The 72,089-nt window shown below is 37.9% G+C and overlaps 2 pseudogenes; one reads left to right on the top strand and one right to left on the bottom strand.

Moving 5' to 3' along the window:
* Window positions 1-32,457: 32,457 nt before the first annotated feature.
* Window positions 32,458-38,141, top strand: LOC144370412 (disks large homolog 5 pseudogene; annotated as a pseudogene).
* A 12,880-nt stretch (window positions 38,142-51,021) lies between these two features.
* On the bottom strand, window positions 51,022-53,333 carry LOC144370413 (arf-GAP domain and FG repeat-containing protein 1 pseudogene; annotated as a pseudogene).
* Between the last annotated feature and the right edge of the window lie 18,756 nt (window positions 53,334-72,089).

Consider the following 72,089-nt stretch of genomic DNA (forward strand, 5'->3'; position numbering starts at 1 on the left):
CATTTTGATATTAGTATAAAAGCATGAAATATAATTTGTTCTGATTCAGTTCCCAGTGCTTCCCCTTTTCCTCCCCCCCCTTCTTATGTTCCCTTCCCTTTTTTCTACAGATCTTTCTGTTATTTCTTATTGGTTTTTTTTTTTTTTTTTTGTACTGTGGATTGAACAGAGGGGGCACTCGACCACTGAGCCATATCCCCATCACTATTTTGCATTTTATTTGGAGACAGGGTCTCATTGAGTTTCTTAGCGCCTTGCTTTTGCTGAGGCTGGCTTTGAACTTATGATCTTCCTGCCTCAGCCTCTGGAGTCTTAGGGCTCCCAGCACTATTTTTAAAAATAATTGGCTACTTTTCTTTTGTCAGAGGATTATACCCTCCAGGAACAGATATGTTACAGCTCCCTTAAAACTCTCAAGCTCTACCTATTAGTAATATTTAACTGCATTAGTCTAATTGGAAGGGAAGTCTACACAACAAATATGCCACTTCTTTCAAGCAAAAATGGTATACTGTTCTGGACTTAAAAGATGCTTTCTTTTGCTTGCCTCTGCATAAAGATAGTCAGTTGCTGTTTGCTTTTGAGTGAGTAGACCCAGAAACCAGAATGTCTGGTCAACTAACTTGGACCAGACTCCCACAGGGGTTCAAAAACTCCCCCACTCTCTTTGATGTAGCCCTCCACAGAGATCTCAACAACTTCAGAACTACACACCCGAAGTCACCCTACTTCAATATGTGGATGACCTGCTACTGGCAGCAGACACCAAGGAAAACTGTGTCCCAAGCACTATTATCCGAGCTTGCTCAACTCGGGTATAGAGCTTCTGCCAAAAAGGCCCAAATTTGCCAGCAAGAAGTAATCTTCCTGGGATATTCCCTTAGGGACGGTAAACGATGGCTCACTGAGCCCAGAAAACAAACCGTTGTGCAGATACCACCCCCATCTAACAGGAGGCAACTCAGAGAGTTTCTTGGGACTGCTGGCTTTTGCAGGTTATGGATACCTGGGTTTGCGTCCTTAGCTGCTCCTTTATACCCACTGTTAAAGGGAGATGCCCAATTCCAATGGACCCCTGAGCACCAGCAAGCTTTTGATAACATCAAGAGGGCACTGCTATCTGCTCCGGCCTTAGCACTCCTGGATGTAGAAAAACCCTTTACTCTCTACATTGAGGGAAAAAAAGGAATAGCACAAGGAGTGCTCACTCAGACTCTAGGACCCTGGAAAAGGCCTAGAGCCTACTTGTCTAAAAAGCTGGACCCAGTGGCTAGTGGATGGCCCCATTGCCTAAAAGCTATAACAACGGCGGCCCTACTAATCAAGGATGCTGATAAGTTAACGCTGGGGCAAAAGCTAACCATTATAGCCCTCCATGCGCTAGAGATCATCATCTACCAGCCACCAGACAGATGGCTATCAAACTCTAGAATAACACACTATCAGAGCCTGTTGCTCGACAAGGAGAGAATAATGCTGGGACCCCCCACCCCGCTTAACCTGGCTACACTACTACCTGAACAATCATCAGGACCCATCACTCATGACTGTCAACATATACTGGCAGAAGAAACCAGTATATGACGGGATTTAAAGGATCAGCCACTGCCCTACCCTGAGTCATATGGTTCACTGATGGCAGCAGCTTCCTCCAGGACGGTAAGCGGTGGGCTGGGGCAACAATAGTTAGCAGAACTAAAGTCATCTGGTCCTCTAGCCTCCTGGAGGGAACATTGGCTCAAAAAGCAGAGCTGATTGCCCTCATGAAGGCATTGGAGCTAATGGCAGGCAAAAAGGCCACCATATACACAGATAGCCGCTATGCCTTCGCTATCGCTCATATACACAGGGCTATCTACCAGCAAAGGGGACTATTAACCTTGGCAGGAAAAGAAATAAAAAACAGAGATGAGATCCACCACCTCCTCTCAGCAGTGCAAAGCCCTAGGGAACTAACTATAGTGCACTGTCCAGGACACCAGAAAGGAAACGATCCCATAGCAGTCGGGAACAGGAGGGCGGATGAAGAGGCTAAATTGGCAGCCCTAAACGGAGTAACCATGTTAACACTTTCCACATGGGGGGAACATAAGTCAAGAGATTTAACTACGTCGGAGCACCCCGACAACTTAACATCTAAGGACACTGACACTGAACTTTTTGACTTCACTGAGCCCAGCCTGCAATTTCAGAAAGCCCTACACTACATTTAAAATGTACATCAACTCACCTTGGTTCAAAGAAACTGCAAGCATTCCTGAAGAATCAAGAACAGAGTTTTCCACTAACTGACTCACAGTGAAAGGAAATAGCTGAGTGGGTAACAAAAGCCTGTCGGGTCTGTCAATTGGTTAATGCTTACCCTTCCAAGCTTCCTGCAGGAAAGCGCCTACGAGGAACCAGACCAGGACAATTCTGGGAAGTGAACTTTACTGAAATTAAGCCAGCAAGATATGGACTTAAATATCTCCTAATCTTTGTAGATACATCTTCAGGATGGATTGAAGCCTTCCCCACAAAAAAAGAAACGGCGCAAATGGTGGTCAAGAAGATCCTGGAAGATATTTTTCCAAGATACGGCCTGCCTAAGGTAATATGGTCTGATAATGGAACGGCATTCATGGCCCAGGTAAGTCAAAGATTAACCAGGACCCTGGGGATTAATTGGAAGTTACATTGTGCTTATAGACCCCAGAGCTCAGGATAGGTAGAAAGAATAAATAGAACCATTAAAGAGACCTTAACGAAATTAAGCTTAGAGACCGGCATAAAAGATTGGACTATGCTCCTGCCTTATGCACTGTTTCCTGCAAGAAATTCTCCCTCTGTTTCTTTGTGTAACCTCACCCCCTATGAAATTCTCTATGGTGCCCCTCCTCCAGTAAGGGACCTAACCCCAACTCTAAGACCTAACAATTCCTTTCACACCCCCTTGCTTGACAGACTTAAAGCTCTTGAAAGAACCCAGCAATACCTATGGAAACAGCTGACCACTGCCTTCCAACCTGGGGACGAAGGGACTCCACACTGATTGCTCAAAAGGGTGGAAGGAAATTCCCCTATGTGGAGGCCTTTTCCCTCCTTCGCTCACATCCTGAACTATGCTTCTCCAATAGATCCTCACCCTCAGCCTTCTGCTCCAGACTCTCTGCTGTCACTCCCACCTCAGCAACTTGATTTCTCCCCTCCAATTACTAGATCAAAAACCCAAACCTCCGCCAGTTCTCAGACTATTGCCCCCTTGCTGAGGTAGCAGGTACTGAGGTACCCCTCCACCCACTCACTCTTCTCTTCTCCTGTCAGTGCTCACACCGGGTCCCACCAGGTCCTCTTACCAGCTAACCCAAAGCTCAAACCAACTGAGGAGAGCCCTCAGACCCCTATACAAAATGTAATGAAAATGGCCTTTAAAATTGCTTTGTCATCACTGAAAACAGGTTACTAAAAATTTAAAGTCCCTCACAGGCTTTTTGGGATACTCACTCCCGTCTTCCCCTCTGCTCTACCTGTTCTACTACTCAAGTTTTTGTTGCCAGGAAAATCCCAAACCCCTTTCCCATTATCCATGGAGCTGCTCTCAGCCCCGCCTTCCCCGTCTTCCCCCTCTGTACCAGGCCCACAGAAAAGTCTTAACTGACCTTCTCCAGAAGTCTTCACCATGGCTGACTTTAGGACTTTCAGCAAAAGAGTCCCTATAAAAGAGTTCAGTATAGATAAACTTCCTCTTTTCGTGTTGCCCTGTTCTACTTGGCCACTGGCTGGAAAAATCAGCACTCCTAAGCTAGACACCCCCTTACTAGTTTTTCACAAAATATGTGAACAAGGCCTCTGGCCTTGAGCTGGGGCTTCACAGAGATGGCTACATTTCTAAGATAAAGAAGTTACCAACTGGGCTCCATGGTAACAGCTGGAAGGGGGAAAAAAGGGAAGAAAAAGCTCTCCCCCTCCCAAGTGTCCTTAAAAAGTTAACTTGCCCAGAACAGAGGGAAAAAAAAAGAAACAAAAACTGCTTTTTATAAACTTCTGCAGACTGTGAACTTCTGAGCCCCTTCCCTTACATGTTGGGTACAAAATTCTGAAACTATCTAAACTTGGGTTTCAGGGGATTAATTGATTACAACAGAAGCAATGCCCTCTGAATCCAGTTGCAACCAAATAGGACTGTTTCCCTGTCTTCGGTACTATCTTAGGTGCCTTGCCTTGTCCATCCCTACAACAGTATAATTCTATATACTTAAACATTGTTTATGTTTTCATAAAATGGTCAACAGATGTAATTAATTATGTAATGGTGCAGATGTTTCCCAGAGTGCTCTATCATGACGCAGGTTCATTTGAAGATCAAATAGGGGGGCATACAACCCAGTTTCGCTGGGAACCTGTATCCCTCACTTTAGCCATCCTATTAGGAATAGGAGTTGCTGCAAGGGTGGGCACAAGAATCACTGCCCTGGTCCATGGGACACAACAAATGACCCAATTAGAAGCAACAATAGACCAAAACTTAAAGATATTAGAAACCTCCATCACAGCTTTGCAGGAATCTTTAACCTCTCTCTCTGAAGTTGTTTTACAGAACAGGCGAGGGTTGGACCTCCTCTTCATGAGAGAAGAGGGCCTTTGTGCTACATTGAGGGAAGAATGTTATTTTTATGCTGACCCTACTGGAGTTGTAAAAGAATCTATGAGTAAATTAAGAAGATGCCTTGAAGAGCATCAACCAGAGAGAGAGAGAGAGACCCAAAAAGGATGGTTTGAGTCTTGGTTCACACAGTCCCCCTGGTTAACTACGCTTTTATCAGCCCTGGCTGATCCATTAATAATCCTCATATTATTGCTAACTGTAGGACCCTGTTTGCTCAACCGTGTAGTTTCCTTTCTCCAAGCTCAAATTAGACAAGTCAAACTTATGGTAATCAGACAACTTTATACCCCACTAGCAGACATAAAATGTGACACCCCCCAATGATCACTTTTATGATTAAAAATAGCCAGAAGAAGTGGGGAATGAAAAGTTAATAATCTTGAGAATTGTTTGCTAATCTTGTTCCCAGAATGTGCTGTCCCCAACTGCCAAACTGCAGAATGTACTCCCTCACCCTTGAACCGCCCACTCGCCCTGACCCATCAATAAACTTCCCTCCCTGCCCTCTCCAAGGAAAGTATATAAGCTCTGCTTAAGCTGTTCTCAGGGCTCTTTGCTCTATTCAAGTGAGCTCTGAGCCCCAGCATGCTGGACCCCCAATAAACCCTTTGCTGTTGCATGAGACAGTCTCTTGGTGGTCTTTTCCTCTGATGCTCACCTGACCTTTACACAATAAAATAAGGGATATTCTGAATTAAATTTAAATTGTGGATATTATATTTTAATCACTCTTCTGACCCTTAATCTACCAATTCCTTCTAACAGTCATCAAAGGCCAAGGACATAACCGACTATGAAACAATTCATTAGAATCTTGTATGTTATTTTTTTTTATCAAAATACTCCTTCCCATATGGAAAAAGATCTAAACTTCTCACCTTTATGTTTTAATTGTATTCACAGGACACATTTTTCTTCTGACTGAAAACCATTTGGATATTTTGCCCTGATTCATCTGTCTGGATCTCATGCAGGATTGAATCTTGTTGATGATTCTGCTCAGGTCCATCTTTAACACTTTGCAAGTTTGGTTACCAGAACTAAGTAAAGTATTCATTTCCACTCATTTCTGTTAAGTGCTATTATTCACATCAGTTCAAGAAAGTTGATTTTTCTACTTTGGGAATAATTTCAGTGTTCCTCTTGAGTAACCTGTTGTTCTCCTTAAGTTGAGTTGGCTTCACTTGGTGGCTTAGGGGGAACTATTTAGATTAGTATTGGTCATTTCTGCTATAACTTAGCTGTGTGCAGCAGCACCTGTGATCTAGAGTCCAGTAGCACCTGTGACAAATCCTGAGAAGGCCCTACTATTCCCCCAAATGGCCAACATTTAAAATATTTTTTCCCTCTTCATTCTTTTACCTTTCTATTTATCTTCCTTCCTATTACCTACTTCACCATACTTTTGGTCATTTTCTTCTATTTACTTCTAATGTTGGAACTACCTACAGGATTCAGTAATACCCACAAGATCTCTTAGCTATTGCAATTGATCAGAGTTAAGTTTCAATCATACAGAGGATGGATTACATAAATTCAATTGTTCTAAGAAGGAATCCTAATGTCTGAAATTTTATTTTTACATATTTTTCTTTGTCTTAAATATTTAAAATAACACAATGGTCATATTGTCAGACTGAAAAGAATCAGGGAGTTTCAAACTTTACTACTTCCAAAAATATGGGTAGTCAACAGATGTAGGCAATGCAAAAATATGTTTGCAAGCCTCAAAAGAGTTCCCTGGTCCTTCCAAGTCACAATTGTATACACTTTAACATTTGTCAAGATCCAAGAAATACCTATCTCAGATTATCACCTGAGGTTCCTACATATGGAACATAATATCACTTACACACAGATAGCTGACTGTCATGTAATCTTTCCATGTTAGTCTGAGAAAATTAGAGTTGATGTTTCTGAGTGTCATATGCCATCAATCCACAAATCTCATGTTTATTTATTATAACCAATTCTAGGAGATCAGGAATATCCTGCTAAAAATGTCCCATAGATAAAGACATTTTGTAGGTGAATAGTATCAATAGTTCAAATTAGAAAGTTTATAATAAAATTTGGCCATGGTATTTATTTCTGTTTCTTGTTTCTCTCTCTCTAGGATAGGAAGGATGAGGTTCAGGTACAATAGTAACTTTTCGCTTGCCAGAATAAATTAAACCACTATTGGTGGCTTTAAAGATGGAGAAGGAAGGACTTTATTCAAGAAGCGTGGGTAGTCTCTAGGAGCTGGAAAGTACAAGAAAATGGCCTTGCACCTCTAGCCTCCAGAAAATATCTTACCCTAATGCAATTTGACTCCAGCCCAGTGAGAGCTATGTCAGATTTCCAAATTACAGAAATTTAAGACAAGACATGTATGTTGTTTTAGGCAACTAAGTTTGTGATAATTGGTTAGGACAGTGATTAAAAAAAAGAACAAAACAGGCATGTTCAATTGAAACTTATGCAATGGTTAACTGTGAGGAATAAAATGAAGTCATCTGAGGAAGAGTGGGAAGCATTGGAAAAAACATGTACAGAATATGAATAGAAAAAAATATCAAAAGTCTTTACATGGAAGAGATTTGCTATAGTTTGACCCTGGTAGCCTCAAGAGGTAGACTAAGGACCAATGAATGAAACAAAATATATTTGATGCCAAGCAAAGCAAAAGCTAATACTGAGCTATCTTCAAATATGTTGTGCATTTCCTAAGAAGATAATTAATTCTCCATTATTGGAGAATTCAAACAAACTAGGTTTCCACCTGGACAGAATCAAAGAAATGTATGAGTGACTAGAAAAAAAAAATGTTATATTCTCATGAAGTTCAGGTAAAGACCAGATACCTTTGATATGAGATTGAATAAGTAGATGGAAAGGTTAAATCTGAAAGTGCTTCGGAAATCCACCAGATTTAAATCATAGGCAAATAACCACCTATTCTTAAAATTTGGTTCTATCATTAAGAACTTCACAACAAAATAATCTTAGTTAGCTTCTAAACAAAGTCATAAGCCTTGAAATACATACTAATGGAGAAATTGATAATGTAATCCAGTTGAAAGCTATGGCCACTCTTACCACTAAAACAAAGGTTAAAGATGAAACTGCTTTCCACAGTTCCATTATCCCACTTAATATGTTTCTCACTATTCGTGGTATGGCAGTTTACACTCCATGAGCCTTTCCTTTTATTTGCCTGGAAGGAAACTTTCAATAATAAGTTGATGTGGCAAGTACATAGCACTGTCTACACTGCATTTCACTTTCACTTCTGACAAAGTATATTTCTACAACAATTTGTCAGAATTTACTGCTAATAAGGAGTGCTTTCTGTATCTTAACAAGTGATTGGTAACAAGTGTTTGTAAAGCAACTGGACTAGAGGCTGTTTAGCAGTGGCTGGGGGTAAGAGAGAGAGACAGATAAAAAAAGAATTAAAAGACATTAATGCTGACTCAAAAATGTTTAATCTACTCAAGAACATAAGAAATGACCCCATGACATTGTAAACAAGCAAGATGTGTATCTTTATACATTACAACTACATATAGATAAGATTCTGCTAAAATGTATAGTACAAACAATAACAATGTAGTATTCCAGTCATTATATGTGTGGAAGAAATTAAATGTAGAGATATCAGTGGTGGCTCCATGGCTATATTCTCACCCAAGATAGATCTCCATGGTACTTACTAACTTTCCCTCTTTATTACAATAATAAGTAGACAGTTAAGGTTGTCAATGGCTAGAATGTATTCTTGGGCTGCTTTATTCTACTATCTCATCTCAGACAGAGCTCTGGGAATAGCCTTTTCAGCACTATACATCAGATGGTAATTGTTACAATAATTTCCCACCAAGGAAGCCAATTCTACAACTTGTACTTTAATATGTTTATGAACTCAGGGCTTATACTAGGTTTTTTGGAGAATGGATGAGTTTCCAGATAGTAGAAAGAGAAATGGGTGGCATGAAGACATGGTAATCCCATCATGGCTCAAATATGCTCTGCTTCTCTCTAAATATGTACTGTATTCTGTGTAACCTAGCATATGTCTTTAAATCCCGGGGAAGGGGTAGTGGAAAGGTGAAAAGAAGATAACTAAATGAAATTTCTGCATAATAAAAACTCAGGTACATTTACCAGAGACTCATATGCAGATAAGTGGCTGTTAGATATTTTATTACATATATCATAAGAAAGTATATAGAAATATTTTTTATTTGTTCTTTTTAGATATACATGATAGTGGAGTGTATTTTAGCATACTATACATACATAGACTTATTCTAGTTAGGATCCCATTCTTTTCTTTGGACATAATGTGGAGTTTCCCTGATGGTCTATTCATATATAAACATAGGAGAGTTTTGGTCTGATTCATTCCACTGCCTTTCCTATTCCTATCTCTCCTCCTTCCCCCTCATTCCTCTTTGTCTTATCCACTGAACTTCTAGAAATTGACTTCTTAATCTGGAGACTCTTTCACTCTTTGTGTTGACGGTCTGTTTGAAAAAGTAAAATTATTTTTTTCTCTTTCCATTTCTAATTCCTCAATTGTTATAAAGTAGAAGAGAAAAAAAATACAACTTGGCTTGCCAACATTTGAATTCTTAAAAGCTTTTGCATTTTTCTTTTAACATATGGACACTAAAATTAAAATTTATTTGACCCAGAGGTAACCTTGATGATAGAATGATGCCAAGGAGTTCACTAGGTAAAATGAGACCCTTGTCATGGTTGATTCTGAGTTCTATACACAGGCTAGTCTCCCTAGAGCTGTCCCTCCATAGATGTTAGGATACTCTGGAGAGAACTTTTGATCAATTAGCATCTCAATGCTAATTGTATTAAACACTTGACATGACAGTGAAAATTCTTGGTCCTAAGGAGAACTTAAATCCATGACTATAAAAAAACTGGATAGTTACATAGAGAACTAAGACTTGAACCTTGCATATGTTTGTCCTTGCTATTCTACATGACTTTTTCCTTTTAAAACTAATTACTTCCCATCAATAGAATCATTCTATAAGTATCTTATACTTGGAATGCTCACTGTGAATTGAATGGGTATGGCATGCTCTGAAGTGAGAAAGAGCAAAGAAGGGCTCAATCAGAAGTGGTCAGATTCAGAATATCTCAAGAGTCAGTGGTCACACAAATAGTCAGAATCATACAGCTATGGCAGACAATTCCAGTGACATACAGAGATAGAGTCTGGAGAGGTGGATGAGGTCAGCATTGTGTTCAGAGATAAACAGGCCAGAAGTTTGTTCATTTAAAAGAGCAATTTGAAGCAACACACACAAGCACACATCAAAACCACCACCACCACCACCAAAAACAAACCCTACCAAATCCTAGTTGTCTTAAAATATGTATGCTGATGGAAAAGTCAAGGAGTAAGATGACCAAAGAGACCCTGATCCCTGAACAGACACTGTCCACTTACCCATGAGGTTCATTATTTTCTTTGCACATAAGTAGTTGAAAGTGCCTATTTACCTGAAGGTAAATGTGGACCTATATAGCACCAATGCAAATTTCAAGTCTCTTGAGGATTTCTTGCTCCAAAGAAGGAACACAAGGAGAAGCTGAGGTGGAACCAACCAAACCTAGAAGCTTTCAATAGCTACCTTACCTTCATGATATCTAAGATGAATGTGTGTTATTTTAGTATTCATTAAATCATTTAATCTTTCAAGCAACTATTTGTTGATTTTGCCTAATATTATATCATGCACTGTCCTAAGTATTTAAGATACAAAAGTAAAAAACAAAACAATGAAATTACATTCTCCTATTAAAGCTTACTTTCTGGGAGTTGTGGGTGGGAAATATATGATAAAAAATTAAAGAAATACCCATATAACTGGTAAGCATACAGAAGAAAATGAAACAGAAAAATACTTTGGGGAAGGCCTTCCAATTTTATATTAGATGGACAGAAAAACCCTGTGTTTAAGGTGGTTTTGGAGTGGAGCCCTAGAATATAGCAGGTCCTATCAACTGGACACAAGGGAGGTATTGAAGCCTCCTGCCAGCAAGACCTGGAAGCATATTGCCCAGCTTTAGGCATATCTTCCACAGCCACAACCCCAACCCTCCAACAGACCCTCAGGCAGAACCACAGTCCCAGATTCTACATCACTCCCAGATTTCTGACTCTCAGAAACTGTGTGAGATATTATATATTGATTGTGTTAAATGGCTACATTTGGGAATGACAGATGGCTCATTCCAGAGTCATGTGGATATATGGAATAAGAGCAATCCAAGAAGAGTCAAATGCAAACATTTCATGGGGGAAATTTTCAGTGTCTAAGTGTGGAAGCTCTCAGAGTTGGAACGAGGTGAATTGAGGGAGTGCCCACAGAGGGAGGTGGGAAAGGTGCAATTAGGACCTTATGAGCAGTTGTTGATTAAGTTGTAAAGGAAAGTAAGCTAGAAAGAGAGAAGACAGTGGTCAGAGAGCAGAGGACCAAAACTGAAAGCATGGAGGGAGGGTGTAGTTACAAGTCAAGGATCATCATGAGAGAGAGGCAGGGGCAAGGTAATTGGTAAAGAGGTAAAAAGATTTAAAACAAAAAACATGTGTGATCTTTCTGTGGAGATTTTATTTCGCTTCCTCCTTGCCTCGCTGTTTACATGTATGTCATACAGAGAGAGCCAGGAAAAAAATGTTGACTTGATCATCTCACTATTAGCAAAACAACACAAAACATACAATTTTATTGCAGACATAACCTAGATTTTAAAGATGACCAAATCCTGTAAATTCTCTAATTCCTAGAGAAGTAAATTGCACAGCTCCTAAATGAGTACCTCTATCACTCCCATCTGTTTTATTCAGTGTAAATTGATTTTGTTATCATTTCTTTATTCTAGGCAGATTTATCAAATTAAAGCTCTCAGAATTTTTTAATTTCTCAGTCTATGTCTTTATACATATTTCTCATTTAAAGTGTAGCTACTTTTGTTAGCTGTGAACTGGGGTTCATTTCTTAAGTGATATTTGAGGAAGGGATTGAGTTGCTCGCTCTCTGTCTGCATAAGGGCTCCTCTGCTTCCCCATCCTCCTGGGTTGAACTCAATACAAACAGCATTGATGGGTTTACAACTTCCAGATATTCATTTTGAATAAAGACAATAAAACACAAAGATCAGAAACTGAAAAAAAAATAACTTCAGACAAAATTTGTATCTCTATGAGGGAAAGCTGTAATAAATATATTTGGCTCTGTTACCTCAGACTTTTCAATTAAGTATGCTTTACATTTTCTAAGATCCATCTTGTCTATCATCTCATTAACCTCAATTTTGTAGCCAAATATTTAAAGGTGGATATGAATTTGGTGATTCCATAGCATCAGTATTATTTTATAGAGATATCATGAACATGGTGATCTTAGATGGTGAGAAACTTTAGAACTATTTCATTTTTTAAAAGTTGTTTGAGGACTTGTGAGACTTTTGGAAGATATTTTGCAGTCATTTTATTTTCTCATCTTTAGAAATTTTGAAAACTTGATTTAGATTTTTTTTTCATGGGCAATACTGTCTCTTCTTCCTTCTCCTCCTCCTCCAGTGATCACTGAAGCACATAATATAAAGCCATTCAAATCCTGGAGTTTCAAAAGAATCTATGACAAAAAATTGGAGGCTTGAATTTTTTCTTGAAAGTAGGACCAAATAACAGAATGCCAATGATTTTTTTGGGGGTGGTTACTGTTTTCAGCAGATGTCCAAGTATAATTGTGAACTGAAATTTCACCATATTTAATTACCTGGGAATATGAAAGTAAGTAGAAAACACAAATCATTCAAATTGATCCCTGTATGTATTGTATATGTGTCTTGTAGCAAAAACATGTTAAAGAAAATTAGCCATATTTTGTTTCTTAAAGATATAATTTGCCACATAAGAAATATTGGGTATGTAACTGGAAGAAATTCAAAATTCATATTCTATCCAAGAACCATTAGATCTGAATAAGTCAATGTGTGCCGTGTGGAAAATTATGCAAATGGCAAAGAGTAATTTTCTATGAAATGGGGGACTATTAACAACCAGAATATGCCATCAGCATTAAGGTTCCAGAAACACTATTTAAAATAATTTGCAGGTTGGCCAATGATTACATTTTTTATTTCTCACTTGTACTCAAAAGGATTATTTTTAATTAAAATAATACCCAGAGTCCAATTTAGCTTGACACATAATAGATGAAAATAAAAGTTTGCTTGGTTGTTTGTATTTGCTTACTTTGACTAGGGCTTTTGTCCCTTCTTTCTTACTTTTTCATGAAATCTCAGCTATAGAAAATTTGCTGTGTTCACAATGTGAAGGACAGAAATAGAAAGGTGTTTTGTTTTGTTTTGTTTTGTTTGCGTTTTTATACCTCTGTGGAATTTTATTGTATACACATAAATTGACATAAGAGGAACAAATCCTGCTTCTTATGCCTGAAACTAGCTGGGGACTTTATTTATTTGGAAAAGAAAGTCAAATGCTCCCCTTGTCTCATAAACTATGAAATTCTATTGCTGTGAAATCATTTATCTATTCATTAAATACTTACAGAGTGCTATATGTCAGCCAATTTGATAAGCACTGGGGACAAATTAATGGATAAGATGGACAAAAATTCCTGTCTTTCTGTAATATACCTTCTAGTAGGAATACAAATAATAAGCACATTGTTAATTGTACAGAATGGCAGAAGGTAGTAAGTGGTATGGAGAAAATGGAAGGGAAGGAGTGGCAAGGGGAGGCAGGGAGAAATGCAATGATAGTTGCAACCTGTTGAATTACAGTTTCATTGTTTTCTGCTTGCTATTATTGCTGTTTAGAAACCAAAATTTGTTTACAAATGCTGTTGACATTGTGATTTTACTCCACAACAATATTTGGTGCTTCAAAAGCTTAAAAAAATGTTCCATATGGCCAGAGATTTACTATTCAATTTCCATGATTAGTAGTTTTTCAACTCTCAAGATTCTAGAAGAAGGCAGCATCTTATTTTGAGCTGTTCTACCTTCCATTCAGTCTCTAATTCAACAGGTGCTTGAAGACAGCATGAGGGCCATTGTTTTAGTGCTTCCTCCCCTGTGGCCTATGCAGCCCTTCCATTCTGAAAGGCCTTTTAGTGCAGGTAGAATGAACAGTCATGATCTTTCTACTCTGCATCAGACCCTATTTTCCTCATGGTATATGCTTCAAACTCTATTTCTTCCTGATCACCTTTTGGGGTCCTTTAATTTTCTACGAATTCCCCTTCATTACTATTCGACTTACAATCAAAAAAAAAAAAAAAAGAAAACGTAAAACATAAAAACCTTAAGATTGACTTTAACCTCCTAGATCAAAATTCTCCTGTATGATGAGAAACAGGTATTCCCTGATAAATTGGCCATGTATGAATTTCCTAATTGAAGCCCTAAAAGCCCTGGAATGGGGGGCAATGTGATTCATATATGTAGCTTTCAATTATCACAGAAACTCTGGAAGGAAGTAGGGACAGGAAAGAATTAGCCCATTTTATGGAGGTGATATGATGCATAGAAAAGGGGTTAAATGAGAGAAGAAGCCAAAACCTAAACCAAGGTATTCGGGATCCAAATCCAAGCTCTCAATCATTACAAAAAAAAAAAAAAAAAAGAAGAAATATTTGGTTGTGCAAAACAGGTTTATCAGTACAAATTTCTTGCACAATGTCTTTTACATACATTTGGCCTCTCTTCCTTCTATACCTAAGTTATTTCTTAATGTTTTGAGTGATTTCTTATGTCATCATAGAAGCACCTGGAGATGATACCTAGATTGTACAAAATAGTAAGGATAGCCTGGCTCCACAGAACTTTTCCACATACTAAGAAACTCTTCTTTGCATGATCTTTATTTTACCACACATGTTAAATCTCTGTGAGAGAAACTCTATTTGGTTTCCTTAAATAGTTGGATTAATGCCTATATTCCCTGACCCCAGGGTTTCTCAAACTATGATCTATAAATATCAGAGCTCCTCAGAGGGGGGAAAATAGGTTCTTTAATGAAGTGTGATTGAAAAATATTTAGTTAAAAAGTTTCATCAGGTAATCAATCTTGTTATAGGAATTATCAGAGCACCTTATGTTAATATGTATAAGTCTCTTCAAGGGAGGAAAAGTACATGCAGAATTTTTGGTCAAACACTTTTTCGGGCATAATAAAAATCAGCATTTTATAAGGCACTAGTTTAAAAGATATCCTTTTGGGAGATACTATTTTATCATCAATTTCCTACCCAAGAGTTTTCATCATAACTTAATGCTTACACACATCACATAATTCAATTATTTAAGGACCAAAAAGAATACTTTTTTAAATTTGGAGATATTAAGTTGGGTTTCTAAATCTAACATCATGACATATTAGGTATTCTGGGAAAAAAAACCTATTTAAAGGAACTAAACTTAGAAATAAATTAACTTTAAAATCTATTGTTGAGTTTGCATAAAATCAGAAATCCATAGAACCAAAGGTAAACAAGAGCCAATGTGAGATTATCATACAATGTTTGTATTGACTGCCTAGAGTTTCTTTGGATGACTTCAGTGGTCCCAATGAAGGTAGGAAATTGAGAATAAATCTGAGAATAAAACTTGAAAGTCAAAAATTGTAACATTTATTTATGCATAAGAACAAACAAAAAACAATAAATCCTCATGCAGAAGAAGATGGCATGGTAAATTGCCCATTTGCACTGTTGTGCCATATAGAAAAATACAGGTTCTAATATTTTATATTAATATGCTGGGCCTCATGCAGAATTGCATTTTGCATTCATGTTATCATTTGGTTTGAAAATTTTCAAATAGAGAAATTAAAGTGATCTCAGATTGATAGTAAATATCATATTTGATAGAAAGCAAATGCAAATTCTCTCTGAAGAAAATGAAGAATTCCACACACAGAGTTCCAAGTAAAGGGTGTTTCACATTCAAAACTCATAAAACAGATTAGGACAAAAGGCACCATGAGTGAGGATAAGCCAAAATAAGCAATAGTTGTCATAGAAGGACAAATATTTCAGATTTCCTCATCTAGGCCCCAAATTAAAAATAACACCATTTATTAATTTTAAAAATTATAAAAGAGCTTGAGATTATGTTTAGAAAATTATAAACATCTGAAAAAATATAACTGCTATAAATGGAAAACATAATTGAATTTTTAATCTCAGGGTAGAGTTGAAATAGCAGAGTTGATGTAGATAAAGAGAAAATATTTAGGAAAATATATGAAGAAATAATCCAGAACACAAAAACAAATTGGAAATATAAAAGGAGAGTGAGAGACCAGGAAAAAGCTTCAAAAGATCTAAATCATGTTTAATCATAGTTTTGAGAAAGATAACAACATAGAGAAGAACTGATATTGAAGACAAGATGGCTGAAATTTCTAAGACATTTTGAAAGACAGCAGAACTTAGAGCTAGGAAGTCTGGTATATTTCAAGCAAGAAGAATAAAAATAAATCCTTATTTTAACACATCAAAGTAAAACAATAGAACACCAAAGAAAATTAAAACCTAAAAAAATAGCCAGAGAGAGAATATCATAATTGGCAATAACCCAAAGATTGACTTTTCACCAGCAAGAAAGCTGGAAAGAGGTGAATGGTATCTACAATGTGCTGAGAGAAATGAAAGTTAACTTAGAATTTTATATCATGAAAAACATCTTTCAAGAGTTAGCATGAAATATTTATTTTCATAAAGAAAGAAAAGGTGGTGTAACAGAAGACACTTTGTATATAAAGACAACTTACAGGACATGGTTTAAGCAGATGAAGCCAGATGAAATGTCTGTATTGATATACGAATGGGAAGCAAAAGTAATAGCAAATACTTAGGCAACATATGTACTGTCTAATAACAAGAATCCCTACTTTGTGGGATGAAAGAAACTATAAATAAGAGTTTGGTCAATAATATTCTACATATTTAATATGTACTTTAAAATAAGCAAATGTTAAATAACTGATATAGAACACTTAGGAATTGAAGAAAAAAATTTAATGAGAAGAAAATAAATTGAGAAGACAAGGGAAAAAAGGAAAAAAATATCAAAAAGAGGGCAAAGGGAAGCTGCATACATAATAAGATCAGTAGACATAAATTCATCATATCAGTGATTGTAATGAAAATGCCCATCCATCAAAGACCATCAGGGACATGTATGTAGTCTATCTTTGGGATTGTTGGGTCCTTGTCACAAGAGGAGCCATGAGACATCTTTACCATTGATCAGTTAAGGGAATCATCTGGCCATTTGAGGTTCAAACTATGTTTCTGTTTGTGCCAAGACTTCATTATGGAGAGTCTTTTCTTTTGTCTTTCTCTGATGTAGAGAGGCCTGGGCTGATGTTAGTGTTTATTAAATGATTTTTGTTTAACAGAATGTCACAATGCAGCTGAGTGCCAAGCAGATTCTGGGAACACCAAGACCTGGTTCTTATTGACAGGCCCTCATGAGGGTACAAGGACAGCTTCTCTCTCCTCTCTCTCTCTCCCTCTCCTCCCTCTCTCTCTCCCTCCCTTCCTCCCTCCCTCTCTCTCTCCCTCTCCTTCCTCTCTCTCTCCCTCTCCCTCTCCTAGCAGTAATTGTACATGAACTGTATTTGAGAGGTAAAAATCAAAGTCTGATAAACTGATTGTTAAAAGTAACACAATTTTATGCTGTTTATAAGCTTTAAGACATATTGATATATAAGGCTAAAAAGTCAAATGGGAGAATATAAATACAGCCAATCCTAGCATGGAAAAATATGTGGAATGCCATTAATATTTGACAAAGTAGACTTCAAGACTAAATCATTAAAAGCAAGAAAAGCAAGTAATAACAACAAAATGTTCAATTCACCACAAAACAATATTGGATAGATAAAGGAAAAGAAGGAAAATTCACAATCATAGTGGAAAATTCTAAAATGCTAATATTTCATTATGGATATTTTAAATGATTTTTAAATTCAACAGAAGAGGGCTGGGGTTGTGGCTCAGTGGTAGAATACTTGCCTAGCATATGTGAGGAACTGGGTTTGATTCCCAGCACCACATATAAATGAAAAAAGTCCATTGACAACTACTGAGATTAAAGTGAGGAACCTGGAGAAGAGTTAGCAAGAAAAGAAAGATGGAGACCAGGCAGAGGTACACATGACAATTTATTTGTAAGGACTGACAAATAAATACACATCTCTCCATAGATGGAGAGAGGCAAAACAGTCTTGGGGTTAGGGACTTTTATGTGGTAGGCTTAGAGATTAGAGGCAGGTGGGTGCAAATGTGGGCAGATAAGGGTAGGGTTGGTATGAGGAAGTGGTGAGCTTTTCTCAAAAATATCCTTGGGCAGGAAAGTGAATTGTTTTTAAAATGGCGGCTGTCATTTAAGATGGCTGTCCAGATGCTAAGCAAGGATCTTACAACTACATTAAACAGAACAGAATTACACACTACTACCCATTTTCTGTTGCAGTTTACTGATTTGTATCTTTTGGGAGAATTATCTGTTTATATCCTTTGTCAAGTATCTAATTTCTTTTTATGGTCTCCACTCATTCCATTTCATTCTTCCTCCAATGTGTAACAAAAAGCAGTTTGTTTAGAATTAACTCACTTCAAGACAATTAACACAAGCCAATTAAGACCATCACACCCTCTTTGCTACAGTAATTTATTTAACACAAACTTAAAACCAATGACTACCTGTCAGCCTCTTGTGAGAGGGATAATTGATTCATGGTACAGTAGTCGCCCTTATGCATAGTTTCATTTTCTGTGGTTTTACAATCAAACACAGAGTAAAAATCATTTTAAAAAAATTTATAATTTGTGTTTTAAATTATATGCTTGTTTGAGTATCATGATAAAATTGAATACATTTTCACTCTATACTGCTCAGTAAGTGAATCCCTTCACATAGTGTTTTCCTTCTGTATATGCTGTATATGCCTACCCATTAATCACTTAGTAGGTGTGTGAATTATTAGATGGACTGTCACGGTATTTCTTGTGTTTCATTAACTTTTATTTTAGTTAATAATGACTTCAATGTGTAAGAGTAGTGACACTGGTAATTTGGATGTGCCAATGAGAAGTGAAAAAGTGAAAGTTCTCAACTTAATAGAAGAAGAAAAATAATTTTATACTTAGGTCACTAAGACATAAAATAAAATCTAATAAAAGGAATAAGAGTGGCTGTATTCTAATAAATCTTTATTTATAAAAACAGACAATGAACCAGATTTCCCCTCTCTTAATTTTAACTGATTGAAAAATAACATGACAATGTATATTTCACATAAATATCTGATGATATGAACACATTTAAGGACCCTTGTGACTCTTGAATGAGTACAAGTCAGTACACTGTTAAATCTTAAACATGATCAACATTAAAATTAATCTTTCTCTGACTACAAATGTGTGCATTTTTATCCTTTATGATTTTTGCTTTCTTGATTTAAGATAGTCCCTACAAAGAGACATAAAGTTTTGTGCCTTTTCCTCAGAAAATTTAGAAGATTTATTTTGCTTTTGTGTCTATGTCCTTAATCCCTCTGGAATTTATTGTTTTGAATAGTGTAATGTAGGGATCTATTTTTTATAACATTTTAAATTTTTCTAGAGACATTTATTGAATAATTTATTTCCCCACTGATTTGAAGTGCCACTTCTATCATAGTATTGAGTATTGAACTATGATTCTTTTTCTTTCTTCTATTAAGATCTCTTAATTCCTTCAGTAAATTTAATATTTTCTCTATAAGGAATAAAAGCCTAATATATTTTTGTTAAGTTAATTTCAAGATACTTTGTCAGTTTTGTAGCTTCCGTGAATGGAATCTTTTTTCCTCCCTTGCTACAGTTTTGAATTAGTTCCTCCAAGAATATGCAAAGCTATCAGGTTTTAGTTATTGATTATATATCAAATCATGTTATAGCTCTAATGTTTTGCCAGTTGATTCTTTTAAAGTTTCAAAGTAGATGAGTATGTTGTCTGCAATAAATTTAAAAACATTTTCTCCTGCATTTTAATTTTCTTATTTGTTGAGATTTTAAGGTTATATCAGCATGTCAAATGAGTTGAGTAGTAATATATCTTGTTATGTTTTCTGGAACAACTGTAAAAGAATGGAAATTATCTAATCCTCAGTTCTTTCATATTACTACACAGAATTCATCTGTAAATTATGATTGGTACTTTTTAAGTGATAAATCTTTGACTGCTTATTGAATTCATCCTGAAAACATGTTGCAAAGAGACCAAAAACATTATATGAATTATTAATAAAGGAGCCTTATATTCTTATACAGTAGATCTTTCTGCTTATACCCATATTTCCATTCTTGCTATGGTTTTTGCTATTTTTGTTTCTGCCTCTGTCCTTTTTGTTTTCCTTGACCATGCATCCTAAGAATTTATTTATTAGACTTTAAAAAATGTTTCTATTGATATTCTCTTTTTATGTCTATTTGCACACTTTTTATTTTTATTCTTTATAATTTTCTTCTTTCTTTGGATTCATTTCAACATACTTTTAAATAAAAATATTTTTATATAACACTTCTTTTTTTTTAAAGAGAGAGTGAGAGAGGAGAGAGAGAGAGAGAGAATTTTTAATATTTATTTTTTAGTTCTTGGTGGACACAACATCTTTGTTGGTATGTGGTGCTGAGGATCGAACCCGGGCCGCACCCATGCCAGGCGAGCGCGCTACCGCTTGAGCCACATCCCCAGCCCCTATATAACACTTCTATTTATTTAAATAAATTACTTAATACAATATATTTTCTTCTAGGTATTTTATGTTTCTAGACTATAAATTTCATCATATATTATATCCTTTGTCTACTTTTAAATATTTATTGATTTTCATTTTTAATTTATTTTTTAACTCTTTAGTTATAAAATTGAGGTTTTAAATATTTTCTTTTAAATGAGATTGTATCTTTTGCATAGATGATTTCTAATTATATTTCATTCAACATCTCTAATGTTTAGTCTACATGCCACAATAATTTTCAATTTGGGACATTTATTTTCTTAATATGTGCCCAAGTTTTTCAAATGTTCCATGTTTTTGTGAAAATATGGATTCTGTGCCTTTCAATTTAGTGGACAATGAACTGATGTGATATATTCACAAATAATGCTGAGTACCCACTCCTTGGAAGATTTTATTTCTTTTTTTCTTTTAATTTTTTTATTTAATTAAATTAACTAATTAGCTCATTTATTTATTTATTTATAATTTGACTATACTGAAGATTGAACCCAGGTGCAATTTACTACTGAGTTAAACCCCCAGTCTTTTTTATTTTATTTTCATTTTTTTGATGCAGGGTTTTGCCAAGTTGATAAGGCTGGCTTGAAACTGGCAAAACTCTTCCTTAGTTTCCTGCTTACTACCTGGCTGGAAGAGTCCCTTTCCCTATCCCTTACAGTCTGTCATAACTATGTCACTTGCTTGGTCTAATGAAATGTGAGTGGAAGAAAAAAAGAGCTAGTGCCTAGTTCTCTGGCTATCTGCCCTTGCTCCTGTGATGCCTGGGGCTTCACTTAGAGAATGTACATCAAAACATGGTATAGCCTTTCTCAGCCTGATACCCTAAATATTGACTATGTAGAGAAGAGCTCTCCTACTGAGATACTGGCTCATGTAACAGGAGAAAAAAACAACCTTATTTTTAAGCCCTGAGATTTGGGGGTTATTTGCTTGTGTAATGTATCATGAATAAGCTTGGGCAGATTTATGTTGTTATAGCAAATAACCCTCAAATTGCAATGACTATACTACAGTAGCTTTCCTTTGGCTTGTATAATCTGGCTAGTGGCTAGTAAGATATGATATGACTTCGGATATTCACCTAGGAATTATGATGAAGGTGCTGTCCTTCTGAGACATGCTTGGTGCTATGTCAGAAGGAAAATAGCTGAGGGCAGACACAATGGCTCAAAAAGCTTGTGCCACAAGAAGTATATGCCATTTCAACTTATACTGCTTTTGTCAAGGAATACATCATACAGCTAAGTTAGATGTCAACTGAATAGAAAAATTGCATTTTCATTAGGATGGGCCTAATAGATAAGAGCTGGTAAAAAAAGTCAGCAGATGCATTTACAATAATCATTTCTAACACATGCAACACAAGCTAGTCTCTCTTATCCAATATAGAAAAATGAATTACATTCTTGCAGTTTGATTATACACCAACTGTATTTTCTTGTGGTTGTATTCACCAGAACCTGTTCATTTTAAAGATTATGGAATTCATACGTCTTTCATGACATATCTTCTTAATGAATTAGAATGTTTATAATCAGGAAATATTTGGAGGAAATACCATTTTTTCCCTTTTTAAAATTTCTCACCTTAATTTTTTTCCTCTTATAATATTACTGCAGAAGCTTAGATTTTTATACTTTTCAACAGTCTATCTTTTAAAAAAAAAATAAAGGCAAATTTCTGAAGCTAGACTGTCTTGGTTCAAAACCTGATTCTGCCAGTTACTACTTGTGTAAGTTCAAGCAAGATAATTAACCATTGTGTTCCTCAATTACTTATTGGTGAGGTTAAAATAATAAGTCTTCTTGACATTATTTTCAGAGTTGGAATTGTATTTGGCATGTAGCAAGCACTGGATGAGTATTTACATGGTTTATGATTATTTATTTGTCCAATGTATTTTGTAAAAAAGTAAAAAATGGCAGGATTTGGTTTCCTTTTTATTACAGTCTGAGATTTTAATTGCTGAGTATTGTCTAATCATGGTTACTGCAATCATTAACAATTTGGGACTCACATCTTTTTTCCTCTCGTCTTTTTTTCCCCTTTTATTCCATTCTTTTCTAGTTTAAAGTTGTTTTATTTCATTCTTGAAAGTATTTTAATACTATGCACATGCTTAATCAATATTTTTCTAATTAAATTTAATCAATATCTCTATACTTCACCTCTCATTTCTATCTCACCTCTAATATTGATACAATTATAGTCTTTGCTCTCATTGTAAGAAGGAATACATTTTACAAATGTGCAATCCTTTATTAACTCTATAATAATTATTAATGTATTTTATTTTCTTTTTCTGGGGGACATGATACCTTTATTTTATTTATTTTTATGTGGTGCTGAGGTTTGAACCCAGTGTCTCACATATGCTAACAAGTGCTCTACCACTGATCCACAACCCCAGCCCCTCTATTTTTTGCTATCACTTCTCACCTACCACTTTATCCACTTGGGATTTTTCTTTGTACTGAAATATTTTTTCTTCAGATGTTTCTAATGAAAACCTCTTAATGACACCTCCATTCCCACAAGCTACCACTTTCCTCCATCTCAGTTTCATCTCTATTCAATCTATTAGGCCTTCCTCACAGTTTCTTTTGACTTAAATTTTTCTTTCTTTTTTCTTTTTTTTTTGTACCAGGGATTGAACCAGGGGTGCTTAACCACCAGCCCTTTTAATGTATTTTTTTTTAATATGAGACAGAATAAAAGTTTTTAGGGCCTAAGTTTTTAGGGCCTTGCTAAATTGCTGAGGCTGGCCTTGAACTTGTGATCCTCCTGCCTTACAAGTATATGCCACCACTCCTGACTCCTCTGCTATTTTTAGCATGAACATGTATTTAATTAAAACTTTTTACCATCATTAAAAAGATTTATAAGAGGGGGAAAATGCTTTGGGTTTCCTGATTCATTTTTAAGTCATAATTATATCTAACACTGTTTTATGAGTATTTACTAACAAATGATGAATGGATTTGAAGGCTACAGAATGGTGACTGTAAACATCATTTACAAATGTACTTTCTTTAATTTATGAGCTAATGATTGATTTCAGAATTTTCAGTACTGTGCTTTCTGAATGTTAATAGTAGCTTCAGATTAGAAGCATAAAACATGTAAATTTGACTTTTTAGAAATTAACTAAGTCCTTGAAATGACCTTAATCAAATATTTTTCCATTTCTTCCTAGTAAATATTTTAATATTTATTTATTTTCCTAATCATGATAAGTTTAAGAAGATGTGAAACTATTTAAGAACAAAAGAAAGATTGACTAGGATAAGTTCTAATGCCAATGGAATAGACATGTATATAAAACATTTACCATCTATTCTTCTTACTTTTTTGTCATTCAGCCAAACTGCATCATAGCTAGAAATATCTGTCTCAAATGCAGATCATATTGTACAAATGTGTTCGTTGGGACCCATGGACACTCTGAATTTATCTCACATGACTCACGATAATCAACATCATGGTCCCAACATTTTTCTAGCTGATGTTTAAACAATTGACATGAATGCTTCTCCTGAGTTTGTCCACAAGCTCCTTGTGTTCATCCTTAGCTAATGCTATTAAGAATTCCAGGCAAGACTGTGCCAACATTTCTGATGGTCCAAATCCTAAAAATTGTTTAAAGTTTCATTTCAAGGAGCTAAGGTTGTGGCTCAGTGGTAAAGCATTTGCCTAGCACATGTGAGGACCTGGGTTTGATCCTCAGCATCACATAAAAATAAATAAATAAAATAAGGTATTATGTCCCTCTACAACCAAAAAATAAGTATAAAAAAAAGATTCATTTCAAGATGATGACTAGGATTTTCTCAACTCTTTATAAATTCTCTGGTTTTTAAATTTCAAGCAGACCTTGCTTGCTTCTTTGACATGTCTCTCCATCTAATAATATATTATGTAATTATATTTTCTGTATTTCTCTCTCACACAATCCACCTTCTTTTCATATGCTTATCAGAAGCCTTGACAATCTCAACAATATCTGTTTCAGTCTCTGCCATTAGACTAGCAGAGAATTTCTTTCTTTTTTTTTCATTCTTCTTCTCTTTTTTTTTTTTTTTTTTTTGGTACTGGGGACTGAACCCAGGAATGATCTACCACTGTACTACACCCACAGCCTGTTTTATTTTCATTTTGAGACAAAGTCTTGTTAAGCTGCATAGGGCCTCACTAAATTGCTAAACTGGCCTCAAACTTGTGATAGCTCCAACTTCTGCCTCCCCAGTTACTGGGATTACAGGTATGTGTCACTCCACCTCTCAAGAATCTTACTTTTTAATAAATGTTAAAATATTTATGAAGAAAAATGAATTGGATTGTTGGATTGTTCTTACTTGTATAATACTCTATATATCTATATATTCAACTACTAGATCAAATATTACTGGCTGGCAATTCTTTCTTTTGATTTTTAAATATTCAAAACTGGATTTTTTGAACTTTAACCTGTACCAATCCTTTGGATTTGAATCATGACATTAAATAAGTTCAATTCCCTGAAATCAACTACTAAATAAAAATGCATGCTGAATGCAAAATATCTGAGGAGTCTCAATGCCAGACTATGTCTTAAGTGAAAGAGAAAAAATCTGCTGAGATGGAGGTCCCACAGAAATGTTTAATTTCTTGAGTGCTAAATAAAATCTGTAATCTCTTAACATTTGGCTAAACTCATCTATTTTGCTGATTTTCCATTTTAATGAGTATTTAGGGAAAATAAATTCTCAGTTTAATTCTAAAATTTCATTTAAATATTGGGTTGATTTGTCAACATGAGCCTAAGCTAAACTTTCAAGCCTTCCCCTCTTTCTGATTGTGATATCTCAGGCTCCCTTGGGGTGACCTAGATGTGAGGGTAACTAATTTATGCATGGGCACAGATGGAGAATTTCATATACAAAAAAATGGAGATTGATTAATCCTGTTCTTTAAACTTCATTTTTATCATTATCTAAAAGGAGGAGTTTGAGATATATATATTATAAACATCAGGTAGTAAGAAAATTTGAGTCAAAAAAAGCAAAATTTCCAACAAGTGAATATATTACTTTAGGTTAATTGCAAGACAAATATCATTAAAATATAATAGAATTGGGCTGGGGATGTGGCTCAAGCAGTGGCGCTGGCATGCATGGGGCACTGGATTTGATCCTCAGCACCACATAAATATTAAAAAATTCTCTCTCTCTCTCTCTCTCTCTCTCTCTCTCTCTCTCTCTCTTTTTCTCTCTCTCTCTCTCTCCCTCCCTCCCTCCCTCCCTCCCTCTCTCTACCTCTCTTTTAAAAAAAAGATAATAGAATTGCTGGGCATGGTGGTGCACACCTGTGATTCCACTAACCAGTGAGCTTGAAACTGGATGATAGCAAGTTTGAGGCCAGCCTCAACCACTTGTTGAGACCCTGTCTCAAAAAAAAAAAAAGGGACTGAGGATATAACTCAGTAGAAAAATATCCTTGCTTCTATCTCTGATAAAAAAAAAAGGAAGAAAATACAACCTGGATGTTCCTAGGTCTTATAAAATGAGTCACATATTTCAATAGATCCAACTCTTTATTTTTCAATGCAGGACATTCAGCCCTCTTCTAAATTTCACTCCGTTATTTGTGGAAGTCCTTCAGGATATGTGTTCTTTTTTTTAATCTTTTTAAAATTTGTTTTAATTAGTGATAAACTTCTTTTTTCAAATTAATTTTTTAATTTATTTTAATTAGTTATACATGACAGTAGAATGCATTTCGTGCACTTTGATATATCATAAAAAAGATGGGATATTATTTCTCACTTTTCTGAGTATACATGTTGCTGAATCATAATGGTCATGTAGTCACATATATATACATAAGTTATAATGTCTGTTTCATTCTACTATGTTTCCTATCCCCACAACACCTTCTCTTCCCTCCCATCACTTCCCTCCACTTAATTTAAGGTAATGCTATTCTTCCCTAGTTCCCTCTGCCTTATTATGATTTAGCACGTGCATATTATTTTTAATTTATATATATATATACATATATATATATATATACATATATATATATAAATGATGGTGGAATGCATTACAATTCTTTTTTAATTTGTATTTGGTTTTTAAAAAATAAATGACAGCAGAATGCATTACAATTCTTATTACACATATACAGCACAATTTTTCATCTTTCATTGTATATAAAGTATGTTCACACCAATTCATGTCTCCATACATGTACTTTGGATAATGATGTCCATCACATTCCACCATCCTTGCTAACCCCCTGCCCCCTCCCTTCCCTACACATATGGAGCACAATTTTTTATATCTCTGGTTGTATACAGAGTATATTCACACCAATTCATGTCTCCATACATGTACTTTGAATAATAATGATCATCACATTCCACCATCATTTATAACCCCATATCCCCTCCCTTCCCCTTCCCCTTGAGCCCCTCTGTCCTATCTAGAGTTCTTCTATTCCTACCATGCTCCCTCTCCCTATCCCACTATGAATCAGCCTCCCTATATCAAAGAAAACAAATTGGCATTTGTTTTTTGGGGGACATATGTTCTTTAATAGATCTTTCTGAAAACATGCAGTTTCAATCTTGCTATTCTCTGTGGTCTCCTTTTGAGGTCTATTCCTATAAAGCTTCATCAGAGCACTTCACATTCATACTACATACATTGTATCAGTCTTAAGGAAACTGTCTTCCAAGTCCATTAATCCAAAAATTCTTGAAGTGCCACTTCCAGGTCTCATAGTCCTGAAGCAACACTGTTTTCTAAAGGAACTATAGGGCATTTCCTGTTTACAATGCTGCAAATTTTTCCTTAAAAAAAACAGTACTGTTCATCAGCTGAAGTAGCAGAATAATCATAATAAATAATGGAGACTTACTTTGTTTATGTCTTCATTCCTTAGCAGTAAGTCTGGTTCATCCCATCCTTTGGCTTTTCTTTAGCTAGTAAGCAGTGTCTGCTCTTTTGGTTACAAAATGACTGCAGAAGGACAAAACTTTACATGATACATGAGGATACATATTAGGAATAATTACAAAAAACTTTGAAATGGGAGGGGAGAGTATGACAAATCTTCTCCAGTGTACCTTTTGAATTTTCTTTCATTGTCTTTGAGCAACTCTGTAAACTGTAAAAGAAAAAAAAATGGAAAATAATATAAATGAGTCTTGCCCATAGAAATGCAAATGAACTGTAACCAGTATAATGCAGTTGATGATTGCCTTTTATATATAATGGTTTTGTATCAATTTATAAATTATTTTAGAATACCTGATGTGTGCTTTTTAATTCTCAATTGAATCAATTGTAACATCTTATTTGTTTCCTCATTAATTAATGTATTCATTGATGAATTCAACTTTGAGATTTTTATGTTTGCATGGCAGTTATGACTGTACATTTAAAATTTTTAATTATATTCTAACACATGTCAAGAAAAAAAGAAAGGAGTATTCTACAAGAATAAAGACCTTTCTCCATATTTCAAATTCTATGGTAAGAGGATAGAAAGCAAGATGGTGGATGAGTGTGGCTTTGGATTGCTCCACTTATGGAACTCTTCAGAAGAGCACCTTGAGCCCTTCCCTCCCAAAGTAACAAACTAAGCCCTTGAACCTAATGTTTTAAGAAAGAATACCTTGGATAAGATTGTGCTATTCTCTAAATATTCTTCCCTCTTAGATATTTGGTTATTCTTCTGATCTTTTTCCTAAATCCCTCTGCCCCCTAAGAGGGTTTCTAGTAATAATGCTGCCTTAGTTCTTTCACCTTGCATATTGGGTTTTGTCTGAAAATGGCAACAAATTTAGCATAAGCTCAACATTGAAGTCCAGACATCCTTCTAAGACAAAGAGTGTAAAGCAGAAAGGGGCACTTGAGATCAGGAACCACAGACCAAGAATGAGGCACCAAAAGAAGGTTTATTGGGGAGTGCACCCAGGCGAGGTTCACCTGTCAGCAAAAGGGTGAGGGCCAGGGAAGTCCTGGGCAGGGCAAGGCAAGAACAATGCTATTAAGGGAAACTGAAGGTAGGAGGCCCTAGGTCATCTAAATTGCAGCTGCCAATAGCAGCTTGGCCAACCTGTTTGGGGGATTGTGTCTATTGCTGGTTGGTCAAGGCTGATTTGAAGTGACAGAATGATTGCTTCTCCCACCAGGAAGCTTGGTGGTTGGGGTCCAGTTGCTAGGTCAGCTTCTGATTGGCCATTTTGGGTCTTCTCAGCCAGGTGGAACATCCCTGCCCACAGCCACCATGAAAGGGGAGGGGGAAGAGAAGCCTCCTGATCTAACAGAGTACCATCCTTTACCTTGAGGCAGTTTACTCATGGGCCAGGAATAGTAGCAAAGAGGAGGAAATGCTTAGGTTGGGATTTGCTTCCAACCCTAATAAAATAACAATGACTAGGGAGAAATGAAAAATTCTGAAGAAAAAAAACTAAGACTCTTGTCTTCTACTGCTAAAATTTTCCAGCCAAAATTTACCATTTCTGTGTCTCAGTTTTGTCAGCTCTAAAATAAATGTTGAACTAGATGAAACCTTTGACCTTGCAGTTCAATGTGGAAAGATTCTATAAAGTTCAATTCATCCCTGGATCATAAGTCCTTTAGAAAAGAATGAAATAAAGCCAACCAATAAGCTAAACAAGAGGTGTTAGAGAAGCCAACAAATTAATTATTATATTTTTTCTAACAAATGTTTCCCAACCTGCCCAAACTGAAACTGTGATATATGAAGGCATACTAGGGAGACTACTAGCCAAGGCCTTTGTGTACTACTAACCAGCTATTTATCAGTAAGTTACTTACCTTGTCTGAGCCTCTAGTCCTGACACGTTAGACTTAATGCCTACGGTCTCTTGCAGCCCTAAAACATCATGACATAGGATGTACTTCTGTATTACGCTCATGTCTCCAGTTGACTCTCAATGATGATTTCAAGTTCAAAATAACTCTCCTCCACTGTAATTCAGAGAGGTAAACAATGTTCACAATGACAAAACCAAACCATAAGAAAAAAAGCACAAATTTGAATTAAATATAACTACTTTTACCAGGCAAGTGTGTTGTTAAAGATCTAGTTGATCTCAAATTATTAGCTCATTATTTATTATTTATCAGCTCAAACAATGGCAAACACACATAATACACACACATACACACACACTCACACACACTAAATTTAAGTATAATATTTTACATACAGAAAAATGTCTTTAAAAATAGATATGGTATAACTATAATGTTGATAAAATAAAGCCAGACCCCAAATAATAGGAACCATTCGATTCAATTTATATAATGATCCAACAGGTAGAAGCCATCTCTGATATTAAAGGTCAGCATAGAAGGGAGGGTGCAATGACTGAAAAGGAAGATGGTGACACTGGTGATGTTCCAATTCTTGATCTGGCTACTGGATGAGAGTATGTTCATCTCATGAAAATGCATCTTCTGTACACCTGTGACTTGTTCATTTTTATGGGTGTTTATCAGCTGTATTTCTGAGTGTTTATCAGTATATTAAACAGGTAGAAACTTTCATTGATCTATTAAAATTCATACAGGGAAAAAGTGTTCATTTTTCAAATTTTAATCACCAGTGATTTCATCACAACTGATTTGATCATCATTTATCATCAATCCAGAGGGAGCATATGATTACTATTTCCTAATTTTTTTTCTTAAAAATGCAGGCATAAATTACGCAAAAAAATATTTTAAATGCTTGCCAAAGTGGTGGAATTATGACTAGTTTTCATTTTCTTCTTTATAATTTTCTATGTTTTCCAAGTTTTCTCTTTCAGAGGCGTGTGAATTTTGAATTCATAGAATTTTAAATTCATGTAAAAAATAAATTTACACAATAATTGTGAGATTAGAGGTTTTCTTTTGTTAGAAAGTTTTCACATATGGTGGACAGATGGTAGGAAATCACTGAGACCAATTTATTTTCAAGGTGAAAATTACATATTTTTGATGCTGCCTTTCCTTTTCCTAATATAGTATTTTAACAGAAAATGTGGCAAAAGAAAATGTAACACCATATAATTTTTGGTGCTCCCTATTTTTGTCCATCTGTAGAGGGACATACAAAGATTTGCAGACTCATGGACTATTTCCTTACCTCTCTGAAGCATTCATTGAAGAATCCACACTCTTTGTGATTTCACAATTCACTTATTTTGATGGTGCCTAATAACACATTCTTTTTTATGCACGGTACTTGCTTGCTAGAGAATTAGTGATGCCTTATTTTCCTATTTGTTGAGAGGGGTACTGGATACCAAGGATACTTACGGAAAGTTATACTGGGCTACCTGTAGTTGATATTAAATATCTTACTGTATGACTATTTAAATATCTAAACATGAAGGATGTAAATGATTTATGAACTACTACTATGGCTTATCAGCATCAGCCTTTTGACATTCCTTCTCACTTCTCACTTCCTTCTAACTTTGTTCCTCTTTCTTGTACTCCCTTTTATTTATTTATTTTTCTTTGTCTCAGGCTGTGCATGTTGCCTGTAGGTTACACATTTGTAACCTACAGATCAACACTTTGGTCAACATGAACAAGAGTCAAGAGTAGATGATGCTATCTCAAGGAAAGTTTGCACTAGAAACAAACTGCAAAGAAGAATACTCTTTAGAATAATTATGACCAGTATGATTTTAATATAACACCATTGTATTTCAGAGGGGTAGTATACACAATTGCCACATTTGCAAATAACATAATTATATATATTAAGATTTATAACTCTTACTCACTATGGAAAATAGGCCATTTCTTTATACCCAGGAAATGAGCACATACATTTCGAATATTATGGGTTCCCATAAGCCTGACTAATACACAGAGTGTGGGTAAGTTAGTCAGCTTTTCAACACTGTGATCAAAATACCTGACAAGAACAACTGAGAGGAGAAAGAGTCTATATTGTCTCATGGTTTCAGAGGCTCAGTTCATAGTCACCCAACTCCATTTCTCTGGGCCCAACCTGAGGCAGAACATTCTGGCAGAACTGCACTTCAGAGGGACACTGCCCCATTCATAGCAGCTAGAGGCACAGAGAGAGCACAAGGAGCCAAGGCATGCTCCCATTAACCTAACTTCCTCCACCAATGCCTCACTTACCTGCAGTTTCCATTCAGTTAGTCCACTCCAATCATTAGTCCATCGGATGGGTTAATCCACTGATTAGGTCATAGCTGTCACAACCTAATCATATCCAAATGTCTCCTCTCATATCCAAACAACTAGTTTGGATATGTGGCCAAGAAAAGGAGAGCAACGTTTTTATAAAAATGAACAATCACTTAAGATACTTTTATAGTTCTATGTACAGATTTGTTTCTTTTATGTCAAGATAGTAGTGATAATGATATTAACAATGATAAAAGTAGTAGCAATGCAGGAAGGCATTCTTATAGTTATTTGAAAATGCCAAGTCTTTTAAACACCTTGAAATCTCCTTAGAAGTCTTACATAGTAGAGACTATTATGCCCTCATTTTATATGTGGAAAATAGTAAAGTACACAGAGATTCAGTAATTTGCCAGAGGTCACACATTGAGGGGCAACTGCAGAACTGGGATTTGAACTCCGGCAGTCTGGCTCTCCACACTGTGCTGTTAGCTATCAGGAAACAAGTCATAAATGAACAGTCTTCTATTTGTCCTGTGAACCTCTTCAAGTTTTGTAGAAAGTAAATGACATCTCTTCTAGTCCGGCAGCCCTGCAGCCAAGCTGGTTGCTCTCAGGAGCTCGGGAGGCGGCCGCTGCTGAGCCGCCCGTCGCCCCGGGGCCCCAACCTGCCCAGCACCGGCCCATGGCCCCGCTGCCTGGCGGCTCCCGGCGCCCTAAGGCTGCCGCCCGGGCGCTCGCCTGCCTTGTGGAGCCCGGGCGCTGTCCGGCGGGGCGGGGTGGCGCGGCCCGCCACCATGGAGCCCCAGCGCCGGGAGCTGCTTGCCCAGTGTCAGCAGAGCCTGGCCCATGCCGTGACGGAGGTGGAAGAGTGCTCGGACTGCTTGAGGCTCAGCGCCCCCGCGAGTGGTGGCAGCTGGATGAGGAGGCGGGAGGCGCCAAGGCGGAGCTGCTGCTCAAGCTGCTCCTGGCCAAGGAGCGGGACCACTTCCAGGACCTGCGCGCCGCGCTGGAGAAGACGCAGCCTCACCTGCTGCCCATTCTCTACCTGAACAGCGTCGTTGGGCGCCGCAGCCCACCGAGGGAGCCGGCTCCACCTACAGTGTCCTGTCCATCATGCCCTGGGACTCAGAGAGCAGCAGCTCCCTCAGCAGCGTGGGCACCACTGGGAAGGCGCCGTCCCCGCCGCCCCTCCTCACCGACCGGCAGGCGACTGAGAAGGTGGAGAACCTGTCCATTCAGCTGCGGCTGATGACCCGCGAGAGGAATGAGCTGCGCAAATGCCTGCCTTTGCGACCCACGGGACGACCTTTGATAAGAGGCCCTACCACAGACTGAATCCTGACTACGAGAGGCTCAAGATCCAGTGTGTGCGGGCCAATGCCTTGAAGAGGTGCCAGGAGGTGGCCAAGGAGACCGACTTACTTCTACCACACACTCCACAGCCGGCTCCTGAGTGACCAGACTCAGCTGAAGGAGGATGTGGACATGCTGAGGCGGGAGAACCCGCAGCTGCTGCGGGAGCGGAACCTACTGCAGCAGTCCTGGGAAGACATGAAGCGGCTCCATGAGGAGGACCAGAAGGAGATCGGAGACTCCGGGCGCAGCAGCAGCAGCTGAAGCACAACGGGTCATCAGAGATCCTCAACAAGCTGTATGACGCGGCCATGGACAAGCTGGAGGGGGTCAAGAAGGACTACGACGCCCTGCGGAAGCGGTACAGCGAGAAGGTCGCCATTCAAAACTCAGACCTGAGCCGCCTGGAGCAGCTGGGTGAGGAGAACCAGCGCCTGCTGAAGCAGACGGAGATGCTGACCCAGCAGAGGGACAGGGCCATCCAGCTGCAGCACCAGTGCGCCCTGTCCCTGAGGAGGTTCGAGGCCATTCACTATGAGCTGAACAAGGTCACGGCCCAGAACAAGGACCTGCAGTGGGAGATGGAGCTGCTCCAGTCAGAGCTGACGGAGCTGAGGACCACGCAGGTCAGGTCAAAACCGCAAAGGAGTCCGGGAAGTACAAGGAGGAGCGGGACGCGGTGTACAGCGAGTATAGACTCATCATGAGCCAGCGTGACCAGGTCATCTCTGAGCTGGACAAGCTGAAGACCGAGGTGGAGCTGGCTGAGTCCAAGCTCAAGAGCAGCACATCTGGGAAGAAGGCGGCCAGCGAGGAAATGGAGGCGCTGTGGCAGATCAAAGACACGGTGACAATGGATGCTGGGAGGGCCAAGGAGGTGGAGATCCTTCGAAAGCAGTGCAAGGCTCTGTGCCAGGAGCTGAAGGAAGCCCTGCAGGAGGCCGATGTGGCCAAGTGCCGCCGGGACTGGGTCTTCCAGGAGCGGGACAAGATTGCGGCAGAGCGCAGCAGCATCCGGACACTGTGTGACAACCTGCGGCGGGAGCGGGACCGGGCAGTGAGTGAGCTGGCTAAGGCCCTGCGCAGCCTGGATGACACTCGGAAACAGAAGAAGGACTTCAGCCGGGAGCTTAAGGAGCTCAAGGAGCAGATGGAATCCCAGTTGGAGAAGGAGGCCCGGTTCCGGCAGCTGATGCTCACAGCTCCCACGACTCGGCCATCCATGCAGATTCCATGGAATGGGAAACAGAAGTCGTCGAGTTTGAAATGGAGACGGAGGATGTTGACTTGAAGGCACTTGGGTTTGACATGGCAGAAGGTGTGAATGAGCCTTGTTTCCCAGGGGACTGTGGCATATTTGTCAGGAAAGTGGACAAAGGAAGCATTGCTGATGGCCGCTTAAGGGTCAACGACTGGCTGCTGAGAATCAACGATGTAAACCTCATCAACAAGGACAAGAAGCAGGCCATCAAGGCCCTCCTCAATGGAGAGGGGGCCATCAACATGGTCTTGCGGAGGAGGAAGTCCCTGGGTGGGAAGGTGGTCACATCCCTGCACATAAACCTCAGTGGACAGAAAGACAGCGGCATCAGTCTGGAGAGTGGAGTGTATGCTGCTGCTGTGGTACCTGGAAGCCCTGCTGCCAAAGAAGGGTCCCTCGCTGTGGGAGACAGGATTGTGGCGATCAATGGCATCGCACTAGACAACAAGTCCCTGAATGAATGTGAATCTCTGTTGCATAGTTGCCAGGACTCCTTGACCCTCTCCCTCCTGAAGGTGTTCCCTCAGAGCTCCTCGTGGAGCGGACAAAACATGTTTGAAAACATCAAGGACTCTGATAAGATGCTGAGTCTTCGGACCCATGGCCTGGAGGCCCAGGCACATCACAAGCAGAACTTGATGCAGCACCATAGTTCCACGCAGACGGAGCTCTTCTGTGCTGGGCTGGAAGACAGGAAGGAGCCGGGGCCTCCATGAGGCAGCACCTCCTTTCTACACAAACCGTTCCCTGGGGGCCCCTTTCCAGTCTCCCCCCAGACCTGTCCCAGCACCTTCGAGCACAGCCTGAGCTCCTTCCACTCCAATGCCTCTGGGTAACGTGGCTATGGGCTGGTGGACATGCGGAGCAGGCGGCCCCTGCTGCCCTTTGAGACTGAGGTGGGCCCCTGTGGGGTGGTGGATGCTCCTCTGGACAAGGTGGATGCTGAGGGCTCCAACGGCGGTGGGACCTGGCCCAAGGCCGTGCTCAGCTCCACAGCAGGGCCGGAGAAGCTCTCCGTTTACAAGAAGCCAAAGCAAAGAAAGTCTATCTTTGACCCAAACACTTTTAAACGTCCCCAGATGCCCCCCAAAATAGACTATTTGCTCCCAGGCTCTGGGCCTATTCACTCCCCCAGCCCTCCAAGAGGATGGGGCCTCTGACACCCCCCAAAGCCCCCCAGGAGAAGCGACTCCATCAAGTTCCAGCACACACTGGAAACCAGTTCTGAGTCAGAGGCCACACTAGTGGGCATCTCTCCATCTACCAGCCCACCAGGTGCCCGGTCCCCGGACACTGACCTCGGAGAACCCATGCATGCATCACCCCCTCGCAAGACCAGGGTCCGCATTGCCTCCAGCTACTACCCCGAATGGGATGGGGATTCCTCCTACCTGCCAGCCAAGAAGTCCTGTGACGAGGACCTCACTTTCCAGAAGGCAGATGAGCTGGGGCAGAAGCGCTGCCGGCCAAAGTCTGCGCCTAGTTTTTGGCCCAAGCTTGCTCTGGTAGTGATTCCTGCTCAATTCCTGGAGGAGCAGAAATGCATCCCAGCTAGTGGAGAGCTCTCCCCCGAGGTGCAGGAGTGGTCCCCTTACTCACCAGGGCATTCCAGCTGGCATGGGAACCCCCGCTCTACCCCAACAGGCCATCCATGGGAACTGTTCCCTGGAGCATGACCCCCAGCGCTGCTGTGAGCTCCATCCTGCGGAACCCCATCTACACTGTGCGCAGCCATAGGGTTGGCCCCTGCAGCTCTCCACCTGTGCCCCGAGATGCTGGCCCCCAGGGCTTGCCTCCCAGTGTCCAGCACCAGGGCCGCCTGAGCCTGGACCTCAGCCACAGCGCCAGCAGTGACTATGCTGAGATGAGAGCCTCCCACGGGTCCAACTCGCTGCCTTCCAGCGCCTGCCTCAGGTCTTCCAGTAACTTGCAGTTCAAGGCAGAACGCATTAAGATCCCATTAACGCCGAGGTCTGTCATGGGCTCTGACAGAGGTTCATTGTCACATTCCGAATGCAGCACCCCTCCGCAGTCGCCCCTCAACATTGACACCCTGTCCACTTGTAGCCAGTCCCAGACCTCTGCCTCTACATTGCCCAGGATTGCTGTCAACCCTGCGTCCCTCGGGGAACGGAGGAAGGACAGGCCTTACGTGAAGGTACAGAAGGGCTCAGAGCCTTTGGGCATCTCCATTGTGAGTGGAGAGAAGGGCGGCATCTACGTCTCCAAAGTGACCACTGGCAGCATTGCCCACCAGGCTGGCCTTGAGTATGGGGACCAGTTACTTGAGTTCAATAGCATTAACCTGCAGAGTGCCACAGAGCAGCAGGCCCGGCTCATCATAGGGCAGCAGTGTGACACCATCACCATCCTGGCCCAGTACAACCCACATATGCACCATCTTGGCAGCCACTCCTGCTCCAACTCCCATCTGGACCCTGCCGGTGTCCATGCCACTCTCCAGGGCAGTGGTAGAACCACCCCAGAGCACCCCTCTGTCATTGATCCACTCATGGAGCAGAACGAGGGTCCTGGCATACCCCCAGCCAAGCAGAGCACCCCCTGCTCCAGGATCATGGGAGATGCCAACAAGAAGACCCAGGAACCACGCATTATCTTCATCAAGAAGTCCCAACTGGACTTTGGGGTGCATTTGTGTGGTGGGAACCTGCACGGGGTGTTTGTGGCCAAAGTAGAGGATGACAGTCCTGCCAGGGGTCCCGATGGCCTGGTGCCAGGAGACCTAATCCTCGAGTATGGCAACCTGGATGTGCACAATAAGATGGTGGAGGAGGTCTACGTGGAGATGCTGAAGCCCAAAGACAGTGTCCACCTGAAGGTGTAGTACCGCCCAGAGGAGTTCACCAGGATCAAGGGCCTGCCTGGTGACAGCTTCTACATCAGGGCCCTGTATGACCGGCTGGCCGAGGTGGAGCATGAGCTGAGCTTTAGGAAGGAGGACATTCTCTAGTGGATGACACCTTGCCCCAGGGCACATTTGGGTCTTGGATGGCGTGGCAGCTGGATGAGAACGCCCAGAATATCCAGCGTTGGCATATTCCCAGCAAATGTGTGATGGATCAAGAATTCTCCATGAGGCTCAGCATGTCCGAGGTCAAAGACAGTAGTGCCACCAAGACGCTGTCAGCAGCTGCTCGCTGGTCCTTCTTTGGAAGGAAGCACAAGCACAAATGCAATGGGTCCAAAGACAGGAAAGACCTCCTGGCCTTGGACACCTTCTCCAACGACTCCCTCCGGCTCTTTGAAGATTCAGTGAGTCTGGCCTATCAGCAGGTCCAGAAGGTGGACTGCATCTCTCTGAGGCCTGTCCTGATTCTGGGGCCTCTGCTGGATATGGTGAAGGAAATGCTGATAAATGAGGTCCCTGGCAAGTTCTGCAGATGCCTGTTGAAAGTGATGAAGGCCTCCCAGCAGGCCATTGAGCGGGGCATTAAAGACTGCCTGTTTGTCGACTACAAACGGAGGAATGGCCATTTTGATGTGACCACGGTGGCTTCAATAAAGGAGATCACAGAAAAGAACCGGCACTGCCTCCTGGACGTCGCTCCCCACCCCATTGAGCGCCTGCACCACATGCACATCTACCCTATCGTCATCTTCATCCACTACAAGAGTGCCAAGCACATCAAGGAGCAGAGAGACCCCATCTACTTGAGGGGCAAGGTGACACAGAGGCATTCCAAAGAGCAGTTCGAAACAGCTCAGAAGACGGAACAGGAGTACAGCAGGTACTTCACAGGGGTCGTCCAGGGAGGAGCCCTGTCAAGCATTTGCACTTAGATCTTGGCAACCGTCAATCAAGAACAAAGTAAAGTCCTGTGGATCCCCAACTGCCCGCTCTAGGGGAAGGGGAAGTGGGCACCAGGAGGCGACTGGACCGGCCCGCTGGTGGGGAGACTGGCTCGCTCTTCTCCAGCAACTGAAAACAGAGATGGGCCTGTTTAAGGACATGCCGGGGAAGGATCCAGAACCAGGACTCCAGAAGCCCCTCCTTTGTAGACAGAGGGGGTTGGCAGCTCGGATCTGGGCCTAGGAAGGCAGACTGCTCCTCTCACATGTGCTTTAAGACAAAACAAAGCAGAAAATGCAAAAGACTTGATAGAGGGGTACAACACCCACCTTCCTATAGCCAGCCAATCAGTGATGCTGCACAGAGAGCCTTTCAGATCACAAGTTTACAAGCCTTTTCTAAGTATCTGGTGGTTATGTTTACGTGGATGCCCCATGCTGCTGGTGCCCACCCCACCCCTTCCGCCCCCTGTTGCTTTTGTTCCCCAAATGACCCTGGAACCTCATGGGGTTGGGGGGTGGGGCGGGCTGCCCGCCTCAGGAGGTTCTTGTCAGTGGGACCAGAGCTTCAGCAGACTCCCTGCTCCTCAGAGGCGGTACCTCTCCTGGAAGGACTTCGTCACTTCAGGTGCTCAGACTGCTGGAGACGACAGAACCAGTGCCTGGGTGGGGTCAACTCGCTGGTTCTGTGTTTTCCTCCCATACCCGGGAGGGCAGCTTGGGCATCCTCACAAACTCGCCTCTTGGCCTTTCCCTCCTGTTTCTCCAACCCCCAAGCGCTCATGGGTCTCTTCTCCAGCTGTATTTGTTATTTAAACATTCTGTCTAGTCCATCATGTCCCCGTCTGTCTCAGCTGCAGGGCTGGGTCCTAGACAGGGTGTCAAGCAAGGGTGGACGCGTGCCATGGCTCCCCTCGAGGTTCTGAGAGCCCCGACGGCCTTTTTCAGCTTCGTGGAGCAGGGCAGGCGCATCTGTTCTTTTGGATGTGAAAACATTCACGTTTCAGATGTTTGAATGAGAGCTTGTAGGGGGAGTTTAATGGTTAGCGTAGCCACTATTGAATATCTAAAAAGAAAACCTGCGACCTTGTTCATCTTGGTCCCAGGACTCACAGCATTGGGCTCAGTTGGGCTTCTCTCTTTTTCTTTCCTTTGCACTTCCCATGCTGGCCGAGTCTGGCTGAAAATTTGATGTGGTTCCTCCTTAAACAATGTGTGTCCTGTTAATAGGTACTGTACCGGGCTCCACCTAAGTGTCGTTGGGGTAGGACCTATATTTTAATACTGTTCCTAACATTTCATTTTAATAGCAAGGTGTCTTTGATTTGATTCTTTGTAATTCTAGAAACTAGATTGTAGTTTAGTCATTACTGACATTTTTTTTAAAAAAAGGGATATATTTTCTTGCACAGCTATTCAAAAGAGAAACAAGTCTCAGTCCTCAGTGCTGTCCTTTCTTTTCCAGGTACAAGTTTTCTAGCTCAGACAACTGAGAAAAAGTGTAAACCATTCTCGAGGCATTGCTTGCACGCTGTTTTTGCAGGCAGATCGGGCTGTGATGGGCGGTGTGCAGGCGGCTACGGATCTGACAGCCTGGGATGTTCTGTACTAAAATGTTACTTTGTATCAAAAAGTTTTAGTACAAAATAAAGGTCAATTTCAGTAAAAAAAAAAAGAAAAAAAGTAAAAGTCATTATATCACATTCAGAGAAAAGTCTTCACCATTTTTCCTCTATTGCTTTGATCTCAGAGGACTTCTGTCTTCATGTTTATGACACCCATATAGCTCATAGAGAGAACTGTGTTCTTATGTAACTATAAGGTAAATGTCAATTTGCCAATAGAAACAACCTCCTTCACAGACTGAAGGTTATAAAATACCACTCTGAGTTGGGAAGCAAGAGCTGTCAGAAAGCTAAGGGATTTGTTCAAGTATTGAGTGGATGAGGAAATTAAGCTGCTCAGCACTGTGTCTCTTGGTGGCTGGTATTCTGTGATTAACAGTTTGAGCAGCAATAGTTTGGGTTCAGCCTTTCTTCCTGATTGATGTTGGGTGTTTGACTCATACCTGTTCTAAGTCCTGACTACTGAATATTTAGAATATGAATATGGAACCATTTCAAGAGAAGAGAGGGGGAAAGTGACATCTACAGATAACTGAGAATATTTTAGGATGGTGCATATTCAACTTTAATGTTCCTATGAATCTTTGGGGATCTTATTAATATGCAGAGAGTCTGATATCATAGGTAGGACAAATTACAAATATGACTGCAATTCTTTATTTCTCCTTATGTCCATGTCCTTTGAAATGTGACTTTGTAGCTCCTAACAAAGGATAAACTATTTGCTTTCTACTCAAGTGTTTATTGCCCCGTGACTTGCTTTGATCAATAGAATATGGAGGAAATCACACCATAACATGCTTTGGCCATTTTCTTGCTTGGCATTTTATAACTAGAATGGAATAAGGCCAAGCCAGCCTGCTGGAGGATAAAAGGCCACTTGTAGGAGAACCCAAGTGCCTCAACTTAGAGTCAAACAGCATCTAGAATCAGAGCTGTCCGCTCACTATAATAGATGTAAGAAATCAGCCTAGGCCAGAAGAGTCTCCCAGCAAATCCATGTTCTTGTTAACAATTATATATGGTTGCTCTTTAAACCACTGTATTTTGTGCTGACTGATTACATGGTGATAGTTTACACACAGTGATAGGTCTAGATTAGGCCTGCTATTTTACATCTCTAAAAGGTCAGAGGTAATGCTGATGCTACTGATTTGTGGACCACCCTGAATAGCAAGCCTCCAAGACAGGAGGTAGGAAAGTATACAGCCCATGTACCAAATCTGGTCTGTAGCCTGTTTTTGTATGACTAATTTTTTAAGAATGGGTTTTATATTCTCAAAAGGAAAGAAGGAGGAGAAAGAAAAAAGAGAAGGAGGAAGAAATAGTCATAGAGTATGTAGCCTGCAAATCTCAAAATATTTATTATCTTACATTTTAGAAAAAACTTCATTCCAGTATGTAGTAAGAAATGTTTAGTCCATGAGATCAGAGTGAACTTTTGAGTCTCTAGATGGATTCCGGATTATGCATTCAGCTTTATATATCCTAGACATCTAGATGTAGAAGATGCTCAATACATGTTGGAGAGTTGACAAACAAAATACTGACTGAATGAACATAGCTATTTTCCTGGACTAACTTTCGGAAGTCATTCATATCATCATGTGTTCCCAATGCTGATAGGAGAGCAATACTAGCCACTCTCTGTCTGGAACATTCATGACATAACTTCTACTTCAATGATACTTACATGGCAAAGGTTCAACCCCCCTGAAGCTCTCATAATCTAAGAATGGATATATATATATATATATATATATATATATATATATATATATATATATATATTTCTTTAGAAAGAACTTTGCTTAAGTGCCACATCTTTGCTAAACTGGCCCTCTTAATAGGTTTTAGCACCTCCTTGAAATTCTCTGGACAATCCTACTTTCCTACTATTAAATCATGGTTAAGATTTTAAAGACAGAGCAGAGATGAAGGCTAGGACTAAAGTCAGAAGTAAAGTGGAGGAAAGGTTATGTTACTGCAGAAAATGGTAAAGGAGATGAGGCACAACGTGATACTAATGAATTTTCCATTTTAGTGAAATATAGTGTGTGTATATATGTATTTATGTACACACACACACACACACACACACACACACAGAGTAGTACATTGATATTCTCCAAGGATTTGTTCCAGGACTTCCTGCAGACATTCAAATACACAAATGCTCAAGTCCAATAAAAATGGCATGAAATTTGCATTTCCCCCTGTACACTTTAAATCTTTAATTTTATAATTAAAGATTTCAAAATTACTTATAATATCTATTACCTAAGTGCTTTGAAATCACTCTTATACTGTATTGTTTATGAAACAATGACAAGGAAAATTTTGTACAGGTTCAGTACAAATTTTTCCTGAATATTTTTGAGCCACAGTTGTTTGAATCTCCAGAGACAAAACCTGCAGACATGGAGAGCCCCTTATATATCACAGTAATTTCAGTTTCCTAGAAATTAAACACGAAACCATGTGAGGTTTGTAAACCTAAATTCAGTACTTACAATGATTTTAAACCCTGTCCTTTCAACTTCTTTTGTACTATTATAACAAATAAATGCCACACCACGACAATCTTTTTTCTAGTTCTAGAAGCCAATAACATTAACGTGAAGCTTAGCAGATTGTCTCACTCAAAAACTAAGAGACTAAAATTATCCCTGTGGAAGAAGAAGAGGGTGGATTTAGGAAAAGGCACTTTCTTATGCCCAGTTTTTCTCATCTACAAAAGGGAGTCACCAAGGATCCTCCTCCCTTCCTCCTGGGCTTTAAATTTGTGTGTACTCAGAGCATGTTCAATAAATGCCAGCTGCTGTCAGTGTATTACTGCTCCTTTTGTCCTTTTTCTCCCAAGCCCAGCCCTATGAGGATGTATTGAATTCTGCCTGAGCCTTGAGAAATTATTTGTTGTAGCACTAATGGTCATTTCTCTGTCCTTGGAAAATACCCAATTATTGGATTGGATCTACGTCTTGAGTGTCCTTGGCACTGACTGGGAATATGCTTAAACTGTGGCATCTGGCCTCCTCCTTGGGCTGCTTAATGAGCATTCATCTGTTCAGTTGTAACAACTGCCCCCTCTGTTCCAAGTTCTTCTCGTTAATGAACACATGCATCAAAATGGTAGGGGAAATTGTAGCTAAATCCAATTGGTATTTAATTGGCTTAGCACCCTGTGATTGGGTAATGTGACTGCATTTGAGAAAAGTAAGTAGATGTTTTGTTTTGTTTGATTTTGCTTGCTTTTTATTTGTATGCAGAAATACCACCTTGTTCAGGAAAAGCACAGAGAGTGAATGTCATTAGTGGGCATGTGTGCCTGTGGAGGAGGACTGAGGAAAGTGCTCAGCAGGAAGGGTCTCTGGTTTCCATGGAAACAAATATAGCAACCTGACCATCTTATTTGGGTCTATACTTTTAAGGAATTTCATTCTTAACCGGGCTCCAAAATTCCCTGAGAGAGAAGTACAGAATTAATTTATGTACATTAAAGGCTTTTCTATTTCTCCAAAGATCAAAGCTAACTGAGCAGAGCAGAAGTAAAGATTAAGTATTTGGTGAAGCATACTTTGGCAAAGTATGAATCTTCCATTCTATTGGGAACAATAATTTCTTATTGTATAAAAAGCCAGAGTGAAGAGTGGAGTGAAATACTGAACTTTAGAAATCGAGATCATCTGCCAATATTTCACCCTCTTGATCTGCTTTCCCTCCCTCCACTTCCCTCCCAACCTTTAACGAGCATCATCCCTCACATTGTATTATTGAGCACATAACATTCATCTGATCTTGTCATCGTTTTCCTCTAGTTGAGTAAATTACTTATCATTCTTTTATTTTTCATGTTTCATCCCATTTCATGATATATTTAATGAGATTTAAAAAAAAAAAATATATATATATACATTTATATATATATTTCAAATACCTAGGCATGGTGGCACAAGTCTGTAATCTCAAGAGACTTGGGAAGGTGAGAATCACAAATTCAAAGCCAGCCTCAGCAACTAATCAGGGCCCTAAGCAACTTAGGGAGAATCTATCTCAAAATAAAAAGAACTGGGATGTTGCTCAGTGACTAAGTGCCTCTGGGTTCAATCCCTGAAATATATATATATATATATATATATATATATATATATATATATATATATATATATATATGCACATTATCAAATAACTGCAAAAATTAATGAAAAGAATAAAAGGAGAAGTAAACATATCATCTTATACCCCCTACACTTAACTTCATTTTCTAGAGCTACTAAAATCAAACGTCTCTTTTAGCAATTTTTGATATCTAGCAATTTTTATTACTTCTACAATTATTGGTTGATTTTAAGCTTTAAAAAATCTTATAAATCTGTAAGTATACATGCATACCATTTTTCTAGAATTGTGATTACACTAAAATCCCATGTAATCCCTTGCCATTACAGTTTACCATACAAAGGAAAATTCTTCAAGGACTAAAGATGAAGTAAATCCTCTTCAAATTTCTGCTAAGTTCATTCACTCAATTATACTGAAAAAGGCAGGATATAAGAGTAGTTAAACCCTGGGTCAGCTCTGAGCTCTGACTCCTGTCAGCTCAGAGAATTTGCTGTCTACTTAGACTCTCTGTGCCTTAACTGAGGAAGGTATAAGGACCCATTTTGATTGATCTAAGATGAGCTGGATCTGCGTACTCAAGGCATTTAGCTTCAGGAGGCCTTTGCTCAAGTGACTAACTGCTGCTTCTGAGTCACCGCCACTTGAAAGTGTTACTCCTATCCTCTGTAATCTTCTTTTGAGAATTCCTTGGATTTTTTCTTTCAATAGTTTTTGGTTTTATAAATTTTTGCTTTTGGAATAGAATCACATTTTACTTTTGGTAAAAACTTCTTTGGTTAAGAAAGAAAATAATTTTCCCTAAAATTTTGAAGATTTTGTTAAAAAATTTCTTCCTAATATTGGATATTCTTTTTTTTTTCTTTAGTGCTGAGAATTGAACCCAGGGCTTTATACATGTGAGGCAAGCACTATACGAACTGAGCTATATCCAGCCCACATTAGATATTCTGATGAAATTTTAATTCTGTCCAATTCTCATTCCTCTATAAGAACTTATTTTTAAATGATTTTCCTCCACTGGTGTATGGATATTTTCAAATGGTTTTAATTCTGAATATTTATGCTCTTAGTTTTATGATGAGGATTTACAAACAAATCAGGGGGATCTTTCATTTATATATTGGCAAATCTTTGGATGGTGAAAGTCTGGAGAGAATTTTTTTATATGAGTTGACTATTTAAATTTTTTTTTAAAATAAGGCTCTCTTTTTTTTGAACTTTTTAATATTTATTTTTTAGTTTTCGGCAGACACAACATCTTTGTTTGTATGTGGTGCTGAGGATTGAACCCAGGCCGCATGCATGCCAGGCGAGCGCGCTACCACTTGAGCCACATCCCCAGCCCTAAAAATTTTTATAGTATTATATTAATAAAATATTTATAATTTTTTCTCAAGCAATTTCATGATTGCAGAAATTCTTGAAATGATGATATTATAAAAGAATGTTCCACTTATAAATTTTTAATCAGTTTCATTTAGTTCTACATAGTTAATTCCTATTTGACCAGATGTTAGATCAAATATCTCATTTCATGGAAACAAGCAAAGTGCCTATCAACTGATGACTGGAGAAGAAAATGTGGTACAGATACACAATGGACTATTGTTCAGCCGTAAGAATGAAATCCTGTCATCTGTGACAGCATGGATCTACCGGGAGATCATCATGTTAAGTGAAGTAAGCCAAACACAGAAAGACAAGTACTTCACAATGTGATCCATATGTGGAGTCGATCTCAGAAAAGATGGGAGTACAGTAGTAGTTAGTGGTGAGAGAGTAGGGGGGAGAGATGGGGCAAGGTTGATCATTAGGTACTAAGCTACAGATAGACAGGACCAAGAAGTCCTGAGGTTCTACTGTACACCAGGATGACAGTAGATAATGACAATGTACATTACAGAAAGCTAGAAGAAAATATTTTGGATGTTTTTAATCATAAAGAAATGATAAATGAAAAGATAGATATATTTAATCTGAAAAATTGGTTTTAAATATTGCATACCATATACATGTATCAAAACATCACATTACCCTATTATTATTTATAATTGTTTATATTTTATGTAATAGTTAAAATTAACTAATAAAGTACAAAAAAATAATAAATCATAAAACAAATTTCTCATTTCACAGAGTGATCCACTTCATGATAACTTGGGAAAACTGGCTCAATCTCCGGGAAAAGCTTCAGAAGTGTTTGCTCAGAGCAATTCTACCAGCTTATTCTGGGGAGCCTGAACCTCTGAGTGCACTTCATGAAATATCATTAATCAGCCTGGAAACAACCATCTCTGTGAAAGTTATGATTCTTCTGATATTGTTCCCAAGAGGTTCAATATCTTACATGTGACTTGTCTCCTAGGATTTGGGCAAATGAAAAGGAAAACTGTTGATGATAAGACTGAATGATTCTGGTTAGTTTATTATAGTAACTAACAATTTGATTACTGAGAATTGAATAAATTCAATAAATAAATGTGAACTTAATCCTCTCCAGAGGCAGCTTAATTATTTCAAGATTATTTACTGCAATGTTGGCCTGATGGTAAACACATATCATAGATAGAAATAGCACTGGTGCATCTCTGAGTTTCTCCCTTCCATACTAATGACACATCACATCCAGAGTATTAGCAAAATATTAAGCAAAGATACTTTTTTGTTTATAACCACAGTACAATCCCCACAATTAAGTAATTTTTATTAATACTTTGCCACTATATAATGCTCCAAACCCATTCAAGTTTTGCCAATGAAAAGATCAAGTTTAAAATCATAATCTGTCCTATTTTTTATCACTTGATTAAGGTATATTTCTGCCAGATTTCTCCAGTGAATTTTATACATAATAAATATTTTGGGAAGAGGTACTTTAACAACCTATAAATACTCTCCTCTTCATGAATACAGCTTTAATTTTTTTATTTGTCATAAATTCATGGCTTCCTATTTTAATCAAAATGTTATCTTTAATTTTTTTTGATCCATGAATTATCTTCATTTGATCAGTTAACATCATTTTGAGCTGTTTTCTGTGTCCCTTTGACACTTTTGCCAATCATTTTAAAGCACTCTTTTACTTTCTGGCACAAGATTTTTCCAAGCTCATTTAACACATTTTTTCAATAAGCTCTGGAATTAATCAACCCTCGAAGGAGCTCTAGTTCTATTCACTGGAGCATGGTACTTAGGTCACAACATCTAGGTGTTTTGTGTGTGCATTTCTATGTATAGGTATATATGTATGCATGTATAAAACGTATGTGCACATTTTAACCTATATTTATTTTGACACTGAGAGATGCACTAAAAAACATGAGCTCATAGTAACATCTTTAATTCCTAATATTATATGTTCCATTCTAGTCTCCTTTCTTTCCAGATTTTTAACTCTCTTCTTTCAGTACAAGAAATGTGTCTCTAATTTTCCTTAATATATTTGATATCTCCTTATATATAAACAACCTTTGCCAGGCATACATCTGTAATCGCAACTACTCTGAAAGTTGAACCAAGAAGATGGCAAGCAATTTAATAAGGTCCTGTCTCAAGTTTTTGGCAATCTGTTAAAACAGAGCATCCCTGGGTTCAATCTCTGGCAACACACACACACACACACACACACACACACACACACAGCTCTATACCTTATATAAACAATCTTCAGTGGCCAACAAAACCTCCTGACCTTCCTCAGATGCTGCCACTTCACATCTCCTAAGCTCTGACACCTCCTGGAGGGCAAGTGTCAACCTGCCATCATCTGAGCATCCTTCTTATCCTCTTTGGGTTCCAATCCCCTCCTGGCTTGGCATTGGTCCCACCTGATGCCCCCATTGTAGGTTCCCCCTCCCTCTCTCAGGCTGATTAAAAGCTTTTCTAAGCCAATACCTCACCCCACCAGTGCCTACCTCCCTCTTTTGCTCAAGTTTCCATTCCCCTTACTAGGTCACTGCCTCCCATGCCCCCACAATCATCCCACCTCAATCTGCTTAGCTCCAGACATCCCAGACTGTTACAGGACAGGCTCTTACCATGCACAGGTTCCTACATCCTATGCTGGGTAACCTTGGAGTACAGATGCCCTCCTCTTCTGGCATAGGCTCTCACATCCACTTTGGTGGATTTAGATTACCCTGATGGGCCTAATTTAATTGCCTAGGTCTTTAAAACCAGAGAGTCTTTCCCAGCTGAGATCAGAGTCAGTGAGATATAAGTACAGGACAGTGGATCAGAGACATGCAACATTGCAGGTTTTCAAGTGAAGGAAGGGGTCACAAAGAATGTGGATGGTTTTTAGAAGTGGGAAAAGAAAAGGAAATAGGTTTTTCTCTGAAAGCATCAGAAAGGGATGTGGAACACAGTCCTATCAACACTTTGATGCGAGACCTGTGTTGGACTTTATCCCCCAGAGCTTTAACATAATAAATTCATGAAGTTTTAAGCCACCAAGTTTTGGACAATCTATTAAGCATCAACAGGAAATTAGAATGGGAAGAAAATCAAGGATTATGAAAGCAAATTTTTGTTATTGTGGAAAAGCAGACATAACACACAGTGAACCATTTTAACTAGTGTTAAGTGTAGAGTCTAGTGGCAGGAAGTATACTCACATTCTTGTGCTGTCATTACCACCATCTATCTCCAGAGCCTTTCATCTTTCCAAACTCAAACTCTACCTGTGGAAGAGTAACTCCCATCCCCACAGCCGCTGATAACCATCCCACTTTCTTTCTCTGTGAATCTGAGTGCTCTGGGTATCCCATATAAGAGAAATATACAATACCTGTCCTTCAGCATCTGGTTTATTTCACTCAGCATGGTTTCTTCATAGTTCATGTCATTCCCATTACTTTTTGAATCTGAATAATATTCCATCATATGTATATACCACATTTTGTTTACGTATTCATCTGTTCATAAAAATTGCTGTTGTGTTCATATTTTAGCTGTTGTCATGATGTTGCTTTGAATATCAGTATACAAATATCTGTCAGACTGCCTGCTTTCACTTATTTGGGGATTATACTCAGAAATGGAATTATTGGATCTTATGGTAAACTTTGTTTATTTTTCTTGAAGAAATACCATACTGTTTTTTGCAATGACAGTACCTTAAATTTATTTATTAGACTATCAAATATATTTTATTTGAGGGAATAAACCAAATAAGCTAGAGGTTTGTAATAGAATATTGATTATCTGACCTAACTACCTGTTAATTACCCTAAGATTGTTTTATTCACATTACACTTCTTTTGATAAGGGTTTTCCTCCTGGAATTTGATTCCTAAGCACTATGCTTATGTTGTCATTTCTTGGTGTTGTAGGTCTGTTAATCCATTGATTTCTTTGTATGAAAAATACAGAATATTTTTAATAAATTTCCCTAAGTAGTATCAATGCATAGACACAATGCCCCCATGCTTTCTGTGTAGATGTATCACACTTATTGTTAACTCTAGGTGTAATATTTTATTAATACCATTTAAATATTATCCATAGCTAAGCTTTGCAATGTTATATGATTGTGTTTCCTTTATTGTAGAAATTCTTCCACTCCCTATCATTCTCCCTTCTCTTTGACCTATGTTTATACTACCATCTACCACCAATTCAGTCTCAACTTCCTTGAAAGAATTATAAATTTCCTGGCGATTTAAGCAAACACACCAAAAGTTCCTTCATTTTTTTACCCACCTCCTACCAACACATCCACTCCTTCTCATGGGGTTTTCTGTCCACCTGATCCAACCAGGGCATGCATTTGTAGAGGAACATGTGATCATCCTCCTGGAATCTCTTTCTACCAGTCTTCTAGAAAATTCTTTTTCTTTCCCCTTTAATAGCATTTCTGTTTCCTCAATTCTGTGTCTTTCGTATTTCTTGGCTTACTTACAGTTGTAGTGCAGGACAATCTCGAGAAGCTCCTTAGAAAGCGTACATGAGAGGCAGATTTTTTTGAGAACTAAAATATTTTTTAAAAAATCTTTATCACCCTATCACATTGTTTTGACTGGGTATAATTTCCCATGGAATACTAAAGATTCTTCATCATTGTCTTATTCCTTCTAATACTGCTGGTGAAATTCCAAATGGTGTTCAGATTCTGAGATTATTATTATTATTATTATTATTTTGCTTTTAAAATTTTTAAAATCATTTTAAGATAAAACTTTTCATATATATTTCATATCTATGTATGTAATTTCACCTTTTCTTGGTGACACAGCGTTATAACAACAGATAATTATCAGAAAATGATATATTGATGTTCTCTAGGATGGGCTGCCTGCCCCTCACTAAATAGTCCTGAACAGTGTATGCTGTTCAGTTTCTTTACCTTCTTCCTTTCAAGCCATCACTTCTGAACTACTAATATGCTATGAGCTAGGAAATCAAATAATCAAAATTATTAAAATCTCACACAAAAACAAATGCATAAGCTCTAACATATAGATTTTATGACTTAGATAAGTTGTTCAGACACATATTTTAAAAATTACTCCAAGTTTCTTGGTTGTGTTCCATTTTGATGAGACTCTGGATGAATGAAGCATTACTATATATAAATATTAAAACAAGTTCATTTGAATATTAACAAAAAGATATAACTAAACTTAGTATCACTGCCTTTTTAAACAAAGTATTCCAAAACTTTAAGGTAACATTGGGTTCCAGCTTTTTTCCCCAAAAATGAACATAAACACATGTCCTATCAATAATATCAATTTGTCCAGAAAAGGGGGTGGGGGACAACTGAGGTGCAATCATGTCACACTTAATGCATGTTTGCTTTCAATACTTTCAAATGCAATTAAAATTAAAAAAAAATCAATAGTTAAAATAGGCCTTTTGCAGTCTTGAGAAATTCCAAATCTTTTAAAAAATTTTGTAAATAACACATACATGCAAATTCTTTATATACAAATTTCACAAAATAAGGAAGTTGCAAAGAAAGTAGAAGTATTACGGTGAATCTGACAAGCTACATTTAAATGCTTTACCACTGACATATTCCTGAATATAGCAATCCTAGTAGTTTTAATAAATTTTCTACATGGCCTTTTAATAAAAAGTTAGTCACTAGAAGTCTTTAAGAATTCAAGATGTTCTCAATTCACTACTCATATTTAAGGCCACTTTGGTAAAGGCATTGCAGCAAGAACACAAAAACAATAGCATATTTTCTAATATTTATTTTTTCACCTGCAAACTGTAGCAAAACATGATCAGCTTTATTATGCAGACAGGTATCCCTCTACATTTTTAAAGAATTTAGGCATGTATCAATAGAAGAGCTCTTTAGAAAGGAAAAATTCAAGAACGAATAAAACCTTCCAATTTTGACTTTGTAACTTTCCAGTAGCAATGGTTAAAATGATTTAGGTCATTCATTCCAAGATATATGACAGCACCTTAAAAGTGGCTGATCTATTTCCCCAGTAACATTTCTCACACAACAATGTGTTAAGGTTACAAATACTGATATGCACAAATAGCTAATTACTAAGAAAAATATGTACAGTACTGCAGCATAATGAATGTGGTATCTGCAATAACTTAATATTAGCCAATTTTTAATATACATGATACCACTACCTTTTTCTGCCAATTCACAGGTTAAAGTTGTTACTGGAGCCCTCTGTTTTGCACATATTACCTGGTGTTTAATACACAATGCAGGCTTTTTAAAGACTTCTCTTGTGTTTAAAGCTAAGATCAGTGAAACAAGACAACAGTGCAAGAGGCAGAGAGATGTAATGTGACCACATAAAAGTTCATTTCAGTAAAGTGTCTATATAAGGCTATAAGAAAGGATTGGTTGATGAGCTTCCTGTTGGAAATTGTCCTGATGGTGCACCAGTCATAAAAGGATTACTAGATACTCCAGCAGCTGCAACTTGACCAAAAGCAGTTACCACTGGCTTTGTTTGTCCAAATGCTGCAAAACCTGCACCATTGGGTTGTTGAGAAAAAGCTGTTTGTTGAGGGAAAGCTGCTTGGGCTGGGAAGGCCGGCTGCTGAAAACTGCCACTAAAGCTGGTGGGAAGACTATAGGGAGCAGGAGTGCCAAATCCTGCAGGCATGCTCATGGATGTAGTGCCAAAGGTTGCCGCTGTTGCTCCTCTGGCATTTGTCTGAAATGGATTTGTAGAAGATGCCACAGAAGGACCAGCAGCAGCAACAAATGGATTTGTGGAAGGTGTAGCTCCAAATGGAGCAGGCACTCTAGAAGAAGCAGGTTGTGTCTGTGCAGAAGCACCCACTGGCACTGTTCCAAAAATGTTGCTGCTAGCATTACTTGTGGAAGTATATGCATTACTGGAAGTGGCAGCAGAACTAAAAACACTGTCTAATTCTGCCAGGGCTGCATACTTGTCTGACGATGCACTTGAATGACTGGGAACTGAAACCACAGAACCAACAGGAGCTTTCCCTGTGGTCCCAAAACCACTCCCTTGATCACCACCTTGCCCAGCACTGAAGATATTATCAAAATTAGCAAGTGCTGCATATTTGTCTGCTGTCTGTAAACCAGCTTTGTTTGCTGAAACTTTACTAATAGCTGATGCTGTCTGATGACTCTGGGAAGCATTGAAGTTTCCAAAATCAGCACTGGAGGATTTGGGGAAGTTATCAAAATGAGCAAAATTAGCATTTACTGATCCAGCACTTCCACCTGTAGTTTGGGGTTGGAAAGGAGAGTGACTTCCTGTGGGGAAACCTCCAAAATTACTCGAACCACTAGACTGTCCAAATGTATCAAAGTTTGCAAAATATGCATTTGCAGAATTCTGAGCTGCATGACTGTTGAAATACGCAAAGTTAGCAAAATTGGCTGTGGCTGTTGACTGAGGAGCTGGAGCAGCAAAAATGTCTGAGCCAAGATCACTCAAAAGATCAAACTGCTTCTTTTCTTGCTGTTGTCCTTGAGAGCGACCTTCTACTGGGGACTGAGTAGGTGTGCCCTTATTTAAGTGCAGTGCTGGTGCAGAATCTCCTAAAAGAGATTTCAGTGGTTTGACCTCAGGTGTGCTGCTTGTGCTACTGGCAGAGGAACCTGAAATAGATGCATGAACTGAAGCCACCACTTTGGCTTGTTCTGGTGGGACATACCATCTTTTCTTTTCATACTTTTCTTGTAAAAACTCTTTCACTTTTGTGGATCCCTGAAGTCTGGAATTGCTGAAGATCTATCATCAAATAATCCTAGCCAGATCTGTTTACAGACTTCATTTCCATGTTTTTGCAGGAATTCAATTTCCTGTTGTGTAAATGTTGTCATGGAGATAGACTTCACCCTGTGCGGTGGATTTAGCCCTCGCAGGCTGCCGGAACAGGAGGTACAGACGAAGGAGCCCACCGTCATGTTCACGTAGGTGGGGCCGCACTGGTCTCAGTCGAAGCACTTTCGGTTGTGCGGGAGGCCGGTCATGTCCTGCAGCATCTTCAGGTGCTTCTCCTCCTGCTTCCGCTTCGCTCTGGCCGCCATGGCCGCGGCGCCGAAGGAGGAGGCCGGCAGGGCCGGGAGCCGGGCGGCGCTGCGCCAGGGGCCCGCAGTCCCACGGGCCGCCCTAGCCGCGGCCGCAGCCCTCCGTCAGCGCTCGCCGCCCGCGCCGGACCCGGCGGCCGCAGCGCCGCTCTGCTCCACTGGGCTCCCCGCGGCGTGGACGCTGCGGAGCGCGCGCTGACGGGCCACACCAACCGGCCGGGCCGGGCCAACCACCGCCGCCGCCACCTTCCCGACTTCTCCTCTGAGATTATTTTTCAAAGAGAATTATTTATTCTGTGTGTGTGCGTGCACACATGCACATGCACCTGTGTATCATGAGCCTTTCAATTCTCAGATTTATTATTAGATTTTTTTCTTTGATAATTTCCCCTCATTTTTTTCCTCTCTTCTATCTATAACTCTTATTATGTGATTGTGAACTTTCTGGATTGAAACACAGGTTATTTGTATATTCTACCTTGCGGGTCTGAGAGACATTAATAACTTTACTTTCCAATGTCTTTATTAAATTTTTCATTTCTGCTGTTGGAGTTTTTATTTCAATAAGTTTTTTTTTTATTTCCTTTTTAATACACTGAGTTTTTTTCCCCCCATGGATGCATTTCCTTTTCAGAGGATATAGTGTTTGTATTTATTACTGTTGCTTCTACTCTAAGAGCAGTGATATAACATAATTTTATTTTATTCCCTGCAGTTCCCCATTCCCACTCTCCATGAAGTTTCAGTATTTTTTTCCCCTTTGGCCTCTTCTCCTTTGTCTTCATCAATCTTACTGAAGTGAGAAAAGAACGTGCTTTCCATTTACCTACCCTCTTTAACTTAAAGGCAGAAGCTATGGTAGCTTGAACTTTTCCTCCCCAAATCTGTGAACTTTCTGTTCAACTTGTGTTCAGATTTTACCGGTATGTGTCTACACATAAATAACTTTCCTCATACTTGATGAAGGTAGGTGGTCAGGAGGGAACTTTTGATTTGAACACTTTTTATTCGTCAGCTCAGGAGGAATGCTCCTGCATTGTGAAGATTTCTTGTTTGTATGCTGTTTTTCTCATTTTCTTTGAGTCTTCATTCTCCTATAGCTCTCATTCAGTGGATTTCTAACATCTTGGTTATATCTTGCATAGTGATTTACCTTTCTTTCACATTTTCTATTTTTTCTTAAACCTAAAAGATTTCCTTTAAACTTAATTCTCATATCACTAAATTAATACTTAATTTATAAAGTATAAGGAATATATGCATATTATGAAGAAATTTGAAAAAATTCTAAAAGGTACAGATATTAAATTAAATCTGTAATCACATTATATAGTTGAAACTTTAAAATGGTTTTATTAATAAGCATTCATGAATTTTATTGATTTATTAAAGAATAGGATCATTCAAATGATCTAATGATTTTTTACTTAGTAATATCACACTGTCATTTTTCTCATAAATATATTGTTATTTATATTGCAACTTTTAATGGCCACACAGCATGTATTTTCTTAGATGAATCATAATTATTTTTCATTTCCTGTAAAGAAGTATTAACATTATTTCATTTTTTTATCATGAGTATTTGATAATGTACACACAGATCATTGTTTTAGGGTTTTCTAAATATTCTGCTAAAATTCTTATGACATGTACTTCCAGATCACCCCTCAGAAATGTTAGACCAGTGCTTTTTTTCCTCCATAACTTTTTTGATTTCTTCAATCAAAGGAGGAGGGAGACAATACATTCTAGTTTCAATTTGAATTTTAATAACTATGAGGCTTGGCACTCTTTTGGAATATTTATGTCATCTATATTTCTTCTATTCTGAATTATTTATGTTACTTGCTTATTTTCATTCATTTTTAAAAATTATTTCATTAATAAACCCAGATATCTTCTTTGTAGCCATAAAATCATATATACATATATATAGGCATATAGGTATATATAAATTATTTATATATGTGTATATATGTGTGTGTGTGTGTATGTATATATTACACATTACACAAGTGTTTTTTTCTCATATATATGCTCCTTTCTCAGTTCAGGGTATTAATGATCTGACATATGCCCTCCCACAGTCTTATTCAAGCATACGTGCATTTGATATTTAGGTGAACATGTCCATTCTTACCAGAATGGGCTACTGTTATACACATGGTTATGCAATTTATTTCATTTTTAATTAAAACTTTCAAGCATATAAATCAGTAAAATAAACATCATAAAGACTCCATCTACTGCAATTTTGAAATGTTTTATGTTTTCATGAAACAACACTAAAGACATAGTTGGTTTCAGACCTAGTCCTATCAACCAGAAAGCTGCTGTCACAGATCTGGTGTAAATTCTGCCTGCTCAAGTTCCTATTACTTTACATACATGTCAAGACTTAAGTACATGCACATATGCACACATAAATACATATCCTAAACATGTGGGTTCTTTTGTCTTTTTAATGCTAAATTATACTTTAACTTGATATTTTTAAGATTTCCTCATGTTCAAACACTCAGTTTAGCTCCATATAGCTTTTAATTATTCATTCACCTGTTGATTGAAACTTAGATTGCTAGAAGATTTTACTATTATCAACAAAGCAGCAGTGTACATCATTCCATATGTCTGTCTGCACATATGTGCAAATGTTATAGATTTTGTTCCTAGAGATGAAATTGTTGGATCATAGCATATGAGAAGCTATTGTTTTACTAGATAATGTTAAGTTAATATCATAAGCAGTTCCCTTTTTTTTCCTAACTAGTAGTTTCTCCTATTCATATTAAATGTTGTAATTGTTATATTGTAATAGCTTTTTTTTCTGTTTGCTGGACATGAAATGATACTTATTCTTTATATGGAGATATATATATATATATAGAGAGAGAGATAGATATAGATGCCTTGTATAATACAAAGAAAACAAAATGCTATTTATATTAACTGATGTGCCTTATTTTTATGATTTACATATTTATTATAAGATTTATTTAATAAAATGTGTTTGAAGAGATTCAGACATCTATTCTCCAAGATGATTTTCATTGCATCCTTATTGGAATTATGTATCAATTCTCTTCTTAATATTTGCCAGTCTGATGGCTAAAACAAAGTAGAATTTCATTGGATTCTTTAGTATGCATTCCTCTGCACATTAGTGAATCTAAACATTTTTACACATTTATCAGCTATTTCACTTTTATCTTCTATGAATTGCCTAGTCATGTTTTTTTTCCTGCTATCATATGGGTTGCTTGCCTTTATTTGATGCAATTATAGGGATTTATTTTATTACTAGTACATAGCCACCTTGATATCTTGGAAATTATATCATATTTCTGTCTACTCCAAGTATGTCCTTCCCATTTCCAAAAATATTTTGGGCATTAAATATGTCTATATGTCTTGGGTCTTTTCCTTTTTATTGGTTCTTTTTAGTTATAGCATCAGGAATCATTTTGACATAATTATAAAGGCATGGGATATACTTTGCTTTAATTCAGTTCCTAGTACCTACCCTTTCCTTCCCACTGCCCTCCCCCTGTTTCCTTCCATCTACTCTACTGGTAATTCTGATTTACTTTTGTGGCATTAAATATGTCTATAAATTGTTCTCAATGGCTGGGTCTCCCCCTTCTCTGTCTATGGAGAAACAGGAAAGGGACACTTTCCCTTAAAGACTCTGTCCTTACTCACGCACCATGCCTAGGTGCCTCAGATGTGAGCAGTTATCAGCACAAAAGATTGAACCTAGGAGACAGGATCCCCAGAGCCCTTAAAATGGTTCAAGAATATCTGAGTGGGGCAGAACCTAAAGAAATTTTATTTCATGTAAATCAGCACCTTTCCATTTGACTTCAAGACCAGCATCCTGTTTTCTCTCTACAGTTCTTCTATAGAGGTTTATGTTAGTGAACACAAGAAAATATAATACTCTGACTTCAATGTGGTCCATACATATATATATAAATAAACACACACACATATTAGAAAATTGTCAACATAATTATAGACACATATGCTGTAACATTAAAAAAATAGTCTATCCACTTTACTATTTTTTTTGAAAAATGGCAATTTCTAAAAGGCATACAAATAGTTTAAGCAGTTTTTAATAATATTGTGTCATCCTTTATGCCTTGTATGACGTTGGTTCATTTAGTTGTCTATGAAAAATTAATTTAAGATGAAGTAATAAAAATGCTGAAGATAATGGTATATTTTAGATCATTTAACCAGTGCTGAGCTATAAAGGATATGTACTAAAATATTCACTAGACTAGGCATCCCCAAATGTTGACAGGCTAGAAAAATATTCCAAGTTTTAAGGTGAAACATGGGAGAAACCTACAAAATACCTGACTGATGGCAAGAGAGACAACAAAGACTTTGGGCATGCTTCTAAAGTCTGTAGTCTTAATGTAGAAGCTACACTTAGCTTCCACTTTGGGTATGTTTTTCAGTTAACCAAAAAAAAAAAAAAAGGTATATGGTTCTTGAAAAAAAATACTATCCAAAATAATTGTCGACCTAGAACCCTTTCTCTAGCTCAAATGTCATTTAACTGCTCGGCGCCTGGCATGCATGCGGCCTGGGTTCGATCCTCAGCACCACATACAAACAAAGATGTTGTGTCCGCCAATAACTAAAAAATAAATATTAAAAATTCTCTTCCTCTCTCTCTCTTTAAAAAAAAGAGAGAGAGAGAATGAGGGATCCAATACATGATTTCACTTCCCATTTTACCTATGTTTGCTTGAGGTGGGTTTTTATAAACTACAAGTAAAAATAAAATCCAATTTATACCATTGTCTTACTTAGTCTCCTCAACTTCTTCTGACCAGTAATTTCCAAACAATATTATTTTATTGTCAAATAGATTATCAAAATTTTCTAACAACCCTAATGTAAATAAACCAGAATGGGAAAAAATAAAAAGAACACCCTAGTATTGCAGGGAAAGATGGAACATGGACCACACAGATGGTGACAAAACTATGCTTTCAGCACCACTATACAGTGACTGGAAAAAGTCTACATTAGTCTCTTATGGTTTTCTTCTTCTAGGAACATTGAATTTGTCAACACCTGTCTTGAGAGTCTCCTGTTACACTGGGAGTCCAGTACCACAACAGCTAAACAGGGCCTTAATGGGAAATGAACGGGACTGGTGTGGTGGGTCCCAGTGTGCCTTTCACAGGATATTTCTTTTACCTGGAGGATGATCTGATGCATAGCTGTCTGACCTCTGAACACAGTCCCTCACAAAAGCACTAGTGTCTACTGGCCGATGCTTTTGTGGCCCTATCTGATCATCATTCATCTGGCACTGACATCCAGCTTCAATATCCCCCTTGGTGCCCTGAGGAAAACTTGACCTGGGATAGTCCCTGGTTTTTCAGATGGGAGGCACAAATTCAATACACCACCACAACAGGAAATAAGGTCAAAGATATTTTACTTCCAATTTCTGAGATAGGAGGGTACCATGAATTGGGAGGCAGTCCTCCATCTGCAGGTCATGTCTGGCAGGAAGAAAAACAGGAAGAAAAAATGTCATTTATGATATACATCTTGGATTACTGTATATCATCCAGGATTATTCTTGATGCTTAATTTTGATTTCATCTATTATTATAAAAATTCTTTAGTCATACCTTTGTGTTTAATTAGTGCCAAGGTTTATCCCAGCCTTTAAATACAATTGCCTCATTCTTGAGTTCTTTTGTCTAAATTTATTCCTAAGTTACAGAAGATATGGTTAAATATTTTTCTCCAAAGAAAAACAAATAAATAGATGTAATATAGTTTCTGGTCATGTTCATATCACAATTCTTTCTTTTCCTTTCACATGAACTGTAACTGATTTATTTTCTGATGTTCAGGTTTGTAAGAGTAAGGCCCGGGTATCTTTGTTCCTTTATCCTTACTTTTTGTTTACATGACTGGAAACTCGAGTTTAACAGTTACCTTTCCAATTTTAGAGGCTGGGGCGCTGAGTAAGGAACTAGGTCTTCAAATTTCACAGTCACTAAAACTTCTCAGTCCCTCTGAATTCCTGGTCTGCACCGTCCTTGCTGGGATCTTACATCACCGGGCCAAGGGTAGAGCTGAAGGAAGACTAGGGCTCACCTCAGCAATTCAGAGGCCGGAAGCGGAAGTGGTGCTGTGCGCCTGACGTCATCGCATAAGGGCCCGCTTTGGTGTCGGCTCCGCAGAGTCATTTGTGAGGTAAGATAGAAGGGTCCTGGGAGGGAGAACTGTTAAATTCTACAGTCTTTGTGAGTGAGGTTTTCTGCTTCTCCTCCTGCTAGTCCACTTCCTGCTTCCTCTCCCTTCAATCTCTGCCTTCATGTTTCTTGTTGCTGGATGAAAAAGAACCCAACAGAGGTAACTGAGAGACCAGATGGGGGTAACAGGTGAGTTTGGGAGAGAAAACCTGGTGGGGGGTAGGGGGGTGGGGAGAATTGAAAGGCTGGTAGCTTATATCTTAAAAGTTCTATGCTTATACAAGAATATGTTTACCTAGGTGTCTCTTTTTCTTAGTTTTGCTAGGTTGTTATTTTGATTATTATTTTTTTAGGTCTCTTATGAACTTGAGAAATTTTGTGTTGATTATACCTTTATTCTCATTTATGTTTTCATTTCTTCTTATTGACAATTAGTTATGCACATTTTTGGTGTTCAAACTTTGTCTTCCATATGTATAACCTCTTTTACTAATTTCTTTGTGTCCGTCCAAGTCCTGGAAGAACGTCTGCAATACCTTATGTACAATTCAATATACACCAGTGATTATTCTGCTCTTTATGGCAAATAATACTTATTTCATCACAGTATTGCATTTATACTTGTGTTACAATCTTGCTTGTTCTCTTTCAGTTTTCTATTTATTTATGCCTGTCTTCAATTTAGCACCTTTTAAATTTCAGTTTTCTGTTATTATTTTTGTCATGCTCATCTCTTATTTTGAAGTCTGTTTTTATGAATTTTGAGTATGTTAAGCACATTCTGTGAAACTTCTGTACTAGTCATGAATCATTTAAAAAAAATAGCTGTATCTTCCATAGCTTAAATTCTCATTATCTTGCAGTATACTTTTTTATATTTTCTACATTTTGTTTGTGTTTCCTTCCTCCCTTCTCTGCTGCTTTCTTGCTTAGAAAAAGGCAGATCTTCTCATTTAAACACGGGAGTATATTCTGTTTAGTTTTTTATATATTGTGTTTGTTTCCTTCTATTCATGATTTGTTAAATACATTTTGTCATGAAAGGGTGTCAAATGTTGTTATCTAACTTTTTTCTCTGTCAATTAAAATGACTATGTAGGTTTTCCCCTTTCGTTTTAGTATGGTGTATTACACTGATTGATTTTCATATGTTGAACCATTTTTATATTCTAAGAATAAATCCTACCTGACTATTGTATATAATCATTTCAATGTGCCACTTAATTCAGGTTTGCTAGTATTTTGTTGAGAAAAAAAAAGGTTTTACACAAAACAGTCATGCCTATTACTATAAATTTTATAAACAACAAAAGTCAAAATTTTATGTTTGCATTTCAGTTAAGTAGGACAAATATACCCACTGACATGATCAAAATATACACCATTTCTGATGTTTCAAAATGTCCCCTTGGCTGTTTTTCAATCAATCTATTTTTCTCACTTCTAGACCCTAGTAACGACTGATGTTTTCCGTATAGTTTTAAATTTCCAGAATCCTATTGATATCTCACAAATATGGTGTGCAGTACTTTTTGACTGGCTTTTGTTCCAAAGCATGCTGTTTTTAAGATATGTTTATCCTGTGACATACATCAATGGTTTGTTCCTACTCATTAGAGAGTACTGTGGCTTTGCATTCATATATATAAATTGTTTATCCTTTCACTAGTTGTTGGGCATTTAGGCTGTTTCCAGGGTTGGCTATTCTCCAGGATTCTTCTATAAATATTTGAGTACCAGTCTTTTGGGGACATATGTCTTTAATTTCTCTTGGGTAGAATTCTCTAGGACTCCTGGGTCATATGGTAAATAATGTTTAACTATATAAAAATGGTATCAAACTCTTTTCCAAAATCAAAGTACCATTTTTCATTCTCACCAAAAGATGTGAAAGTTCCAGATATATCATTTGAAAATTTTATATTTGAAGAAACTTTTTTGCATCAGTATTTATTTATAAGGGATATTGGTTTGCAATTTCCTTTTCTTGCAGTGTCTGGCTTAGATATCTAAGTAATGCTAGCTGAAGTATTTTTTAGTTTCCAGTTGGAAATAATTCCTCCTTTTGATTATTACTGTTAATTTTTAAGTTTGAGAGGGTTTGGTGTTAATTGGTTTTAAATGTTTAGTAGAATTCACCAGTGATTACATCATGTCCAGGACTTATCTTTATTCAGATTTTTGATTACTAATTAATTCTCCTAAATATCTATAGTTCTATTTAGACAATATTAATTCTGCCTATCCAAAGACAAGGTCTTTCCATCTTCTAAGGTCTTCTTTAGTTTCCTTATTTAGCATTCTGTAGTTTTCATTGTAGAGGCTTTTCACCTCTTTTGTTAATTTGATTCCCAAGTATTTTATTTTATTTATTTTTTGAGGCTATTGAAAATGGTGTAGTTTTCCTCATTTCCCTTTCTGAGGACTTGTCATGGATATACAGAAATGCCTTTGACTTATGAGTGTTGATTTTATATCCTGCTACTTTTCTGAATTCATTTATTAATTCTAGAAGTTCTTTGGTGAAATTTTTTGGGTCTTCTAGGTATAGAATCATATCATCAGCAAATAGTGCTAATTTGACTTCTTCTTTTCCTATCTGTATCCCTTTAATTTCTTTCGTCTGTCTAATTGCTCTGGCCAGTGTTTCAAGAACTATGTTAAATAGAAATGGTGAAAGAGAGGACATCTCTGTCTTGTTTCAGTTTTTAGAGGGAATGCTTTAAATTTTGATCCATTTAGAATGATGTTGGCCTGGGGTTTAGCATAGACAGCTTTTATGATGTTGAGATATACTCCTGTCATCCCTAGTTTTTCTAGTGCTTGGAACATGAAGGGGTACTGTATTTTTTCAAATGTTTTTTTCTGCAACTATTGGGATTATCATATGATTCTTGTCTTTAAGTCTACTGATGTGATGAATTGCATTTATTGATTTCTGTATGTTGAACTAACCTTGCATCCCTGGAATGAACCCCACTTGATCATGGTATACTATCTTTTTGACATGTTTTGGTATTTGATTTGCCAGAAGTTTATTGAGAATTTTTGCATATATGTTTATTAGATATATTAGTCTGAAATTTTCTTTCTTTGATGTGTCTTTGCCTAGTTTTGGAATCAGGGTAATATTGTCCTCATAGAATGAGTTTGTAAGGGTTCCCTCTTTTTTATTTCATGAAATAATTTGAGGAGTATTGGTATTAATTCTTCTTTAAAGGTCTTGTAGAACTCAGCTGTGTTTCCATCCAGTTCTGGGATTTTCTTGGTTGGTAGGCTTCTAATGACATCTTCTATTTCATCCTTTGAAATTGATTAGATTTTCTATTTCTTTATAACTTGGTAGATTTTGTTTTATTATACATTTGTCCTTTTTATCAGTTCCAATTTGTTGGTTGTGTTCATTGTACTCTCATAATTTTTATTTCTGTTGAATCTGTATTAATATCTCTACTTTTATTTCTGACTCTAGTACTTTGAGTCTCTTGTCTCTCTTTTCCCTTAATTCATATAGCAAAGTTGGTCAGTTTTGTTGCTCTTTTCTGAGAATCAATTATTTTGTGTCATTTATTTTTCTATTCTCTATTTCATGTATCTTTGTTCTAATCTTTAGTATTCATTCTGCTCCTGCTAGCTTTGGGTTTAGTTTGTTTGTTTTAGTTCCTTAAGTAGTAAAGGTAGGTTGTTGACTTGAGACCTTTCAGGGCTTTTTAAAATATAAGCACTTGTAGGTATAAGTTTTCTCATACCACTACTTTGGCTGCATCTCATAAGTTTTGGTATGTTTTTCATTTTCATTTACATTCAAATATTTTTAATGATTTACTTTTTGATTCACTGGTTATTTATTTTCCACAGTTTTGAGAAAGTTCTAGTTTTAATTTTGTTTTTGATTTATACTTTTATTCTGTTCTGGTGAGAGAAAATATATTTCTTTTTTTAAAAAAAGTGCACTGAGAATTTAGGTCCTAAAATATTGTCTATCCTGGAAAATGTTTCATATATGTACTGTTATTTTGAGGTAGAATGTTCTGTATATAACTGATAGATCTGTAAATTTGTTTTATTGTGTTGTTCTTTGTTTGGTTACAGTGTTCCATTATTGACAGTGGGGTTTTGAAGTCTCCAACTTTTATTACAAATTTGACTATCTCTCCTTAAGTTCTATCAGATTTTGCTTCGTATATTTTGATAGTCTGTTTTTATTACACACAGATATTTATAAATTGTTATATTTTATTATTTTTATATTTTTAAATTAAATTATATTATCTTTGTTTATTATATCACTTTATATTTAAAGTGTGTTTTGCCTGATATTAGACTAGCCAATTCTTTTCTGTTTTGGTTATGAGTTTCATTTTCTTATTTTTTCAATTTCAATCTATTTGTATCCACAATCTATTTGGGTCCACACTGAAGCTCTTTGAGACAACTTTATCAAAGGATTTTTAAAAAATCTATTTTGCCAGTCTGCCTTGATTCGATATTTTAATCCATTTACACTTAAGGTAATCACTAATAAGGAGGAGATTATTTCTGTCATTTTGCTATTTGTTTTCCAGATATCTTGTTTTGTGCCTCAGTTCCTGAATTATTATCTTCCTTGGTATTTAGTTGTTTTCATTTTTGTGCTGAAATATTTAAAATCATTTCTCATTTCCTATTGTATATATTCTATAGCTATTTTCATTGCTGTTACCATGATGATTATATTTAACATCTTAAAATTATAGCATTAATTTCAATTTATACCATCTTAACTTCAATAACATACAAAACTGTGATACTTTAACAGCTCTGTCCTTACCCTTTTCCTTTGTTACTGAATTTTATATTTATACATTGTGTGACTAGAAGCATCACCTTATAATCTTTTGGAATGCATTGTTCTCCTATATGTAGAAAAAAAGTGCAACTACAATCATTGTAATAATACTAGCTTTTCTTATTGCCTATGTTACCATTATTGAGATCTTTATTCCTTCTTATAGCTTTAAGTTAATGTCTGATTTAGCCCTTTCATTGTACCCTGCTAGATTCCCTGGAGCATTTCTTTTTCTTTCTTTCTTTCTTCTTTTTTTTTTTTTTTTGTACCAGAGATTGAACCAAGGGACACTTGACCACCTGTCCACATCCCTATCCCATTTTTATACTTTATTGGAGACAGAGTTTGTATTATATTTTATTAGAGACAGAATCTTGCTCAGGGCCTCAATAAGTAGCTAAGGTGGGTTTGAACTTGCAATTCTCCTGCCTCAGCCTCGTGAGTCACTGGGATTACAGGCGTGCACCACCACACCTGACTTCCTGGAACATTTCTTGCAGAGAAAGTCTAGTGCTAACAAACTTGCTCAGCTTTTGTTTATTTGAGATGTCTTAATTTTTCCTTTTTTTTTCAGGGCCAAGGACCAAACATAGGGCCTTGTGAATACCAGGAAAGCACTCTGCCACTGAGCTAAATCCCCAACCCCAAATTTCCCCTCATTTTAAAAAGACAGGTATGCTAGATGAAGCACTCTTGGTTATCATTTTTTCCCTATGCTTTGAATTTATCAGGTATAGTGTTCTGATCTCTGAAGTTTCTCACAATAAATTTGCACATAAATTTGTTGAGGATTCCTTATATGTGATGAGTTATTTTTCTCTTGCTGCTTCCAAAGTTTTCTTTGTCCTTTGAAATTATGGTCATAACCACTTCATGGTCTTGATGTGAATGTCCTTGAGTTCACTTTATTTGGAGTTCATTAAGCTTCTTGGATATTTGTATTCATATCTTTTTATTAAAGGTTTTCAGTCTTTATTTACTGAAGTGTTCAGTCAGTACTTTTTCAAATGTTCTTTCCCCTCTTTCCCCCTCTGATTGATCTAGAATTCCCACAATGCTTAGGTATTCTGCTGGATGATGTTCCATATAAACTTTAGGCTCTTTTCACTTTTCTTCTTTTTTCTTTCCATTCCTCAGTTTTAATAATTTTCATTGTCCTATCTCAAATCCAATGAGTGTGTGCTCAAATCCTTCTTTGAATACTCCTAGGGAAATCTTCCTTTCAGTTATTGTATTTTTCATCTACTGGTTTTCTTTTACATTTATTTAGGTTTTTCTACCTCTTTATTGAAATTTTCATTTTGTTTATACATTGTTTTTTGAAAGTTTTCATATATACCATTCTCTATGTATTGTGTGACTAGAAGCATCACCTAATAATTTTAGAACTGATTTCACAGACAAACAGTAAAACAAGGAAACAGTAAAACCACAAGGTAGTTGTTTTAGTGTTTGTCCAGTAAATCTGTCAGCAGGTGTTTTTCAGGGACATTTTCTGTTGTTTGATTTGCTTTTCCTTTAAGTGGTCATACTGTTTTGTTCCTTTGTATGCCTTTTGATTTGATTTTTGTTGTTCAAAACTGAGTATTTGAATCTAATAATATAGTGGTTCTGGAAATCGGGTTCTCCTTCTTCCCTAAGGTTTGCTGGTCTTTTTTATTTGTTTGTTCGTTTGTTTCTGAAATTGTTATAGACCGTCTCTGTGCCAAGGATCAATCTAAGTGTAAAGTCTTCTAGGGGGCCTCCTGAGCCTGTGATGGTCACTGGGCATGTATACTTTCTTATGTATGCTACTGCTTTTGAATGTCCTAGTTTTTGTCTGTATCCAAGGGAAAAGAAAAAAAAAAGGGAGAGGGAAAGGGCACCAACCCATAAGTTTCATAGAAGCCACTTTAGCCAAATGAAGAGGGGCTTGCAACAATGGGGAAGGAAGTTTAACAATAATGCCGTTACCTATGATCAGACACAGCAACCACTGATTAGGCATAGATTTTTTAATATATGGAGGAAAGGTCCTCTTCTAGTTGCCTGGCTTCCACAAGTTATGTGCTTTTTTTTTCTCCTCCAGGAATATAGTTTCCTGTCATGGGTGACAGGTAGGGGATTAGTTCCTGTTACTCTGCTAAGAGCAGAAATTGACTGAAATGAACCTCAATTTATAGTCCAGCCCTTTCCCTGGAAGTTGCAAGCTTAAGTAGGTTTCTGAGTTCCAATATAATTACGTCAGACAGATTCTGCCACTGAAATATTGTTCAGGTGGAAAGACAGATGTGTGATGCTTCCTACTATGCCATCTTCACAGAACCTTCTCTTTTTATAGCCATATTTGTATTCCCTTCTTGCAGGGGAAGATATTTCTCTGGGGTTTCACTTAGATACTTATGAGACCCTTACCATATCTGTGTCAATCAGAGCCCCTGTATTATTGAGTTCCAAATTATTTCAGGGAACACCAGTTGGAAACACTTCATATTTTTCTATCCTTACTTTCCCCTTAGCACCAATGCATGGCTACTTATCTTCTCTTTTCTTATTTAGTTTAGTGTTTTTTAAAAAAGCCTAGCCTGAATTCTTTGTGTAAAAATGCCGCTTATAAATAAAAAAGCATAAATAAAATATTTATTCAAATACCCAGTATTCCTTTATTTAGGTTTTGAATTAATAATTATTTTTGCATCTCAGATGTTGACAGGATTTTCATCTTTTCTTAACCTTTTAAGGTTGAGAGAGATTATATGATGTACCTAAGTTCATAGTGATAATTCATAGAAGCATTTTACTTTAGAAAAAAGTGTTTATTGTGTGTGTGAGCACACACGTCTATTGTACTATACTTTACGTAGATAGTACGACGTGACGTGCTCATCCATTGGATACCTTGTGCTGCATGATTGTGGATTGTTCTTCTAGTGGTGAAATGGGATTCTTGCCAATCTACAGCAGACCTTGTTGATGGCCTAAGTGACAATCATCCTCTCTTCTTTTTTTCTCCTGTCATAGTCCAAGTTTTGTTCAAGTGTCCACCCTTTTCAGCTAAGGTGTAAGTGTCAGGGGAGAAAGACATCTGCCCCAGGTCTACACCATTCTGGTTAGTGAGATACGGTACCCTGCCAAAGGTGGGCTTGGAGAATGGTTTTCTGAATCTTAAAAACAGACGAAGAGGAGATGATTGTTCTACTACTGCACAAGTCATATGTGCATAAGATGACTAGAAATGCCATCACAGGGCCATAAGGAAAGGTAGCCTGAAGCACAAATCTAACAGGCCAAGGCTGGCAGGCCAGAGAGACATAAAGAGCCAGGGTAGTTGTTAAACTCCCTCCCGAACCACTAACAAAAATAACCCTGTATCTAAATTACCTTTCCACTTACTATATTAGAAAATAAATTCCTAAAGCCAGTTGATATGGTGGATTTTTTCTTTGTTGTTGTTATTTTTTGGGGGGCAGGTACTGGGGATTGGACTCAAGGGCACTAGACCACTGAGCCACATCCCAAGCCCTATTTTGTATTTTATTTACAGATAAGGTCTCACTAAGTTGCTTAGTGCCTTGCTTTTGCTGAGGCTGGCTTTGAACTTGAGGTCTTTCTGCCTCAGCCTCTTGAGCTACTGAAATTACAGACTGATATGGTATTTTTACTTGCAGTTGTGAGTTTCCTTCCAAAATGTCTTCCTCTACTTCTCTGACCTGTGGTGGCTTTAAATAAATACTGTTCTCTATTGTGGCTAGTTCATAAACTGGAGAAGGAAGGATTTCTCTTTAGTCATAGTATGCTCTAAGAAGCCAAGTCCACAAGGCCAAGCCCTGGGGGCTAGGGTTGACACCCCTTTTCCTTTAAGGCACTTAAAAGTATTTTAGACTTTACCACTCATGTGATTCCTGTTGCCACTGTAAGTAGGCACAGACACTGTATAAGTGAATGAACATCACTGTTGTCCAGTAAGACTTTGGTTACAAAGAGCAGGCAGTGGGCTGGGTTTGGGTTGTGGGCTGTAGTTCGCTGACCTCTCATCTAGAATATATTCTAGACGACTCTAATAATGGACACCAAGCAGCTACGAGGCCACTTGCCTGGATCCCTTTCTCTTCCACTTACATTATTTGCCCTCTGAAAAAAAAAACCATTTTGCAATAAGATAGTAGAAAGGCTGAAAGCCAGGAGAGAAAATTGAGAAACAAGAGATTTATATAATTGGCATTTTACTTAATCAGTTACTGAGGAAATGATGTCTGGCTATGTTTTTTGGAAACCATTTGTCTACAAATGATGCCATTGAATGAATGAGAAAAATATATCTGGACCAGGTTTAATCTGGCCCAAATAAAAGGCAACATGATTAGCCTTCAGAATTTGCATAGAGGCAGGTACATCTGGACAGTCTGTTCAAGAATGGTATTCTAGTTAGGGAAATAGGAAAGATTTTATTTCTGAAAGTGCTGTTCTGTTGCATTTAGCCAGCATACTACGTGGATAATAATGAATTCCATCAAAAGCAACATGGAGTGAAATCAGATAAAAGTGATCCAGGAAAGTACAAATGATGAGGATCTGTTGAGGGAAAAGTGAAGATAGGAACAACAGAATGAGAATTGGTATAAGTGACAAAAAATTGTACAAGTATGTTCAATACTTATTTAGCACAGTGTTTATCAATTTTACTCTTTTATATCTTATTTGCTCTTAAATGCAACATTTGCTCTGAAAGTAGGTTGCAATGAAGTCATGCTTTTAAAGTAGTTCCTTAGTGTACATAAGTCCCTGTGTGAGAATATCCCAGTGGATCACTTGATTCCTCTGTGACAGCTGCTCAGGATCAGCCAAGTGTGTGCATCTTTGACTAAGCATTTTCCTTTCCAGCTACTGCTCTTTAAAGCCCATTTAGGGTAGAAGTGTGCATCGTATTGTGTTAATATATGCTACCCTAACACACTCCTGTCCAGCACCTAAGAGGATTCTAATTAATATAAACACAGAAAACTGAAATAGAACAAAAGAAACTCTCATTTAAGAAGGCACCTCAAGAAAGCCATCACATTAATTTCATTTCTAATTATGTCCTCTCTCCCTTTTGGGGGAAGGAGTGAGCACAGCATCTACAGATACCTGAATCCCTTCTGCTCTTCCATATCACTGCTTCCTACGGCCTGATTGTCACTTTACAATTAATTGAAAAACCTATCTTTGAAGTCGATGCCAGGTGACTTAGCAGGAATAAACACACTTACAGGTGTCTCAGGAAGCACAGCTATAATGCCTGGTAATTCTTAAATGACTTTGCTACTGATTGTGCCCCCTGTGGTTTGGTTCCTAACTCGATAGGCATTCTATAGCAAAGTGGTTTGCTTGCAAGTCATTTAATGATGAAAAAAGGACTCATTATTCCAGAATGATTAGTGGAAAACATAGACAGATTAAACAAGAAGCATAATCCTGACTTCTGCTTCTTTGGTTAATAATAGCAAAAAATTGTAGCATTGGGTACTTCAAGACTCATCTGAGGTCTTCGTTGTCTTTTAAGTCTGGTTCCTGCCTACATGTCTATTTCACTCCTCTCTCATGCACCCTGCTCTATACTTCTTCCTTTCCAGATTGCACTATTTTCTTTTTCATCCCCACATTTTACCTACTCTTGATCATGCCTACCCATCCTTCAAGACTCAATTTAAATATTTCTTTCTCTGTGATGATTCCCAGGTCTTTGAGGGTCAATCATTCTCTCTTCTGAGCTTCCCCTTGTCTATTATAGGACATATCACAGTGTATTCAAATGGACTGATTCAAATGTTTGCCATTCTCTTCCTTTAAGCCCAAGATCATGATGATCAGAAGCTTTAACGTACCTTTGTCTCCCTGTGCCTGGCATGTATAGCTGATCAATAAATATCCTTGACTGTGAGACGAATGAAGAGCTAGATGTCATTGTCAAGCATTGTCCACAAAACAGGTCAGAACAAAATCAAACTTTTTTAGGAAGGCTATCAGAACACATCATGTCCATGCAAGCCAAGAAGCTCCACATCTTACTAAAAGTGTAGAGAATGCTTTTCCATCTGGGCTTCATATGAGCTCTGGGCCCACTGAAGGCACCACATCCTGCTTCATGAATTATTTTGTCATCCTTTCCTTTCCATTCTGTTTGAATCATATTCCCCAGTGAAGTGCTAGAGTGGCCAACCTGACTTGTTTTCACATCGCTCTCATCCCAAGGTGGCTCTGCTGGGCAGAGATTTGAGAACAATGAGCACGTTGGGGAATGGCTTCTGTATAGGGAAATTAAACAGCAAAGGGATGATCAAGCTCAGGGGATAGGAAAAAAGAAAACAAACTAAGAAGGAGAGCTTACCTTAATCTCTGGGGAAGTCTCAATGGATGCAAGAAGATCGATATTTACTGGGTGTGTGTGTGTGGGGACTTCAGAAGGAAGCTTTGCTCATGGACTTGGAGGAGTGAAACTAGAGTACATTTTAGATGTGACATTCTCTGAATGTTCCAGATTTCAATTGACTTTTTCTACCACTGGGAGCACAGTCCTCATCACTAGCAGCATCTTTCTCCAACACAAGGAACAGAAATCTACCCCCAGACCTTCTCATTAGTCACCAAAGTTCAAATGTATTTTGTTTCAGTGATTCATTTATACATCTATTACCTGGATTATGCAACCTTCCTACCCACTCCCCCATGGGGATAATATAAAATCTGATTGGATTTTCATTTGGTCTACTGATTCTCATTAGCCCGTAATGTCCTTGAGGTAGAGAATTACCATAACCTTTTCAGCCAACTTACCCAATCTTTGTAACATTATTTCAATGAGGTGGTCTATGGTGTATTTTGGGCCCCCAATACAGATGTTAACTCTTCCTCTTTCTCTGCCCTGAGGAAGTTTCTGGGTCATTGGTATCCAGAAAGCTCTATGATTCAGTTTCTCACTATTTAATTAGGTTACATCTCTGTTATTGCTTTAAGAGAAGATATTTCTATAGCTCCATCCTCTCCAGGTATGAAGATGCACTTCCTGGGGCAATTAGTTGAAGAAGAAATGGCATTGTCCCAGTGTGTGTGGGCTTCAGACTCTCTGCAAAAATCTTTTCTCATATGTAGGCTATTTTTCCTTTGAGAGTTTTATGTTGTGAGAACAAATGTATGTGCATATGTTTTGGTGTGTTTGTGGAGATGTGTGGATGTTCATAGGAAACAATGCATAATCTCCCTCAGCATCTGATTCCACTTGCCAAACTTCTTCTGCACTTAGAGCACATCTTTCTGTAGGTGTTTTTAGCCTTCTACCTGTTCCTTTGGTGTTCTCCTCCAGCTTATGTGCAAGGAGGGTTTCTTTTTGGTATTATAAGTTTGACTTTTCCCCTTGGAATTACATCAGAGCTTTATTTTGTACATCATAGAAAAAAGAGAAAGGTTATTAAATTTCTTAAGAATAAATTCAATGTCAATTTATCATATTTGATGCCAATGTAATCAAGGAGACATTTAGGGCTCCTTATTAAGAGATGCAGAATCTACAAAAAAATCTTTCCAAGCAAGACAAAGCAACAGGTGGGGGAAGTGGCTTTGAGATATTTGTGTCCCGATTATGTACTTATCTGGTTATAAATACAAATTCCCTGCCCTTGAAGATACTTCTAGATAATAGAGCTAATATACAATCATATGATTTGGCTATAAGAC

The sequence above is a fragment of the Ictidomys tridecemlineatus genome, chromosome 14 (assembly GCF_052094955.1).
Source record: "Ictidomys tridecemlineatus isolate mIctTri1 chromosome 14, mIctTri1.hap1, whole genome shotgun sequence".
In the NCBI taxonomy this organism is placed as follows: domain Eukaryota; kingdom Metazoa; phylum Chordata; class Mammalia; order Rodentia; family Sciuridae; genus Ictidomys; species Ictidomys tridecemlineatus.